The sequence below is a fragment of the Lolium rigidum genome, chromosome 3 (assembly GCF_022539505.1).
Source record: "Lolium rigidum isolate FL_2022 chromosome 3, APGP_CSIRO_Lrig_0.1, whole genome shotgun sequence".
NCBI lineage: Eukaryota > Viridiplantae > Streptophyta > Magnoliopsida > Poales > Poaceae > Lolium > Lolium rigidum.
The window spans coordinates 119,555,080-119,627,168 of record NC_061510.1 but is presented as its reverse complement, the minus strand read 5'-3'; the positions used below and the strand labels follow the sequence as shown (position 1 = coordinate 119,627,168).

General features: G+C 44.8%; 1 protein-coding gene across 1 annotated transcript; it reads right to left on the bottom strand.

The window, feature by feature from the left end:
- Nucleotides 1-48,899: 48,899 nt before the first annotated feature.
- LOC124698096 (myb-related protein P-like) lies at nucleotides 48,900-54,082 on the bottom strand. The gene is made up of 3 exons (XM_047230618.1): nucleotides 53,825-54,082; nucleotides 53,561-53,690; nucleotides 48,900-49,921 (listed from the first exon to the last, which is right to left on the bottom strand). The coding sequence occupies exons 1-3, from the start codon at nucleotides 53,955-53,957 to the stop codon at nucleotides 49,147-49,149; spliced, it is 1,038 nt and encodes a 345-aa protein (XP_047086574.1). The 5' UTR covers nucleotides 53,958-54,082; the 3' UTR covers nucleotides 48,900-49,146.
- Between the last annotated feature and the right edge of the window lie 18,007 nt (nucleotides 54,083-72,089).

Genomic DNA, 72,089 nt, shown 5'->3' with positions numbered 1-72,089 from the left:
GCAAGTCTAAAATATATTTGTATACATGATTATTTATTTACTGCAGTATTTATAAGTAAAATATACTACTCTATATCTTAAAAAACCAGATAATGAACCGGTGAACCAGTGGTCCGACCGGTAAAAACCTGAACCGATAGCCTTACCGGTTCGGTCACCGATAACTTGTTTCACCACCACAAACTTCACGTGTTGGTATTTCTGCTGAATCTGAAAATTCCTCTGATAATTTTGATGATGCTTCTACTGTGCTTGATAATACTGGTTCATTAGGTCCTTTTCTAGATGCTACAATTGCTAGGTCTAGACAAATTGAAAATACTGAAACTCCTAATGAAAAAACTGTTACACCTGTTAATTCACCTGAGATTGATGATCTTGATGAAGATTATGTGGAACTTGATGATAATTTTATTGATAAATGCAATGCTACTACTAGTACAAGTAACCTTAAAAAGCTTATTGCACAACATGCTGTTAGATATAAACTGTCTCCTGATCCTAAATTTGCCACATCTCCTATAAACATTAAGGATAAAGATTATGACTTTTCTCTTGATTTATCTCATATATCTATTGTTGAGAAAATACCTTTTTGTGGTACTGAAAAAGAAAGTGCTGTAGAGCACAGGAATGAGCTTTCTACTTTAAGTAGCTTGTTTTCTGATGATGTTAAAATGCGTACTTATTTTGTTGCTAAGATTTGATGATGCTAAGATTTGGTATAATAATTTGCCTCCTGATTCTATTGATAGTCCAAGTTGTTTGCTTGATGTTTTCTTTCGGAAATACTTTCCCGCTAGTGCTCAACATATGGCTCTGCAGAGAATTTATAGTTTTGATCAAGAAGATGGAGAAAAATTGCCTGAAGCTTAGGCAAGATTTTGCTCTCTTATTAGAGCTCGGCCTGGACATGATTTGGAAAAGCATGATTTACTTGATATATTTTATAGTGGACTAACCATTGAGTCTAGGGCATACCTGGATAGTTGTGCTGATTGTGTTTTCAGGAAGAGAACTCCGAACGAAACTGAAGAATTATTGGCAAAGATAAGCAAAAATCATGATGATTGGTCTACACCATGAACCAACTCCGATACCAATACTGAAGAAGAGGGGTATGATTGAATTAAATGATGAAGATATGAGGGAAGCCAAGAAATCTCTTATGGAGAAATGTATTAAATCTGAAGATGTGAAGAATTTGCCTCCAATAGAAGACCTATGTGAGATAATTCCCCCTTCATCCACAATCGAGGTACATTCTCTTCAGCGCTTTGATAGAGGAGATATTCCATATTCAAAACCTCCTGATCAATGTTTAGATGAATTTGATAATTATATTGTTAAGAAAAGTAATTTTAATATGAGAGTAGAGAATCATCTAATGGAAAATTCTCAAGCTATTAGTAAATTGCATGATATTGTGGAGAGAACCTCCAATGATGTTAAGATGCTTGTTAAACATTTTAATATGATTCAAACTCAAATTGATCAACTTACTAAAGTGCAAAATGACTTGTTAAAAAATAATCATGAAGAAAAACATGCTTATGAAGTAACAACTAGAGGCGGTGTTTCTACCCGGGATCCTCTCGTATCCCGAAGGGCACCCCAAAAGAATTGAACAAGATTCTCAACGAACTAAAGAAATTAGTAGTCCTTCTAAGAAAAAGAAGAAGAAACATAAAACTGTTGTAGAATCCTCTGAATCTGTTAATGATCCTAATAGTATTTCTATTTCTGATGCTGAAACTGAAAGTGGTAATGAACATGATGAAGATAATGATAAGAATGATACTCCTGATAAAGAAGAAATTGAAAAAGAACCCGAAAAGCATGATAAAAATAAAAAGTACACTAAAGAAGATTTTATTACAAAGAAACATGGTAATGAAAGAGAACCTTGGGTTCAAAAGCCAATGCCTTTTCCTGCTAAGAAACTAAAATCAAAGGAGGAGGAACATTATAATAAATTTTGTGATTGGATGAAACCTTTATTTTTACAAATCCCTTTGACTGATGCTATTAAATTGCCTCCTTATTCAAAGTATATGAAAGATATTGTCTCTAAAAAAAGGAAAATTCCCAATGAGGAGATTTCCACCATGCTCGCTAATTACTCCTTCAATGGTAAGGTTCCAAAGAAGCTGGGAGACCCAGGTATACCGACTATTCCCTGTTCCATCAAGAATAATTATGTTAGAACTCGCTCTATGTGATTTGGGAGCGAGGAGTTAGTGTAATGCCTTTTTCTCTTTACAAGAGACTTGATTTAGATAAGTTGATACCAACTCGATATATCTTTGCAAATGGCTGATAAATCTACTGCTATTCCTGTTGGTGTATGTGAAAATGTTCCTATTCAAGTTACTCAACATTGCTTGATATTAACTGATTTTGTTGTGTTGGAAATGCCTGAAGATGATAATATGTCCATTATTCTTGGAAGACCCTTTCTTAATACTGCAGGGGCTATTATTGATTGCAATAAAGGCAAGGTTACTTCCAATGTTGATGACAAGGAACATACTGTCTATTTTACCAAGAGGATTGATAAAGTATATGGAGTTAATACAATTTTTAATGTGAAAACTATCAAGGTGGGATCCATTGATTGTCCTATATATGAGCCTAAAGAAGAATATCAAACTCTTGTGATTGGATCTATATCAATTCAATATAAGGTAACATGATTGATTTGAGGTTTATTTCTTCTTATGTCATATAAAATTTATTTGGTAGCAAGACTTGATCAACCTTGTTAACAAGTATATTTTAATGCATAAGAGAGCTAAACAACATTTCTTTCTTTCTTTTTTCCTCCACTTGTTTTACTTGCTGTAGCACTTTTTGTTTTGCAATATGCTTTAGTTGTTTAAGATTTTGAAAATCATTTTCCTGCGCAGTAATAATTACTTTAACACCCATAAATGTGCATTTTTCGAAGTTCTCAAAAATTTACAAAAATTATACTGGTAGTCTTATTTTTCGAAGGGGCACTCGGGAGCACCCGGGGATGACCAATGGGGCACCCCAGGGTGGCACCCCACAGGCCGGCGCGGCCAGCAAGGGGGGCGCGCCACCCTGGTGTGTGGGCCCCTCCTTGCCCCACTTCATCATCCCTTTCACTCATTCTTTTCTCTCTCCCGAAAAAACTCGTACTCACTTTCTCTCACTCGCGTTTCTGCTCAAGAACTCGAGATTTCTCGATCTCTTTGCTCAGCCCAGATTTCTGTCTGAAATTCGGCACATTTGCTCTCCGGTATGTGACTCCTTTGATTATCCAATTAGAATTTTGTTTGGTTGAGTATATCTTGAATATTTTGCTGCTGTAGGTAACATGTTTAGTGAGCTTGCATGCTTGTTCTAAGTGGTGAAAACTAGTTTTGATGCATGTTTAGTACTCTAGCAAGTTCCTATAGTAGTTCCCCTCAAGTTTATACCTTGAAATCAAATTTTATAATGATTGTTGAAAAATTTCAGAAAAGGAAAATGAACAACTACAACTTTGGAGAGGTGTTCGAAGGAGAGACGACGAGCACGGGAAGGCCCTCGAGGGCATCCACTCGGATTAGACGATCCTATAATGAGGACGTGATTGCACCAAGCTTCGATGAGGACAATGGAGACCCTAATGCTTCATCTTTTCCATGTTATGACTTTTTGAGCAATGCAGGGTTGCTGGATGATTTCTTGACTCTCGTCAGAAAGGCGGGTTTAACCGCCTATATGGAGGATGAGAGGAAGCAATACTACATGCTTACTAAAATCTTTGTGGAGAGCTTCAAGTTCAACAACAATCACTTCCACCCATCGGTTGCATTCAAGATCTATGATAATCCTGTCACTATGAAGTTGAAGGATTTTTGTGCTGCATTGGATATTGCCCCTGCAGGTACAGCAAGGAAGATCGAGGACAACCCCAGGGTTTTGCTGGAGCTCTATCGAGAAATTACAAATGACGATTGCCGCACCATTCAGCGTGGCAAGATAAGAAACATTCAACTCCCCGCCATTAAGTATTTTGCTTATTACCTTGCTACTAGCATTCTTGGTAGGGAGAACACTAGTAATATTTCTAGTCATCATCTTGCTTTCTTAATTGCCGCACTCACTGGGGAGACACCTTATCATCTTGGTTCTGTTATTGCTCGCCGTTTGTCTAACAAGGGGCCTATTTATGAGAGAATAATTGCATCGCGTATTTTGGCATGTCTAGATCTCCCTCTTGACCCTACTGATGTAGAAATACCACCTGTTAGGTTAGATATTGCTGCTATGAAGAGTCACCAATTTGTTACAGCTGACTCCAGTATGGTTAATATTGTCTATAGAATGTTATTTGCTGACGGGGACGAGAGGGAAGTCCTCTTGCCCCAAACAGATTTATTCAGTGTTGGCAGGAAACCATGGTCGCGCTCTAAGGAGGAGGTGGATGAGCAACTGAAGATACAAGGCTTCCACCAGCAACATGACTCCGAGGACGCTGAGCCCTCCTACGACTACACCGTCACGTACCATGTTGCTTCTTCAAGCACATACCTAGAACCGGGTCGTTCTTCGTCGTACTACGGAGACACCACTTCATGGGGACCGTGGGAATGAACTCCACTTAGACCAAAAGCCTAAGCTTGGGGGGAGGTATACCGGCATCACTCATTCTTTGCATATTATGGTTGCTGGATACTTGTACATACTTGTTGAGTTCTTAGAGTGGTTTTTTAATGAGAGGGAGATGATATTTGGGGAAGTGCTGTCCAAAAACAGATTCTGGGCTGTTACCAAAAAAGTTCGTACGCACAGCCAGAACGTTATTTTGAGTTGCAAATTTTTGAGCATGTGCCCCAGGTTGTTATCTAACTTTCATTAGTTGAACACTTTTTGAGCTGAGCAACGGAAGATTTTTGTTAAATTCGATTTCTGTACTACTGTCAGGTTTTGGCAGATTTCTGCCATCCTGTTTTTCTCGTGTTTCGTTAGTTTGCATTCTCTTGTTTTTGCTTTGTTTCTTTCCTAAAACACAAAAAGACCAAAAATATTTCTGTTGTTTCTCTTCACCATTTGTTTATTTGGTTCTTTGCACTTATTTTACTTTATTTGCTATCGTTGGTTTGCTATAAGAAAACCCAAAAAGATTTTGCTTTGTTTTCTTGTTTCCTTTTGTTCTTGTTTCTAACCCGAAAACACCAAAAATATTTGTTGTTCTTCTTTGGTTTTGTAAAGTTCATTAGGGAGTTCAGAGGTCTCCGGTGGTTGGAGCTTGGTTTCATTTCATATTATTATTCAAGCTGCACAAGTGAAAGGCAATAATGACGATCTACGACAACTTGACTGTGGTGAGAGGCTGGTATGAACTCTATTTGTTTTCATTTTTGTACATATACTCATCCATGTGATCATGCTTAGTTGGTTCATGTGAGGTATATGTCATTTAATGAAAGTCTAGTAGTTCATGATCTCTCATGATTAGTTCCAATTTATTAATAATGAGTAGCATGTCATGGATATTTGCTTGCATTGTTTAATTCATAGATCAGTATGACATTGTGGTATCCTCCTCTGAATAATTCACCTGAATAGACTTGGCACATGCTCACGCATGCACATGACTAAACAAAAGTCAATTAAGCCTCGATGATCTACTTTGCTTCAGAGTTCTTGTATCACTTTTATGCCTTCGTTAATTTTATTTCGTCGCAAGCATGATTATGACAGTTATTGCTCTCTTGATTGTCGCTTCCCAGTCTATTACTAGCCTCCACTTGTACTGAGCGGGAACGCTGCTCGTGCTTCTAAACACCTGAACACCAAGTTATTCCAAAGTGTCCACCATAAATACCTATGCATGGCATTTCGAACCATTCCAAGTAAATTCTCATGTGCTACCTTTAAACCTTCAAACTACTTCTCAATTTGTGTTAATGTTTTATAGCTCATGAGGAAATATGTGGTGTTTTATCTTTCAACCTTGTCATTTACTCCGGACAGACTTTCACCAATGGACTAGTGGCACATCCGCTTATCCAATAATTTTGCAAAAAGAGCCGGCAACGGGGTTCCCAGCCCCAATTAATCAACCTTCATTAATAATTCTCTTCACGTGTTTTGCTCGATTCATCGATAAGCAACTTAACCTCGCAAATAGACACTTCCCCATGGTATGTGAATGTTGGAAGGCACCCGAGGATTCGGTTAGCCATGGCTTGTGTAAGCAAAGGTTGGGGGAGTGTCATCCATAATGAAACTAAAATACATGTGTAAGCAAAAGAGAAGAGGGATGATCTACCTTGCTCGGTAGAGATAACGTCCTTCATGGGAGCCGCTCTTGAGAGTCTGGTTGGCGAGGTGGTTAGAGTACCCACTATCATTCGTTGACAACAACAAACACCTCTCAAAATAATTTTATTTCTATCTTTGAAAAATGAAAAGCTCTAGCACATGTTAATCCCTGCTTCCCTCTGCGAAGGGTCAATCTTTTACTTTTATGTTGAGTCACCATCCTTTCTTTGAGCACTTTCTTGAGAGCATGACTGTCATTCTTAGTATAATATTCTTGTCCCAAAATATGATCAGCTGTGGTATAACTTTGATGCTTTTATCTTTGACAATTTTACTTCTAGTCTTTCTATGAACTTCAGAGGTGCCTGGACATTTATGTTTTGCTACAAATACAGGCAAGCGAGATACCACTTTATCATATCCTTCTATGAACATTGCAATCCTGCTTATTGAAGTGTTTCATGATGCTTGTTATTAGTTTGTTGGTATCTCTTTTATGATTGGCACAGCTTACTAGATGACTTTATTTGCATGTACCTTATTATGAATTGCTTAAGCACTTGCCATATCATGAGAATATTTACATCATATGAACAAATGTGTTCGTGAAAGTTCTTTTATCGCACTCAGTTGTTAACTGAATTGCTTGAGGACAAGCAATAAGCTAAGCTTGTGGGGAGTTGATACGTCCAAAACGTATCTACTTTCCCGAACACTTTTGCTATTGTTTTGCCTCTAATTTGTGTATTTTGGATACAACTAACACGGACTAACGTTGTTTTCAGCAGAATTGCTCTGGTGTCTCGTTTTTGTGCAGAAATCCAACTTTCAGGAAAATCCTCGGAATTTATGCGAAAGGTCCTATTTTCTCAGAATATTGACGGAGCCAGAAGGGCAAGCCAGGTGGGGGCCCGAGGCCCCCACACACTAGGCCGGCGCGACCCAGGAGGGGGGGGGGGGGCGCCGCCTTGTTGTGTGGGCGCCTCGGCGGCCCCCCGACGCTCTCCTTTGGACTACATATGTCTTTCGACCTAAAAACGCCAGGGGGTTCGACCATATTTCCAGAGACCATCCGATACGCCGCCGCCATCGCGAAACTCCGCCTCGGGACCAAAAACTCCGTTTCCGGCACTCCGCCGGACGGGGAATTGGAGGGGATCTTCACCGCCATCACCACCGACGCCTCTCCATCGACCAGCCATGTTTCCCCCATCCATGTGTGAGTAATTCCCCCGCTGTAGGCTGAAGGGGATGGTAGGGATTGGATGAGATTGATCATGTAATAGTCACAAGATTGTTAGGGCATGGTGCCTAGTATCCGTAGATGTTACTTTTATGATATTGTTGCAACTTGTTATGCTTCATGCTTGTCACTAGGGCCCGAGTGCCATGATCTCAGATCTGAACATGTTATTATTTCATCATGATATGCATTGTTTTATGATCTTACCTGCAAGTTGTATACACACGTTGTCGTCCGGAACCCGAGGCCCCAAAGTGACAAGAATTGGGACAACCGGAGGGGAAGGCGGTGATGTGAGGATCACATGTGTTCACGGAGTGTTAATGCTTTGCTCCGGTACTCTATTAAAAGGAGTACCTTAATTTCCAGTAGTTTCCCTAGAGGCCCGGCCGCCACCGGCTGGTAGGACAAAAGATGTTGTGCAAGTTTCTCATTGCGAGCACGTACGACTATATATGGAACACATGCCTATTGATTGATTAGTACTTGGATACCGCTTTATTATTACCCGCAAATGCCCTACCATGATTGTTACATGAATTCTCTCATCCATGCAACGCCCATTCATCCGTCCCCGTGCCTACGTATTTTAATCCTGCTCGTTTACTATAATCACTACTCGCTGTCTTTATTTCACTCGTTGTCGTTATTTCGCCATTCCTATCGCTATAAAACCGTTGCTACCGATAAACTCTTGTGAGCAAGTCCGTTTCCAGGTGCGACTGAATGGACAACTCCGCTGTTAAGGCTTACAAGTATTCTTTGTCTCCCCTTGTGTCGAATCAATAAATTGGGTAATACTTCCCTCGAAGACTGTTGCGATCCCCTATACTTGTGGGTCATCAGGAGCTAGCAGAACACATGCATATATATCTCGACGAGTTAAATACATGGGCATCCAAGAACTTGTTCTGGATATGCAAATAGCCCCACAAAATGGGGCCTGTTTCATTGCTCGCGAACCCGTTTCCAGGCTCTGCGGAGAATTAAATTGCTAGTTTTGTTGCTCAGGTGTTCCGTGTTCTATCGTAAAGCAGCCTCGGGTAGGCTCCTGAGCGAGGAGGTCCGAATTGAGGGTTGCCACTCAGCTATACGCTGGTAGGCGCAAAGAAAGAAACATCAAGCCAGGGGGAGCAAGCTTGATGGTGGCGGGAGCCAAAAGATTAGATTGGAGGTTTGGCGCGAAATGTAGCCTTATTGTTCCCTTACTCGGTCACCACCGGTGGAGAATAAATCCATCCTCACTTTTCCTCTAGGGCGGCGATGGCAATGATGGTGATTGAGCTGCAACAGCTGCTGCTCCAACTTTACAGATCGCTGGCACCGGCTCCATCACCCTCTTGTCTCTAGCGCTGAGCTGCCAGATCTGTGGCACCGGCTTGCCTTTCTCGTCTCCGTCGCCCTATTTTCCCGTTGTCTCTGGATCCAATAGGCCGTCGATGTCTTCAGGCATGGTTGTAAGCATCTATACCCCCCTCCACCGTTAGCTCCTGAGCTCATTGCGCAGTTACTTACACAACATGGATTTACCTTGCTGAGAAGGTCATGTGCTCACTTCACCCAAGGGATATGATAGTGAAATAAAAGTAGTTTTTAACTCTTCTACAAAGGAAGCTATCATAACCCTTTGGCTGGACAACCCCACTTAGTAGGGGGGGGGGCTATCGGGGTACGAATCCTCTGGTGGTTGGATGTTGATCCCACCTCCAAAAACGGTGGGTCCATCAGCCAGCGCACAAACTCACCTTTTCATATATGCTGCTTGTTTTTACCTTCTCATCCTTAACCTCCGTGATCACTTGCTCTTCTGATTGCCTAACTGATACATCACAACTATAGTATAAGAATTCACCTTCTCTGATTTACCATTTAGGATGCAAAGATGAACCTTTTCATTCAAACAGCTGCCGTCGTAGCGGCGATTCAGGTATGTATGCTTTTGATCCACCAGAGAGTGTTTCGTCACAAATACATGGCATCCATCACATATGCTCACATGTTTGAACGCGACATAGAGAGTATGAAAAATATGAATTGCATCTACGACAACAGTATAGAGGCTATCAACATGCTTTAGCATGAAAAGATCTCTTTTAACCACCTTGTGAACACATTAAGGGTTAGGAGGTTGCTTAAGGATAGCATACACACCTGTATCGAAGAGCAAGTGAAAATGTTCCTTCACGTTCTTGGATATAACGAGAGATTTCGAGTGATTCGTGGCGCATAGAGGAGATCAACTAAGACAATATCCAGATACATGAAGCAAGTCTTGTATGCTACATTGAAGATCTCGGAGCAGAGATGATCAAACCGTCATCTGCTGTTACTCCTCCAAGATAAAAGAAAGCCACCGATGGTTTTCGTATTTCATGGTAAGCAACTCTACCTTGTAGCTCATGATATGATTGTATTGCATTGAAGCCTAGCAATTTATTCATATTCATGTTAAGATTGTGTAGTGGGAATTGATTGTACTCATGTGATACTAGGGTACCAAGAAACTGACTCTCTTGCGTTAGGCACATACTTGTCTCTGTCTCCGTATCGAAACACACACATTTTTATTCAACATACATGCTAGTACTTAGCATTCTCATAAATAGTTATGCTTTGCCACGACACAGTTCATACAATGCACCCACATGGGCATGGCAACAACACCGAACTAAGCCAAAACACTAGTCGTCAAAGTCCCGTGGATGGTGGCCGGTATCTTCGGCCACGAGGGTGGCGGTGCTGCTGGTCTTGGCCTAGAGACCCTCTTGCACGATGGATCTGGAGCTCATGGCTTTGATGTATATGTCTGGTTGGGCTAGAGGTGCAGCGATGGTAGCGTCGCTGGTTGGAAAGGTGGTGGCTTGGATGGTTGTGATGTTAGCCCAGATTCGACCCGCCTTGGACCTGCTGGGGCTTGGTAGCGATGGGGAGGTGCTGCTGGTGCGGTCTTGGTTGTAGAAGATTGGTTGCACGTCGGCAGTCATCTCAGGTGGTTCAAGGTGGAGGCTCATAGGAGAAATCCTTGTCCTAACTTTGGTCAGGACAGGACTGGCGAATGGAACACCCACGAGTGCCATTGACTTTCTTGGAATCATCGTTAAGGGCACCTCTCACCCATCCAGCGGGCTTGCCTCCGGAGGGAAACCTTGGATCCTCAGGATCGGACTATGAAGGCGCTTCTACTTATTTCTCCTTGTTGGGGGGGGGGGGCATCGTTTCGTAGTTGGCTTCGACTTGGGTACTAGACGATGGATTGTTGCTGAGACGGCTTGTTTGGGGGGCGCTGCAGATAGTTTGGCAACGATGATGCGTCCAGCAGAGCTTGGGTCGTGGCTTGGGCTTCGATAGTCGGTTACCGACGTGTCCGATGGGTCTATGTGTGCCTTCACTGTGTCGCCGTGGAGTCGGAGTTGAGGTAGACTGTGCCCCTGCAACAACAATGACTGGCAACAAATGGTGTGGCGGAGGATTCGGTCGGCACAAGCCTAGCATAGTTCTCTTGTGATGGTTGTTGGTTAAGTCGGAGCTGTCTCTCGTAGATGTGTGTGGCCAATTGTTGGCATTTGGCCAGGTCGATCGGTGGTTGTGTCCAATGTGGTCATGTTCCATGACGATATTGATGCACTTGTATCGATTTTTTGCCAACTTTCCCGCTAATAAATTGGTCTTCTTCATCTTTATCAATGCAAATGTCAAGTCTATCTTGTTTCCAAAAAAAAAAAGCTCGCTGATGAGCTCAGTCGATCGCTATATAATTGCACATCGAGATCGATCAACACACAAGGATACACACAAGGATGAACGGAGAGGAAAAAAAGCTGACAACATGCATGCGGCATGCCAATCTCAGCTTGTGCAGATGGCCCGATGTTCCTTTGTTGCTACTTCAGCGAGGTAAACGGATGGACAGAGGCTAACAAGTAAATGTAGTTCGTTGAGTAGGGCCAGCAAAGATGGGTCGATCAATGATCAATCAACAATGTACTGGCCAGACCACTAGCAACAGTGACGGGCAGACAGATCTCCGCTCGCCACCAAGCAAAAGTCTGAGGAATTAATCTGACGCGAAGCCTGATTCAGACAGGTGCTCTATTATGGGGTATTCAATTAGGGCATCTCCAGCGGCGCGACGCAAATGGTCGTTTTCGTCCGCCGTGACCGGAAATGCGTCTGCCACCCTCTTCAGCGGGGCGACGCAAAGCGACCGAGCCGTTCGCGGAGACGCATACCTGGCCCAAATATGCGCCTCGGATGCGTCTCCGCGGACACTGCGCGGACGCCGAAAGTGTCCGCTCGTGTCCGGCAGACGTTTCGTCGGGCCCGCCTGGGCGGCCGACCCCTGCGTCGATGCGTCTTCTCAAACGCGCCGGCCGACCAGGCGCCGGCTGCGTCGCTTCGGCAGTCTGCGCCACGTTAATGGCGATGCCTCGGCTGCCGAGCGGCCGCAGCCCACCTCCGCCAACCACGTTAATGGCGTCGCCACGCGTCCCGCGGCCACCGCATGCCTCCGGCCTATATAAAGGAGCCGCGCCTTCTTCTTCCTCGTCCACTCCTCCATAGAAACCCTAGCCGCCACAAAGCTCCAGCGTTCCGCCGCCTAGGTGTTCCTGCAACGCAGCCATGCCCTCGAGGAAGACCATGGCGGGTCCTGGTGGCCGGCGAGGCGGTCGAGGCCGCGGCCCTGGACGGCCCCGGGGATGGGGCAGGGGCCGCCGTGGTGGAGCAGCTACGGCCCCACGCTCGCCGTCGCCTGCGCCCTCTTCGTCTTCCTCCGACGTGGAGGGACGCTGCTTCAAGTTCCTCCTCCGCATCGACGACGACCCGCTCGGCATCAAGCGTCTCCCGGACAAGTTCGCCGAGTTCGTCGACGGCATCGAGCCGGCGCATTTGCAGCTACGGGAGGCCAGCTGCAACTTCTGCCGCTGGACCGTGGAGGTCCTGTTCGACGGGCAGGGCAAGATGTACTTGCACACCGGGTGGGGCAAGTTCGCCCGTGACCTGGCGCTCGAGCCCGGCTGCCGAGCTCACCTTCCTCTACGAGGGAGACGGTGAGATGGTCGTCAAGGTCTTCGACGACACGGCCTGCCGCAGGCACTACCACACCGGCGAATCCGCGTCGGACTCCGATAGTTAGAACGTGGAGTGTTCTTTCTTTGCAGCGAATCTGGCTACGGCCAGACGAAGCCAGTAGTGGAAGGTTTCTGTCTGTTCGCCTCATCGGTAGAACCAACAAGGGCACCGTTAATCCTCCCGCTGGATTTTCCAGTTTGGGTGATCTGGGTGTGCCCTCGAATGTTCTTTCTTGGCAGCGAACATACGGAAATCAACACAACTGGTTTCTATTTTTAAAATATTTATATTTGTGTCCACCATGGTACAAACTATGTATTAGTTTGTGTAAACCATGTTCCAAACTATGTATTAGTTTGTGTAAAATAATCTTTCAATTTGTAATATTTGGAAGTATGTTGAAATGAAAAAGAGAAAAAAAATGCGTCGGGCCGCTGGAGCCAACCCCAGACGCAAACGGACACGCGGACGAAAACGGTCATTTCAGCGTCCGCTGCGCGACGCAAACGGACGCGCACGGACACAAAAATGCGTTGCGCCGCTGGAGATGCCCTAGCGGCGCGACACAAATGGTCGTTTTCGTCCGCCGTGACCGGAATGCGTCTGGCACCCTCTCCAGCGGGGCGACGCAAAGCGACCGGGCCGTCCGCGGATACGCATACCTGGCCCAAATATGCGCCTCGGATGCGTCTCCGCGAACACTGCGCGGACGCCGAAAGTGTCCGCTCGTATCCGGCGGACGTTTCGTCGGGCCCGCCTGGCAGCGACCCTGCGTCGATGCGTCTTCTCAAACGCGCCGGCCGGCCGGCGCCGCTGCGTCGCTTCGGCGGTCCGCGCCACGTTAATGGCGATGCCTCGGCTGCCGAGCGGCCGCAGCCCACCTCCGCCAACCACGTTAATGGCGTCGCCACGCGTCCCGCGGCCACCGCATGCCTCCGGCCTATATAAAGGGGCCGCGCCTTCTTCTTCCTCATCCACTCCTCCATAGAAACCCTAGCCGCCACAAAGCTCCAGCGTTCCGCCGCCTAGGTGTTCTCGCGACGCAGCCGGGCCCTCGAGGAAGACCATGGCGGGTCCTGGTGGCCGGCGAGGCGGTCGAGGCCGCGGCCCTGGACGCCCCCGGGGACGGGGCAGGGGCCGCCGTGGTGGAGCAGCTACGGCCCCACGCTCGCCGTCGCTTGCGCCCTCTTCGTCTTCCTCCGACGTGGAGGGACGGCCGCTCGAGTTCCTCCTCCGCATCGACGACGACCCGCTCGGCATCAAGCGTCTCCCGGACAAGTTCGCCGAGTTCGTCGACGGCGTCGAGCCGGCGCATTTGCAGCTACGGGAGGCCAGCGCAGCCTCCGCGCGCCGGACCGTGGAGGTCCTGTTCGACGGGTAGGGCAAGATGTACTTGCACACCGGGTGGGGCAAGTTCGCCCGTGACCCGGCGCTCGAGCCCGGCTGCCGGCTCACCTTCTCTACGAGGGAGACGGTGAGATGGTCGTTAAGGTCTTCGACGACACGGCTCGCCGCAGGCACTACCACACCGGCGAATCCGCGTCGGACTCCGATAGTTAGAACGTGGAGTGTTTTTCTTTGCAGCGAATCTGCTACGGCCGGACGAAGCCGATAGTGGAAGGTTTACGTCACGTTCGCCTCATCGGTAGAACCAACAAGGGCACCGTCAATCCTCCCGCTGGATTTTCCAGCTTGGGTGACTGGGTGTGCCCTCGAATGTTCTTTCTTGGCAGCGTAACATACGGAAATCAACACAACTGGTTTCTATTTTTAAAATATTTATATTTGTGTCCACCATGGTACAAACTATGTATTAGTTTGTATAAACCATGTTCCAAACTATGTATTAGTTTGTGTAAAATAATCTTTCAATTTGTAATATTTGGAAGTATGTTGAAATGAAAAAAAGAAAAAAAAATGCGTCGGGCCGCTGGAGCCAACCACAGACACAAACGGACACGCGGACGAAAACGGTCATTTCAGCGTCCGCTGCGCGACTGAAACGAACGCGCGCGACACTAAAATGCGTCGGGCCGCTGGAGATGCCCTTAGCGAAGGGGCGCGACGCTAGCAGGCCACATGTATATATATCTCGACACGGATCATTCCGTGTAAACTACCGATCGTACATGCGCAACAGTGGCGAGCGCCGACCGGGCAAGGGACGCCACGAACGAGATCTTGTCCCGGCACGTACCTACAGTGCGCGCGATGGAAGTGGACGACCCAACAGCGCCGACCTCCGGCGTGCACTGTCTCCAGAGCGAGACCCGACGGAGTGGACGAACGCGTCCGGCCACTGCTGGAGCCGTCGCGGCGTTCGGATGGGGGATGTCCATCCCGATTTTGTGGCTCCGGCGCTTCGCCCCGCTGCTGCTACGAAGTACGAACTCGCTGTTGCAGAGCTCGAGCAGCTGTTTGTCCATGCTATTATGTTCCTCACGGTAGTTCCACCAGCCGACGTGGACGCATGTCGCTTCTTCAAACACTGGTCGTTCAAGGAGGAAAAACTACAGCATTCATCCAAACCATAAAATTTTCACCTACAGGTTCTAGGTGAGACTTTATGGGGATGCTCATAGCAACCTTCGTGAGAAAGATGATGAGGAGATATTTTTCTAGTGAGAGGTGTCATTCTGTCGACAACGAAGCGTTCGTGCCGACTTCATCAATCTCAAGAACCACCGGATTGGTTTCTCGATTCAGTCTTTAGATGCGTTTAAAAGGATAAGGTATGCGTGCGTTCATATAGATGAGTGTATATTTATGAGTGTTTGCAAAAAAAAAAGGAAAATGGCAAGCAAATCCTACTGGTGTGGAAGATTAAAGGGTATATCGATATGATTGCCACACGTCACTTTTTATAAGGGAATGTATTAATATTGTGAAGATACAAAACACCTCAAGAATGCACAACTCAGAAAAAAGATAAAATGAGAGAAAAGGAAAAAAACAAAGACCAACAACATCATCAATCTAACCACCATCGAAGACAACACTGAGACAATAAAAGAGGTTTTTCAAAAGCAACACCTCTAGAAAGGAAACAACACACATGTGTTGTTGTGCCCGATTGATGATCTTGGGTATTCAACCTAGAAAAAGTCTAAATTTCCAAGACAATACCTTCAACAAAGTTATTGACAGGTACAATCAATGAAGGTTAAATCTTGGGGTTTTCACTATATAAGTCGTGACTCAGTACTCAAAGAGCACTACGAAAAATGATGTCCACATGTGCTATATCACCCCCTTTTGCCAAGGCTGCTGCTACAAGTCACCAACACTCCAAACACATGTATGCAAACCTAGATATATAAACATAAAAGTGATACCACCATAGGGATTTCACATGTGCTGCCACCCTCTCTTGCCAAGGCAGTTGTTGCAAGTCGCCAACACCCGACACACATCTCTGTAAACCTAAATATATAAACATAAAAGTGAGACCACCCTATAGTTTCTTGGTATCTTTTGCTGAAAGGTCTGGTTCTTATTAATCACGACATGGTTATCTTCGCTTCTCCTTGTCATATGGATGTCGTGATCCAAGACCATAGGGGAGCAGGGAGCGGAGTTACGTTGAAGACGACATGGGTTGTGACCCGTTTAGCCCAGCCCAAAACCATGAATCATAAGAGTGTTGAATTCGATCGTGGAAACAAATAAAGTTGATCTTCTTGAGGCTGTCACAACTTTTAATTTAGGATGTGACTAATTCACAGATGACTGAGAACTAAGTCGGATGCCGTCAACAAATCTCTATTGCAACCTATGTTGCAACTCACCATTAGTATAAATTATAAAGTAAATATAACGGTCCGGAGACATTTTTCCTAGTTGCGAACTCACTTGCGCTGGGAAAACTTCAGTTGCAACCCAACTTGTAGTAGAAAAAATCTCAGTTGTAACGTAATTTGCAACTCAAGTGCACGAATCACTATGCAACCTGTTTAATTTACGAGTAGCTCCGCTAGTGGGGTATAGTTTCTGGGTGCTGGAAGTGACCATCTTGAGGAGGTCATGATCCTCGAGCTTGCTAAAGCCCTGACAATTCGTCTGGCACATATCACCTTTGCCAATGAGGAAGATGTATGTAGACATGATGTTTCATTCCACTGATTCTTTATCGGTGGTCCATTGCGTCAATTCCACGAGGAGGGCTCGATCTCAGAACCAACCAGTGTTTGGAGGTTAGTCTCTTCGGTGTATCGTAAAAGGCGGAATACTCTTCGGCGGAAGGTGAGTTCTCATCGATAGCAAGTCGGCTGTGCTGAGTTCGTCAATCTCAAGACTCGTCGGATTAATTTTTTCGATTCAGTCTCTCGGAAGTGGATAGAAAGGTAGGGTATGCATACGTTTTTTCATAGGAGAGAGTGTATGCACGTATTTATGAGTTTGCAAAAAAAAAATGATAGTGTTGTGTGATTCTTTTACATCATGCTTAATTCGTCATGCTAGTTGCATGCATGATGACCTTCTACATATGTTTTTTCTGGGTTCTCTAGCCGGTCCGTGTGAAGCGATGTGCCTTGGATCGTATCAGGAAAAGCTTTGTATTGGCATTCTTTCTTAGTGATTAATTTTTAATAAAGCGCATGCCAAATATAGAAAGCAAAGCCCCATTTCAAAAGTAAAAGAAAAAAGAAAGCAAAGTTATGGACTGGTTGATTAGCTTCTAGTGGTCGTGAACAATGTGATAAGTTTTTCCACAGAAATGCAGGCACGAGGGCATGAGGCGGCGATATTTATTGTTAAACGCCAGTGTACGCCACCCCTCCTTTGTTGAATGGGCTGGCGTTATCGTGGCGCCAAAATATTCTCGTCTATGCATGGGCTGCGTGATTCTGAACCCACTTCTATATTACATGGGCAAAACCTTTCATTGGTGTGCTGAACTTTAACGTCCGATCAAGCGCGGATGGTAGCCGTCGTGTTCGCCAAAAGAAAAAACGTTAGCGTGTTAACATGGCAGCCACTCTGTTCCGATCATCCTAAGCTATCCGATGGAGTAAAGAATGTAACGATCTGATCCCGATCAGAAGGAAAAGGCTCTGCCTGGGAACGACTAGCACATCATATACACGCTGGCAACCTGCTACAAACTTTTACCTGTGACACGAAACATTTCTTATCTTCGGACCACATGTTACACGAAGCCGCTACTGCTCTAGGACAAGTAGCAATAAGCCAATAACCACTCTCCCTGTCTGGTCACTGCACCCGCGTACCCGCAGTTAACTCCCCTGCCGCAACCATGCTCTGGCATGCTCTGACATCGCTTGTTGTCGGCTCGCAATATATTCCTCATGTTTTCTTCGGTAAGTTAGTTGAGAGCTTTATTACCACCTCCGTCTTTTAAAAAATATAGCTAGATTTGTCTAAATTTAAACATATCTAGATAATATTTAGTATACATGTATACATCTAAATTTTAAATAAACCAGTGACATTCCTTTTGAGGCGAAGAATATAGTTCCATTGTTTTATATTATGTAACATCCCAAGTTTTCAAAATAATACAAGTGCATGCATTGCATTCATTCATCATGGAATTCTTGCATTCCAAACCCTAGAGACAAAATAAACAAGAACCCCAAATGCAAAATTTGAATTTTATAAAGTCCATCTAGGCCTATGAGCAAATTGTTGTTTTCAAAGAAAGAATTTTTTTATTTTATTATGAGTGTGGTGCAAAAGTGTTCATGTTTTTTTGAACTAGCTACCCACTGATATTTTCTAAAAAATTACCGAGAAAATTAGGTTCGGATTTGAATTCAAATGCTACTCAAAGTTCAATGGAAATAAATAAAAGAAGGAAAAAAAGAAAACAGGTCGGGGAGCATGAATCGCCTGAGCCAGTTTCGGCCCGCGGCCCGCCACCGACGCATCCCGGGAGAATCTCCCCTTTCCTTTACTTTTTTCTCACTGATAGGTGGACCCCACCACCGCGTCGCGTCATCGTCTTCAACCCCCGGCCAAAATCATCGTGCGAGACCACTGTGCCCGTGATTTCCTCTCGAGTTCAATTCGGTCGATTTGCTACCAAATCCCGCACCCCACCTTGCCTATATATGCCGCCTTGACCTCCTCGTTCACCTCCCCCACTTTTCGCCACCTCTCGGCCGCTAGGCTGCCTAGAACCATCGCCTCCATCTCGCTTCTGCCGCCGTAGAACTCCGACGATTACGGTGAGCTCCGGCAACCCCTCACCTTCTATGTGGTTCCTTTTGATTCCTTGAGTCTGTGTGCATATCCCTTACATGGTCTTGCTTTTTCTCTCGCGCCAGAACGAGCTGCGACGGCCGTCCATGGGAGGAACTCCGGCGAGCGATTCCGGGAGCAGCAGATCCAGCCATCTTCGTCTACTTCGCCACCGAGCTCTCCTCGTCCCTGCACGTCGATAGATATACACCACGATCTCCTCCTCCCTCTATAACGCGTAGAACGCGCGATGCCGAGCACATCGCCGCCAGGCGCCCTATTGCCGTCAGATCTGAGCCGTCAGTGTTTGCAGCCAATCACAGCGCGCCATGTCGCTGTCACGTTGGCGTTTCTTTTCTGTTATTTAGAAAATAGGCAGAAAATTTGTAAAAACTTGTAAAATTCATATCTTGAGTTCTACAAATTTGAAACCTTACAAATAATATGTCCCTGAACTCAGAAAAATGTAAAGAATCCAATGGTTGCATCATATTTAATTTTTTGCATCATTTTTATTCACTATTTTTGCAGTATTGTTTGCATTAGTATTTGGCTATTAAATTATATGCAAATTATTTTAAAAGTGTTTCCTGCTGCTAGAGGTTTAAAATGAATCCCTCTGTACAATAAACACCTGTACCAATTTATTTGTTTCATTTTATATTATTTTGTAGATTTAATTTGTGTTAATCATTTCTATTTTGTAGAAAATTGTTTTAATAATTATTTCAACACTAACATTTTGACCATGGCATCATGCATATAGAATACAACCAGATTATTGTCTTTGTATTTTTTTTGTCTTGTTTAACTCTCATATGCATATGCATATTTCTCTCGTTATGCTTGTCCTTGTTGCCATGGAATTTATGGAGTATTTTATTTGTAGATTGTGTTGATTGGCAAGAGTGCTTTTTGTGACGAGTGCACCAACCCCTCTCCTCACCACCAAGGCAAGCGTCATCGTCATGATGTCCTATTGTTTTCTCAATGAATGTAGAATTTTTATTTTATTCTTGCTTAGTAGTTTGCATGTGTAGGATGCTCTAAAAGAGTTATGCTTTGCTATGTCCCATTTAACTTCCCTGATACTTTATACTTAGTGGAAAACACCGTAGTTGTAGCTTGCTTAGATGTGCAAAAGATTCGAGGGTGGGAAAATCCACATGATTTAACCAGGTATGAAAAGATTATGTTTTGCAAACTCCGAAAACAACTAAGTTAGTGAATCACCTGGGTGGAATTGGCATTGCTCGGTTTATGTTGAGTGGATACACCGGAGTCATGTCTATGACGGTCGTGTGTATCTCACTTGTGGACGGATACCCAGGAGCAAAGAGATTCGAGACGTTCAAGTCTAGAAGCTTCCAGTGCATCCACATGACAATGGGCTCTGCCAAGACCGACTAAGTTGCAAGAACTCAACCAGATGGACAGAGGGTGATAGATGTTGTAGGACGGAGCACGTCTAGGTTGGTCTGAGGGAATGCTTCTGAAAAGTCTTGTCTCACCTTTTTCTCTTTCATGCCACATCTAAGTTGTCTGGACAAAAGAACAGGTGAGTCTTGTGGGAAAAGTGCACTATCTCTCGAGAGAATAGCTAGAACTAAGTACTTAGCCATGTCCCTGATTACGGACATTTCTGAGCATCATGACGTTGAAGCAGAATCGAGAATCTCCTCATCCCATTTTTTCTTTAAGTTAAAATTTTGGAGGGTAAATAAGGGTAGGAAGGTTCATTGGTTTCTATCAATGGTACCGCTTAAATAGTATGAAAAGTCTTGTGTAAAAAGAGTTAGGAGAAATCTTGCTTTACGCAAATTAGCCAAACCCCACTTAGCCATATATTCATATAAGTGTTAGGATCCTTTTGAGTCCACCAAAATGACATCTTGCCATACATTCAAAGTATTGACCCTTAGGGATGCAACGTCTTATGTTGTAGATTTCTATGAAGAATGAAGTTTGCGGAACGAGGTCACGAGTCTTAGCCCAATTTGTCTACCTGAGGAATCATAAAGACAGAAGGCTCCATGCTTTTATTTTAATTTCTGTTGTGAACTCTGAATAAACCCTAGAATGAGCTATGCAAGTTGTAATGAACTATTTTATTTTTCGCTGGATCATACGTTGTAATAATTGACCTTTGTTTCTTGATATTCATCATGTAACTGTGTGTGCTAGCAATTGATCTGGGACTAGCACCGTAAACACATAGATCGACACGTAATAAAAGCGACGTTAGTACATATTAGTTATATTTTTTTGGCCCTGTATATTAGTTATATTAAATCAGAGGTAACTAAAAGAGGCGCCTAGAGCTCGATTGACCGATAATCATATTAATGTTAATTCTCGGTTGACAAGTAAGGTGGATTTGAACCCCTTCTGTTTGCCTTCTAGGATTTAACTGTTTCTCAAGCACAATTAAAAGCTCACTAACAAGCACACAAAAAAAACCACTACAAGCCCAATTACAAGCTAAATATGAAAAAAATCAAATAAAATGATTATATGGAAAATTTAAAATTGCGTGTTACACATGCGTATGCAACTGCACACATAATTACACACATAATTACAGCTACACATATACATGCAATTGCACAATTACATGTCTATGTTCAATTTCACACATAGGTGAAGTTACACACATACCCGCAGTTACAAACATACGTGCTGTTAGCGCAATATGCTTGTTGTATTACCAGGGGCCAAAGGCCACAATATACAGTACATGTACAGGTGCACACATGCAGAAAGCCCCCTAACATAGGGAGAAACTACAATATACAGATATATACATCTAACACCCCCCTCAAACTCATGGTGGATCCACAACACTGAGTTTGGAGAGTAAGAAATCATGTTGCGCTCGAGTCCGTGCCTTCGTAAAGAAATCCGCCAACCGCAAATCTGAAGGCACATAATGAACCGCAACAACATCATCATGTACCTGAGCACGTGTGTAAAAAGCATCAACACCAATATGCTTGGTCAGCTCATGCTTGACCGGATCACGTGCAATACTGATAGCACCTGTGCTGTCAGACAAAACTGTAGTGGGTGTCGTAACAGAGACCCCAAAATCTGCAAGAAACCACCGTAACCAAGTCACCTCAGCAATCAACAAAGCCATAGCCCGCAACTCAGCCTCAACACTCGAACGGGAAACTGCGACCTGTTTCTTCGTCTTCCAAGCAACAAGCGAACCACCAAGAAACACACAATAAGCAGAAAGTGAACGACGATCCGTAGGATCACTCGCCCACGTAGCATCCGAATAGCACTGGAGCTGGAGAGGGCTGTAATGGGGAAAGAAAAGGCGACGAGTGATCGTGCCACGAAGGTAACGAAGAACACGGAGGAGACGACTATAGTGAACAGTGGTAGGAGCTGAGACAAACTAACTCAGAATATGAACAGGATAAGAAATATCAGGACGAGTGACAGCAAGATAAACAAGACTCCCAACAGTAGGACGAAGTTTAACATTAAGCTCCATAGGAGTATCAACCGTGCGCTCATCCCCAAGAGCAGCACGAGCAAGAAGATCCTGAATGTACTTTTCCTGAGAGATAGAAAAGCCATCAGAAGTGGAGGAAACCTCAATGCCAAGAAAATAGCGAAGAGGACCAAGATCGGTCATAAGAAACTGATCACGAAGACGAGCCTTGACGAAGGCAATATACTCGAGATCATCACCGTAATGATCATGTCATCAACATAGAGAAGAAGAAGAGTACGTCCACAAGGAAAAGTGTGAACAAAAAGTGCTGGATCATGAAAACTAGGAGAGAAACCAGCAGCAGTCACCACAGAGGCGAAACGCTCAAACCAGGCACGAGGGGCCTGTTTGAGGCCATAGAGAGAATGTCGAAGACGACAAACCATCCCATCGGGAACAGAATACCCAGGAGGAGGCTGCATGTAAACCTCCTCACTCAACTCGCCATTAAGAAAAGCATTCTGAACATCAAGCTGGGAGACAGACCAGCGGCGAACAGAAGCAACATCAAGAAGGGTACGCACAGTAGTCATATGAGCCATAGGGGCAAAAGTCTCATCATAGTCACGGCCGTGCTCCTGCTGAAAACCACGAGGCACAAGACGCGCTTTATAGCGCTCAAGAGATCCATCAGAGCGAGTCTTAATTTTATAGACCCACTTACACGTGATGGGACGAACACCAGAAGGGGGAGAAACAAGATCCAAGTGCCAGTGCGCTCAAGCGCAGCGATCTCCTCAGCCATGGCAAGCTGCCATTCAGGATGATGCTCGGCATCCCGATAAGAAGTCGGCTCGGAAACGACTGATACGTCTCAAACGTATCTATAATTTCTTATGTTCCATGCTACTTTTATTACAATACTTGAATGTTTTATACATACTTTACAGTGTTATTTTACATTTTCCGGCACTAACCTATTAACAAGATGCCGAAGTGCCAGTTGCTGTTTTTCTGCTGTTTTTGGTTTCAGAAATCCTAGTAAGGAAATATTCTCGGAATTGGACGAAATCAACGCCTAGGGTCCTATTTTTGCACGAAGCTTCCAGAAGACCGAAAGGATAACGAAGTGGGGCGACGAGGCGCCGCCACACCAGGGCCGCGCGGCCAGGGTGGGGCCCGCGCCGCCCTGTGGTGTGGGGCCCTCGTGCCGCCCTTTGACCTACCCTTCCGCCTACTTAAAGCCTCCGCCGCGAAACCCCCTATACCGAGAGCCACGATACGGAAAACATTACTGAGAGGCCGCCGCCGCGAATCCCATCTCGGGGGATTCAGGAGATCGCCTCCGGCACCCTGCCGGAAGAGGGGAATCATCACCGGAGGGGCTCTACATTATCATGCCCGCCTCCGGATTGATGCGTGAGTAGTTCATCCTTGGACTATGGGTCCATAGCAAGTAGCTAGATGGTTGTCTTCTCCGCTTGTGCTTTCATTGTATTAGATCTTGTGAGCTGCCTAACATGATCAAGATCATCTATTTGTAATGCTACATGTTGTGTTTGGTGAGATCCGATGAATATAGAATATTATGTTAAGTTGATTATCAATCTATCATATATGTGTTGTTTATGTTCTTGCATGCTCTCCGTTGCTAGTAGAGGCTCGGCCAAGTTGATACTTGTAACTCCAAGAGGGAGTAATTATGCTCGATAGTGGGTTCATGCCTCCATTAAATGCGGGATCGTGACGATGAGGTTCTAAGGTTGTGGATGTGTTGTTGCTACTAGGGATAAAACATTGATGCTTTGTCTAAGGATATTTGTGTTGATTACATTACGCACCATACTTAATGCAATTATCCGTTGTTCGCAACTTAATACCGGAAGGGGTTCGGATGATAACCTCGAAGGTGGATTATTTAGGCATAGATGCATGTCTGGATAGCGGTCTATGTACTTTGTCGTAATGCCCTGATTAAATCACATAGTAATCATCGTTGATATGTATTGAATCTTTATTTGTCAATTGCTCACCTGTAATTTGTTCACCCAGACATGTTAGTTATCTTATTGGAGAGACACCACTAGTGAACTGTGGACCCCGGTCCATTCTTTTACATCTGAATACATTCTCATCGCTTTTACTGTTCTTTGCAAACAACCACCATCTTCCACTCGATACGCTTAATCCTTTGTTTTCAGCAAGCCGGTGAGATTGACAACCTCACTGTTACTTTGGGGCAAAGTACTTTGATTGTGTTGTGCAGGTTCCACGTTGGCGCCGGTTTCACTAGTGTTGCGCCGCACTACATTCCTCCACCAACAACCTTCACGTGCTTCTTGGCTCCTACTGGTTCGATAACCTTGGTTTCTTTCTGAGGGAAAACTTGCTGCTGTGTGATGACCCACAAGTATAGGGGATCGCAACAGTCTTCGAGGGAAGTATTACCCAATTTATTGATTCGACACAAGGGGAGACAAAGAATAGTTGTAAGCCTTAACAGCGGAGTTGTCAGTTCAGCTGCACCTGGAAACGTACTTGCTCGCAAGAGTTTATCAGTAGTAACAGCTTTATGGCAGTGGAAATAGCGAAATAACAAGCAGCGGTGAAATAAAGACAAGCAGTAGTGATTATAGTAAACAGCAGGATTAAAATATCGTAGGCACAGGGACGGATTTAACGGGCGTTGCATGGATGAGAGAAACTCATGTAACAATCAAAGCATGGGCATTTGCAGATAATAATAAAACGGTATCCAAGTACTAATCAATCAATAGGCATGTGTTCCATATTTAGTCGTACGTGCTCGCAATGAGAAACTTGCACAACATCTTCTGTCCTACCAGTACGGTGGCAGCCGGGCCTCTAGGGAAACTATCGGATATTAAGGTACTCCTTTTAATAGAGTACCGGAGCAAAGCATTAACACTCCGTGAACACATGTGATCCTCACATCACTACCATCCCCTCCGGTTGTCCCGATTTCTGTCACTTCGGGGCCATTGGTTCCGGACAGCGACATGTGTATACAACTTGGAGGTAAGATCATAAACAACGAATATCTTCATGAATCAATAACATGTTCAGATCTGAGATCATGGCACTCGGGCCCTAGTGACAAGCATTAAGCATAACAAGTTGCAACAATATCATAAAAGTGACATCTACGGATACTAGGCACTATGCCCTAACAATCTTATGACTATTACATGACCAATCTCATCCAATCCCTACCATCCCCTTCAGCCTACAGCGGGGGAATTACTCACACATGGATGGGGGAAACATTGCTGGTTGATGGAGAGGCGTTGGCGGTGATGGCGGTGAAGATCTCCTCCAATTCCCCGTCCCGGCGGAGTGCCAGAACGGAGACTTCTGGCTCCCGCGACGGAGTTTCGCGATGTGGCGGCGTTCTGGAGGGTTTCTGGCGACTTCCCCTTCTCTCCGTGCGTTTTTAGGTCGAACCCGATAAGTAGTCCAAAGGGGGGCGTCGGAGGCCGGCCGAGGGGGCCACACCATAGGGCCGCGCGGCCCCCCGGGCCGCGCCGCCATATGGTGTGGGGCCCTCGGGCCTCCACCTCCTTTGCCCTTCTCGGCTCCGTCAATATTTTGGTAAAATAGGGCCATCTCGAAGAAATTCCGAGGATTTTCCCGAAAGTTGGATTTCCGCACAAAAACGAGACACTGGAGCAGCTTCCGCTGAAAACAAGCGTTAGTCCGTGTTAGTTGTATCCAAAATACACAAATTAGAGGCAAAACAATAGCAAAAGTGTTCGGGAAAGTAGATACGTTTTGGACGTATCAACTCCCCCAAGCTTAGCTTATTGCTTGTCCTCAAGCAATTCAGATTAACAACCGAGCGATAAAAGAACTTTCACGAACACATTTGCTCATATGATGTATATATTCTCATGCTATGGCTAATACTTAAGCAGTTCATAATAAGATACATGCAAATAAGATCATCCAACAGCTACGTCAATCATGGAGAGGTACCAACAATTAATAATAAGCACCATGAAGCATGTATATAAGCAGGATTGCAATGTTCATAAGAGAATATGATAAAGTGGTATCTCGCTTGCCCGTATTTGATCGGCAAAACATAAATGCCGAGGCACCTCTTGAGTTCATAGAAGGACTAGAAGTAGTGATTGTCAAAGATAAAAGCATCAAAGTTATACCACAATCAATCATATTTTGAGACAAGCATATTATACTAAGAATGACAGTTGTGCTCTCAAGACAGTACTCAAAGAAAGAATGGAGACACAACATAAAAGTAAAAGATTGACCCTTCGCAGAGGGAAGCAGGGATTAACATGCGCTAGAGCTTTTCATTTGTAAAGCAGGAGTAAAATTATTTTGAGAGGTGTTTGTTGTTGTCAACGAATGGTAATGGGTACACTAACTACCTCATCAACCGGACTCACAAGAGCGGCTTCCATTTATTTATTTTTGGTTGGCACTCCTTCCAACCTTTCTTTCACAAACCATGGCTAACCGAATCCTCGGGTGCCTGCCAACAATCACATACCATGAAGGAGTGCCTTTTTATTTAAGTTTTATTATTGTGATGACACTCCCCCAACCTTTGCTTACACAAGCCATGGCTAACCGAATCCTTCGGGTGCCGTCCAACAATCACAAACCATGGAGGAGTGTCTATTTAAGTTAATTAATTTGGGACTCGGGAATCCCATTGCCGACTCTTTTTGCAAAATTATTGGATAAGCGGATGTGCCACTAGTCCATATGAGAGTCCGTCAAAAGTAAATGACAAGGTTGAAAGCTAAACACCACATACTTCCTCATGAGCTATGAAACATTAACACAAATTAAGAAGCATTTTGAAAGTTTTAAAGGTAGCGCATGAGAATTTACTTGGAATGGTTTGAAATGCCATGCATAGGTATTTATGGTGGACACTTATGGAACAACTTGGTTTTCAGGTGTTTGGAAGCACGAGCGGCAATCCCGCTCAGTACAAGTGAAGGCTAGCAAAAGACTAGGGAGCGACAAATCAAGAGAGCAGTAACTGTCATAATCATGCTTGCGGCAAAATAAATTAACGGAGGCATAAAAATGATACAAGAACTCTGAAGCAATATAAATCATCGAGGCTTAATTGACTTTTTGTTCAGTCATATGCATGCGTGAGCATGTGCCAAGTCGATATAAATGAATTATTCAGAGGAGGATACCACAATGCCATACTTACTTATGAATAAAACAATGCAAGCAAACATCCACGACATGCTACTCATATTAATAAATTGGGACTAAACATGAGAGACTATGAACTACTAGACTTTCTCAAATAACATATACCTCACATGAACCAACTAAGCATGCTCATATGGATGAGTATATGTACAAAAATGAAAGCAAATAGAGTTCATACCAGACCTCTCACCACAATCGGATTGTCGTAGATCGTCATTATTGCCTTTTCACTTGTGTAGCTTGGATAATATGAAATGAAAACCACGCTCCAGCCACCGAAGACCATTGAACTCATGATGAACTTTACAAACCAAAGAAGAACAGCAAATATTTTTGGTGTTTTCGAATTAGAAACAAACACGAAAGAAAACAAGCAAACAAAGCAAAATCTTTTTGGGTTTTCTTATAGCAAACTAATGATAGCAAATAAAGTAAACTAAGAGCAAGGTACCAAATAAACAAATGGTGAAGAGGAACTACAGAAATATTTTTGGTCTTTTTGTGTTTTAGGAAAGAAACAAAGCGAAAACAAAAGAATGCAAACTAACAGAAACACAGAAAAGCAGGATGACAGAAATCTGCCAAATCCTAACAGCAGTACAGAAATCGAAATTAACAAAAATCTTCCGTTGCTCAGACCAAAAAGTGTTCAACTAATGAAAGTTAGATAACAACCTGGGGAACATGCTCAAAAATTGGCAACTCAAAATAACGTTCTGGCTGTGCGTACGAATTTTTTGGTAACAGCACAGAATCTGTTTTTGGACAGCACTTTCCCAAATATCATCTCCCTCTCATTAGAAAACCACTCTAGAGACTAAACAAGTATGTACAAGTATCCAGCAATCATAATATGCAAAGAATGAGTGATGCCGGTATACCTCCCCCCAAGCTTAGGCTTTTGGCCTAAGTGGAGTTCATTCCCAACGAGGGTCGGAGTTCCACGCCGGTGGATCATACATGGAGTGGTAATAGGGCCCCGTGCGAGAAGAATATCGTGGAGGCTCCACATGACCATGATGTTGATATGAGGAGCTTGCTGCATCGGATGAAGAGTCGGGATGCTCCTCGGTCTCCTCCACATCTTCCCTCGCACGACGGCTTTCTCTTTCTATGTATGCGTTTAGCTCATTTTCTGTGATCGACCACCCGTCCCCGGCATCAAGGTTAAACAAAGCAGGTGCGAGCAAGCGTACTAATTTTTCAATTTTCTTAGTTATACTCCAACTTTTCTTATACAAAGTTATCCTATAATGCAGGTTGTTCAAATTAGATGCATCTGAAATAAACTCATGTCTGATCATGGAGACAACATCAAGTTTCTCTATAGAAAGCGGAATATCTAAATGGTGAGGTCCTACACCATGCATAGCTAATAAGCGAGAGGCGATAAGACCTCCACAAATTTCTCCTTTCTCACGGTTAGTAGCAAGTCTACAAGCTATTAAAGCACCCAAATTATAAGTCCTATCCTGTTGCAAAGCGGCAGCTAAGAAAGCCAAGTCTGGGACGAGATAATTTACCTCCAGATCCTTCTTGCAAGAACGCACTTTGTAATGAAATAGGCAAAGTAGCGGATGGCTGGATGTTGAATGCTACTAATCTTACCACCATCATTGGAGAGGCTCCTCCCATTACAAATCCTTGTATAAAGATCCGAGAGCTCCCGCGGTGTTCCCCGATCTTCTCGCAGGATCCCCACCTGCGGCACTCTAATCGCTGTGCAAAAATCACTGAAAGGCAAGTCAATGGTTTTGTTATAAATTTTATACCGGACCATGGGGTCAGTTCGAGACCGGTGAAATTCGAAATCCTGCACAACCGACACCGTTAGTTTAGCATATTGGTGAGGTTCACCAACAGCAAAATTTCCCAATCCTGCATTGGAAATTAGTGTTTGCACATCTTGCAGGATTCCTGCATTCCGCATAAAGTCCGTGCATGGGTAATAAGAGGGGTATACTCCCTCTTCACGATGGACTCTCATAACGTGCTGTACCTCCAACTCTTCTTGGTTCAATTGGGGCACACCTCCTTCCATTTTCTGAAATTTTCAACAATCATTATAAAATTTGATTTCAAGGTGTGTAATTGAAGGGAACTACTATAGGAACTTGCTAGAGTACTAAACATGCATCAAAACTAATTTCTACCACTTAGAACAAGCATGCAAGCTCACTAAACATGTTATCTACAGCAGCAAAATATTCAAGATATACTCAACCAAATGAAATTCTAATTGGACAATCAAAGGAGTCACATACCAAGGAGTAAATGTGCCAAATTTCAGACAGAAATCTGGGCTGAGCAAGGAGATCGAAAAATCGCGAGTTCTTGAGCAGAAACACGAGTGAGAGAAACTTGGTACGAGCTTTTTCGGGAGAGAGAATGTGCTGGGAGAAAGAGATGATGAAGTGGGGCAAGGGGTGGCCCACACCACATGGTGGCGCGGCCCCCTTGCTGGCCGCGCCGGCCTATGGTGTGGCACCCCCTGGTGCCCCACAGGTCATCCTCTGGTGCTCCCAGGTGCCTCGTCGAAAAATAGGACCAACGGTGTAATTTTTGTAATTTTTAGAGAACTTTGAAAAATGCACATTTCTGGGTATTAAATTAATGATTACTCGCAGAGAAAATGATTTCTAAAATCCTAAATGACTAAAGCATATTGCAAAACAAAAGTGCTACGACAAATAAAATAGGTGTAAGGAGAAAGAAAGAAAGAAGTGTTGTTTAGCTCTTTTATACAATAAAATATACTTGTTAACAAGGTTGATCAAGTCTTGCTACCAAATAAATTTTATATGACATAAGAAGAAATAAACCTCAAATCAATCATGTTACCTTATATTGAATTGATATGGATCCAATCACAAGAGTTTGATATTCTTCTTTAGGCTCATATATAGGACAATCAATGGATCCCACTTGGATAGTTTTCACATTAAAAATTGTATTGACTCCACATACTTTATCAATCCTCTTGGGAAAATAGACAAGTGTGTTCCTTATTATCAACATTGAAAGTAACCATGCCTTTATTGCAATCAATAACAGCCCCTGCAAGTATTAAGAAAGGGTCTTCCAAGAATAATGGACATATTATCATCTTCGAGCATTTCCAACACAACAAAATCGGTTAATATCAAGCAATGCTGAGTAACTTGAACAGGAACATTTTCACATAAACCAACAGGAATAGCGATAGATTTATCAGCCATTTGCAAAGATATATCAGTTGGTATCAATTTATCTAAATCAAGTCTCTTATAAAGAGAAAAAGGCATTACACTAACACCTGCTCCCAAATCACATAGAGCAGTTCTAACATAATTATTCTTGATGGAACAAGGAATAGTTGGTATACTCGGGTCGCCCAACTTCTTTGGAATCTTACCATTGAAGGAGTAATTAGCGAGCATGGTGGAAATCTCCTCATTGGGGACTTTCCTTTTGTTAGTAACAATATCTTTCATATACTTTGAATAAGGAGGCAATTTAATAGCATCAGTCAAAGGAATTTGCAAAAATAAAGGTTTCATCCAATCACAAAATTTATTATAATGTTCCTCCTCCTTTGATTTTAGTTTCTTAGCAGGAAAAGGCATTTGCTTTTGAACCCAAGGTTCTCTTTCATTACCATGTTTCTCGGTAATAAAATCTTCTTTAGTGTACTTTTTATTTTTAGCATGCTTTTCAGGTTCTTTTTCAATTTCTTCTTTATCGAGAGTATCATTCTTATCATTATCTTCCTCATGTTCATTACCACTTTCAGTTTCAAGCATCGAAATAGAAATACTATTAGGATCATTAACAGGTTCAGAGGATTCTACAACATTCTTATGTTTCTTTTTCTTTTTCTTAGATGGAGCACTAGTTTTAATTAGTTGAGAATCTTGTTCAACTCTTTTGGGGTGCCCTTCAGGATATAGAGGATCCTGGGTAGAAACACCACCTCTAGTTGTTACTTCACAAGCATGTTTTTCTTTAGAATTATTTCCCAACAAGTCATTTTGCACTTTAGTAAGTTGATCAATTTGAGTTTGAACCATTTGAAAATGTTTAACAAGTATCTTAACATCATTGGAGGTTATCTCCACAATACCATGCAATTCACTAATAGCTCGAGAATTTTCCATTAAATGATTCTCTACTCTCATATTAAAGTTTTCTTGCTTAACAATATAATTATCAAATTCATCTAAGCATTGAGCAGGAGATTTTGAATACGAAATATCTTCCCTAGTAAAGTGTTGAAGCGAGTGTACCTCAATCATGGATGAAGGGGGAATTGTCTCACATATATCTTCTATAGGAGGTAAATTCTTCACATCTTCAGGTTTAATACCCTTCTCTTTAAGAGACTTCTTGGCTTCCCTCATATCTTCATCATTCAATTTAATCATACCCCTCTTCTTCACTATCGGTGTCGGGGTTGGTTCAGGTGTAGACCAATCATCATGATTCCGGCCTATTTTAGCCAATAATTCTTCAGCGTCGTCCTGGAGTTCTTTTCCGAAAACACAACCAAGCACAACTATCCAGGTATGCCCTAGACTCAATAGTTAGTCCACTATAAAATATATCAAGTAAATCATGCTTTTCTAAATCATGGTCAGGCTGAGCTCTAATAAGAGAACAAAATCTAGCCCAAGCCTCAGGCAATTTCTCTCCATCTTCCTGGTCAAAATTATAAATTCTCCGCAAAGCGACATGTTGAGCACTAGCGGGAAAGTATTTTCGAAAGAAAACATCACGCAAGTCGGTTGGACTTTTAATAGAACCAGGAGGCAAATTATTATACCAAGTTTTAGCATCATCCTTTAATGAGAACGGAAAAATTTTAGCGACAAAATAAGTACGCATCTTGACATCATCAGAAAACACGCCACGAAGAGTAGATAACTCGGTCGGGTGTTCAACGAGCACTTTCTTTTTCAGTACCACAAAAGGGTGTTTTCTCAACAATAGCTATATGAGATAGATCAAGAGAAAAATCATAATCTTTATCCCTAATGTTTATAGGAGATGTGGCAAATTTAGGATCGGGAGATGGTGTATATCTAACAACGATGTTCTCGCAAGCAACTTTTTAATTTTTCTTGCATCAGTAGTAGCCTTGCATTTTTCAATAAAATCATTATCAAGCTCTACATAATCTTCATCAAGATCATCACTAGAATATTCAACGAGACTCGGGTGAATTAACAGGTGTAGCAGCATTAGGAGTTTCGGTATTTTCAATTTGTCTAGACTTAGCAATTGTAGCATCTAGAAAAGATCCCAATGAACCACTATCATCAAGCACGGCGAAACATTATCAATATTATGAGAATTTTCGGATTCAGCGAAGTACCAGCACGCGAAGCATGTGGCGGTGAAACAAGTTTATCAATCACAGAGGGTGAATCAAGAGCAGCAGAGGTACTCAGAGTTGTACCTTTTCTTGTAGTGGATGGTAATATGGCGATCTTAGTATCGCGAGGTTTACCCATAATGGAGAATTTGCAGTGAGCAATATCAATCCAAGTGAACTTCCAAATAAAGCTATGCTCCCCGGCAACGGCGTCAGAAAAGTGCTTGGCGCGTAGTTGACGAGGGAGGAAAAGTGCTTAGTTGCCGGGCTTGCCAATGTGTGAGTGCCGTTTACCTTCCCTCCCCGGCAACGGCGCCAGAAAATAGTCTTGATGACCCACAAGTATAGGGGATCGCAACAGTCTTCGAGGGAAGTATTACCCAATTTATTGATTCGACACAAGGGGAGACAAAGAATACTTGTAAGCCTTAACGGCGGAGTTGTCGGTTCAGTTCGCACTGGAAACGAACTTGCTCGCAAGAGTTTATCGATAGTAACGGTTTTATGGCGGTGGAAATAGCGAAATAACGAGCAGCGGTGAAATAAAGACAGCGGTAGTGATTATAGTAAACAGCAGGATTAAAATACGTAGGCACAGGGACGGATTTAACGGGCGTTGCATGGATGAGAGAAACTCATGTAACAATCAAAGCATGGGCATTTGCGGATAATAATAAAACGGTATCCAAGTACTAATCAATCAATAGGCATGTGTTCCATATTTAGTCGTACGTGCTCGCAATGAGAAACTTGCACAACATCTTCCGTCCTACCAGCCCGGTGGCGGCCGGGCCTCTAGGGAAACTATCTGGATATTAAGGTACTCCTTTTAATAGAGTACCGGAGCAAAGCATTAACACTCCGTGAACACATGTGATCCTCACATCACTACCATCCCCTCCGGTTGTCCCGATTTCGTCACTTCGGGGCCATTGGTTCCGGACGGCGACATGTGTATACAACTTGCGGGTAAGATCATAAACAACGAATATCTTCATGAATCAATAACATGTTCAGATCTGAGATCATGGCACTCGGGCCCTAGTGACAAGCATTAAGCATAACAAGTTGCAACAATATCATAAAAGTGACATCTACGGATACTAGGCACTATGCCCTAACAATCTTATGACTATTACATGACCAATCTCATCCAATCCCTACCATCCCCTTCAGCCTACAGCGGGGAATTTCTCACACATGGATGGGGGAAACATTGCTGGTTGATGGAGAGGCGTTGGCGGTGATGGCGGTGAAGATCTCCTCCAATTCCCCGTCCGGCGGAGTGCCGAAACGGAGACTTCTGGCTCCCGCGACGGAGTTTCGCGATGTGGCGGCGTTCTGGAGGGTTTCTGGCGACTTCCCCTTCTCTCCGTGCGTTTTTAGGTCGAACCCGATAAGTAGTCCAAAGGGGGGCGTCGGAGGCCGGCCGAGGGGGCCACACCATAGGGCCGCGCGGGCCCCCCTGGGCCGCGCCGCCATATGGTGTGGGGCCCTCGGGCCTCCACCTCCTTTGCCCTTCTGGCTCCGTCAATATTTTGGTAAAATAGGGCCATCCGAAGAAATTCCGAGGATTTTCCCGAAAGTTGGATTTCTGCACAAAAACGAGACACCGGAGCGGTTCTGCTGAAAACAGCGTTAGTCCGTGTTAGTTGTATCCAAAATACACAAATTAGAGGCAAAACAATAGCAAAAGTGTTCGGGAAAGTAGATACGTTTTGGACGTATCCACGCATCACACCTTCCTCTTGGGGTTCCCAACGGACGTGTACATCTACGCGCATCAAGCTCTTTTTCTGGCGCCGTTGCCGGGGAGATCAAGACACGCTGCAAGGGGAGTCTCCACTTCCAATCTCTTTACTTTGTTTTTGTCTTGCTTTATTTTATTTACTACTTTGTTTGCTGCACTTAAACAAAACACACAAAAATTAGTTGCTAGCTTTACTTTATTTACTATCTTATTCTCTATATCAAAAACACAAAAAAATAGTTACTTGTCTTTACTTTATTTGCCTAGTTTACTTTTTGCTTATTTCATCATGCTTAATCCTAAGTTTACTTTGGAAAAGATACCGGTAGGACGTGGGTGTATCATTGGAAGAGATAATATAGAAGAATTTTTCACCCATGTTAGTATGGATTAAGATTTTAAAGATATACCATTATAAAAAACTGCTCCTACTTATGAAAGTGCTGTTGCCTGTTTAATACACATGTTGGAAACTAGATTTGTTAATATCAATCCCATAATACAACATATGTTTCTTACACTTTCGGATATAGAGATGGGAGAAAAGAGAAATTTTGTTTTAAAAGTCCTTGTTAGAGAATTTGAAGATATAGCTAAAGAAGCTAGAAAAGTTTTTATCAAGCATAAGAGGCTTGGTTTCTTTCCTGATTTTAAACAAATACTTGAAAAGATGGATATGGATAGAATTAAGTATAATAATAATGTTAATGATGGTAGGGAAATTAAAGCGCCAATACCTAGTAAACTACTAGGGATGCATGAAGCTTTGGAAAATAACTATGCTTGGCTTGTTCCTGAAAATTTGTTTGATGAGAATAGTAAGCCTAGGAGCAATGAGAAAGAAGTTACTTATATAGACCAGATACAATGCATTGTTGAGAAAACTCCCAGCTCCCAAGGTAATAATGTTGATGCTTCGTCTCTTGATGTTACTTGATTTGCACTTTCTGCGCCTAGCTGAAAGGCGTTAAAGAAAAGCACTTCTTGGGAGATAACCCATGTGTTTATTTTACTACAGCAATTTTTGTTTTGTTGAGTCTTGGAAGTTTTTTACTACTGTAGCAACCTCTCCTGATCATGTTTTTGTGCCAAGTAAAGTTTCTATGCTAAAGTTGATGTTATATTTGGGATCGCTGCGTAGAAACAGCATTGCTGTCTGTCACGAATTCTGGCATAAGTCTCTGTAAAAAAATCTAAAAAATCTGCAAAATTACGAGCGTGATCCTCAGATATGTACGCAACTTTCATTAGTTTTGAGTTTTTCCATTTGAGCAAGTTAAGTGCCCAGTCCGAAGCATCTTTACGGACTGTTCTGTTTTTGACAGATTCTGTCTTTTATTTCGCATTGCCGCTTTTGCTATGTTGAATGAGTTTCTTTGTTCCATTGACTTTCAGAAGCTTTGTGCAATGTCCAGAAGTGTTAAGAATGATTGTGTCACCTCTGAATATATGAATTTTGGTTATGCACTAACCCTCTCATGAGTTTGCTTGAAGTTTGTGTGAAGGAAGTTTTCAAGGGTCAAGAGAAGAGGATGATATACTATGATCAAGAAGAGTGAAAGGTCTAAGCTTGGGGATGCCCCGGTGGTTCATCCCTGCATATTTTAAGAAGACTCAAGCATCTAAGCTTGGGGATGCCCAAGGCATCCCCTTCTTCATCGACAACATTATCAGGTCACTTCTAGTGAAACTATATTTTTATTCCGTCACATCCTTATGTTCTTTACTTGGAGCGTCGGTTTGTTTTTATTTTTGTTTTGTTTTGAATAAAGTTGGATCTCGCCATCCTTATATTGGAGATATTACGCTCCGCTTTTTCTTATGGAACACTTGTGTTCTTAATTGTGCTTTAATGTTCATGGCGAAAGCTTATTGCTTCGTTAAATTGCTATATGGTTGGAATTGGAAAATGATGCATATGGTTTGACAATTTGGCAATTGTTTGAGCTCTCATAGATCATGTTTAAGCTCTTGCATCATGTAGTTTAATCTATTAATGAAGAACTACTGTAGAGCTTGTTTAATTTGGTTTGCATGATTGATATCTCTAAGTCTAGATATTTTCGGGTAAAGTGTTTGAACAACAAGGAAGACGAGTGTAGAGCCTTATAATGCTTGCAATATGTTCTTGTGTGAGTTTTGCTCGTACCTGTTCATACTTGTGTTTGCTTCAAACAACCTTGCTAGCCCAAACTTTGTACTGAGAGGAAATGCTTCTCGTGCATCCAAACACCTTGAGCCAAACTCCATGCCATTTGTGTCCACCATATCTACCTATTATGTGGTATTTTTCTTCCATTCCAAAGTAAATTACTTGAGTGCTACCTTTAAATTTCATTCCTCTACCTTTACAATATATAGCTCATGGGACAAATAGCTTAAAAACTATTGTGGTGATGAATATGTAGTTATGTGTCTTAATTTTTATAAGTTGCTTGTTGAGCGGTAACCATGTTTTCACGGGGACGCCATCAACTTTATCTTTGTTGGATATCATGTGAGATGCTATGCATGTTCGTCTTGTCTGAAGTTGTGGATTTCATGATCAAATGGTTTGAGTATGCATATGTTAGAGAAGAACATTGGACCGCTAACTAAAGCCATGTATCATGGTGGAAGTTTCAGTTTGGACATACAACCTCAATCTCTTATGAGAATATTAACTATTGTTGAATGCTTAAGCATTAAAAAGAGGAGTCCATTATCTGTTGTCTATGTTGTCCCGGTATGGATGTCTAAGTTGAGAATAATCAAAAGCGAGAAATCCAATGCGTGCTTTCTCCTTAGACACTTGTACGAGCGGCATAGAGGTACCCCTTTGTGACACTTGGTTGAAACATATGTTATGCGATGAGAATCCGTGTTTTCCGAGATAGTAGGACAAGGTGCGAGCACTATTGGTACTCTATGCATGAGGCATGCAACTTGTAGGAAGTATTATGCATAGCACATATGAATTATTACTACCGTTGACAAAATTGTTTCTATGTTTTCAAAACAAAAGCTCTAGCACAAAAATAGTAATCAATGCTTCCCTCTGCGAAGGGCCAATCTTTTACTTTATTGTTGAGTCAGTTTACCCATTCCCTTCTATCTTAGAAGCAAACACTTGTGTTAACTGTGTGCATTGATTCTTACATGTTTACTTATTGCACTGTTATATTACTCTATGTTGACAAATATCCATGAGATATACATGTTACAAGTTGAAAGCATCCGCTGAAACTTAATCATCCTTTGTGTTGCTTCAATGCATTCTACTATGAATTTATTGCTTATGAGTTAACTCTTATGCAAGTCTTATTGATACTTGTTTGAAAGTATTATTCATGAAAAGTTTTGCTATATGATTCATTTGTTTAGTCATTATCTTTGTTAGCAATCTTTTGTTCAGATCACTCCATTCATCTCATATGCTTTACAATAATGTTGATCAAGATTATGTTGGTAGCATGTCACTTCAGAAATTATTTGTGTTATCGTTTACCTACTCGAGGACGAGTAGGAACTAAGCTTGGGGATGCTTGATACGTCTCAAACGTATCTATAATTTCTTATGTTCCATGCTACTTTTATTACTATACTTGAATGTTTTATACATACTTTACAGCGTTATTTTACATTTTCCGGCACTAACCTATTAACAAGATGCCGAAGTGCCAGTTGCTGTTTTTGGTTTCAGAAATCCTAGTAAGGAAATATTCTCGGAATTAGACGAAATCAACGCCCAGGGTCCTATTTTTGCACGAAGCTTCCAGAAGACCGAAAGGATAACGAAATGGGGTGACGAGGCGCCGCCACACCAGGGCCGCGCGGCCAGGGTGGGGCCCGTGCCGCCCTGTGGTGTGGGGCCCTCGTGCCGCCCTTTGACCTACCCTTCCGCCTACTTAAAGCCTCCGTCGCGAAACCCCCTGTACCGAGAGCCACGATACGGAAAACATTACTGAGAGGCCGCCGCCGCGAATCCCATCTCGGGGGATTCAGGAGATCGCCTCCGGCACCCTGCCGGAGAGGGGAATCATCACCGGAGGGGCTCTACATCATCATGCCCGCCTCCGGATTGATGCGTGAGTAGTTCATCCTTGGACTATGGGTCCATAGCAGTAGCTAGATGGTTGTCTTCTCCGCTTGTGCTTTCATTGTATTAGATCTTGTGAGCTGCCTAACATGATCAAGATCATCTATTTGTAATGCTACATGTTGTGTTTGGTGAGATCCGATGAATATAGAATATTATGTTAAGTTGATTATCAATCTATCATATATGTGTTGTTTATGTTCTTGCATGCTCTCGTTGCTAGTAGAGGCTCTGGCCAAGTTGATACTTGTAACTCCAAGAGGGAGTAATTATGCTCGATAGTGGGTTCATGCCTCCATTGAATCTGGGATCGTGACGAGTAGGTTCTAAGGTTGTGGATGTGCTCGTTGCTACTAGGGATAAAATATTGATGCTTTGTCTAAGGATATTTGTGTTGATTACATTACGCACCATACTTAATGCAATTATCTCGTTGTTCGCAACTTAATACCGGAAGGGGTTCGGATGATAACCTCGAAGGTGGATTATTTAGGCATAGATGCATGCTGGATAGCGGTCTATGTACTTTGTCGTAATGCCCCGATTAAATCACATAGTAATCATCGTTGATATGTATTGAATCTTTATTTGTCAATTGCTCACCTGTAATTTGTTCACCCAAGCATGTTAGTTATCTTATTGGAGAGACACCACTAGTGAACTGTGGACCCCGGTCCATTCTTTTACATATGAATACATTCTACTCGCTTTTACTTGTTCTTTGCAAACAACCACCATCTTCCACTCGATACGCTTAATCCTTTGTTTTCAAGCAAGCCGGTGAGATTGACAACCTCACCGTTACGTTGGGGCAAAGTACTTTGATTGTGTTGTGCAGGTTCCACGTTGGCGCCGGTTTCACTAGTGTTGCGCCGCACTACATTCCTCCACCAACAACCTTCACGTGCTTCTTGGCTCCTACTCGGTTCGATAACCTTGGTTTCTTTCTGAGGGAAAACTTGCTGCTGTGCGCATCACACCTTCCTCTTGGGGTTCCCAACGGACGTGTACATCTACGCGCATCAACGACAGAGAGACCATACTGACTAGGAGAGTAACGAACTGGAGCACGACGCTGACGAACAGGCCGTGAAGGGGGAAGCTCATCTGCAGAAGACAAGTCATCAGAAGAAGAGGAAGAAGGGACAGCATCGGAAGGAGCCGAAGCCGGAGAACGAGGAGTACTAGGTGGACTAGACGAACGAGAGGATGGCGCCGAAGGGGGCGCATCGAAGTAGGAGGGAGGGGAGGAGGGACAGCGAGGGGTGCATCCGGAAAAAGAAGAAAAGAGATATCATCCACCGGGTAAGTACCCGAGGTGGGGCGAGGATAGAAGGGACGCGTCTCATCAAACGTGACGTCACGAGAGATGCGCATCCGACGACCAACGGGGTCCCAACCGCGATAGCCCTTATGCTCATCACTGTATCCGAGAAAAACACACTCAACAGACTGAGCGGTCAGTTTGGTGCGTTCGCGAGGAGGCAGAAGGACATAGCAGATGCAACCAAATGAACGGAGAGTCGAGTAGTCTGGAGAAACACCAGAGAGACGCTCGAGAGGAATGACACCCTGTAGAGCAGCGGAAGGCTGAATGTTAATGAGGTGGGCCGACGTAGCGACAGTCTCAGCCCAGAAATGTGGCGGACAAGAAGAAGCAATCATCATAGCACGGGTGGTCTCAAGAAGATGACGATGCTTACGCTCGGCGACGCCATTTTGAGCATGCGCGCCGGGACAAGAAAACTGAGCGAGGGTGCCCTCCTCAGCAAGGACACCACGAAGGTGCTGGGAGATATACTCACCAGCAGAATCAGCACGGAACACGCAAATGGGTGAGGAATACTGAGTGCGGACCATGGCCGCAAAACGCTGATAAATAGAGAGCACCTCACTGCGAGAGCGCATGAAAAACACCCAGGTGTACTGTGAAAAATCATCAATGAATAAGATATAGTATCAATGGCCCCCTTTCGAAGCGAAGGGAGCCGGACCCCAAACATCTGAATGGACTAAATCGAACGGTCGCTGAGAGACAGACACACTAGTAGGATGGGGAAGCTGAATCTATTTGCCTAACCTACAACCCTGACAGTGTAACGACCCATCTCCAGAGACAGACCCCAGAAGGCCACGATGAACCAAAGACGACAGGCGAGAGTCACAAATGTGACCAAGACGATGATGCAACTGCTGACAGAGGCAACAACCGGAGGAGAACTGGCAGATGAAGTGGGAGCGGAAGGAACACGAAGCCAGTCTAACTCCCAAAGCCCCGGAGACTTACGGCTACGAGGGCCAGCTCCAACCAGGGCTTGTGTGCGACGATCCTGAACCGCACAATACTCAGCGTCAAGAATGACGCGACAACCAGAATCGATGAGCTGGATAGCAGAGAAAAGGTTCATCTGAAGGCGAGGAACATGAGAAACATCAGGGACAGAAAAAGAGGGAGTAGAAAGGGTGCCTCTACTTGAAACAGGAATAGAGGTACCATCAGCCGTGACAACACGGACAGGAGAAATAAGAGACCGAAGAGCAGACAGAATAGAGGACTCAGAGGTCATATGAAAGGAAGCTCCAGATACCACAGAGACGTACCTGACTGTGTAGAAAGTGGTGGTCGCGCAGTGCCGAAGAGCCGGTCCACAGAACCAGCGGCGCCCGGCGAGGAAGAGTCCGTAGTAGCGAGCGGACCACGAAGACCCCCGAGAATGTCCCGATCGGAGAGTGCAAGCTGCAGAAGATCCTAAAGAGACGGCCTGGCCGACGATCCCGGAAGCTGCGGACGTAAGCCGGGATCCCGCGTCCGAGCGAGGTGGAGGAAGTGTGGCCAACCTTGCCACGGTAGGTGCAATGAGGACGAGGGCGGAGACTCGGACCGCGAGTCTGCCGACGTAAGCCGGAATCCCAAGCATCAAGCGAAGCGGTGAAGCCGCGCTATCTCATGCGCGAGAGGGGCGCGACCGGAGAGGTCGACATACAATCAGGTGCCGACGAGGAGCTATCACCCACACGCACAGAGGCCACCAAAGGGGGCGACAGAGAGCAACACGCCGATGAAGACAGAGTCGGCAAAGCGCGGTCATAACCACGTGAAGAGGCCGCGAAAGTCGATGTAGAGCGGCATGCCAACGTAGACGGAGTCGACGAAGCGCGGCCATAACCGCGGGAAGAGGCCGCAAAAGTCGATGTAGAGCGGCAGGCCGAGGGAGACAAAATCGGCGAAGCGCGGCCAGAGCCGCGGGAAGAGGCCGCGAAAGTCGGTATAGAGCGGCGAGCCGACGTAGACGGAGTCGGTGAAGCGCGGGCAGAGCCGCGTGAAGAGGCCGCAAACGGCGACGAAGAATGGCTAGCCGTCATACACGGAGGCAGCGGACAAAGACCAAGTACCGAATGGAGGCCCAAAGATAAGGCGGGATCAGCGGAAGAAGACATCGGATAACAACAGCCGACGACAGTTTTTTTTTTTTTGATATATATATATTTTTTTTAATCTCAGATCGAAGTCAACGGATCCTGGCGCTGGAGGAGAGCACGGGCGCTGGAGGAGAGCACGGGCGTTGAGCACGGGGGCGGATCCTGGCGATCTCCGGCGGCCGGAGGAGCAGTTCCTGGTGGCGGCGCGGAGCAGGATCTCCGGCGGCTGTCGATTGCGGCGGCGGAGGGCGTCGGACGGAGAGCAACAGACGGTGTCGGGAGCGACGGGGTCGGGCGGGCGTCGGGCAGGGAGCAGCACGGATCGGGCGGGCGTCAGGCAGGGAGATCAGCTACGCGCGGATCACGCGCGGGACAGCTGGGAGATCGACGCAAGCAGATGAGCACGGGAGAGATCGGGAGCCAGGGGCGTCGGACAGATGAAGTCAACCGGCGCGGAGAGAGAAACTGGATCGGCCGGAACAAGCTTGAACGTTGGCCGTACGGACTAGAGGAGGAGGACCAATTTTTGCTCTGATACCATGTTAGCGCAATATGCTTGTTGTATTACCAGGGGCCAAAGGCCACAATATATAGTACATGTACAGGTGCACATATGCAGAAAGCCCCCTAACATAGGAAGAAACTACAATATACAGATATATACATCTAACACGGGGCAATTGCAGAGTTACACATCCATGTGCAATTAGACACATGTGTGCACATAGCTGCAATTGCATGTGGATGTGCCCAAATGAGGTCACAAAACACTTAAGGATGTGCAATTTCAAATAGACATACAATTAGAAAATAAAAAAAAGCAAAACAATTTTCATTGGCTTTTTCCCCAAATTAGGATAGGTGTTTGCTCCTGTACAACCCCCTCCCCTAAACTCAAAACAAACTTAGATACAAGGACGAAGAACGGCTGAGATCGCCTGATACCCCTTCTTTTAATATTAAACGGGTATATGTAGCCCTGTACAAAACCTGTATGATCCAACTATGTATATAATTATGTATGTACGTGGATTATTGGTGGTGGTTTATCCGCGCGGTGGCGGTCGTGGCCACCGGGCGGGAGGGGCGACAAGGTGGTGATGGGCATCCACGAGGCACTGTGAGGCGAAGCTGGACGACACGAGCCTCGTCAATGTCTCGTAGATCCATACCGGTATGGTTGGGGCGGCGTGACGGCGTGACGAACGGCCGGATAGTCCGCCCCGAACAGTCCGGTGCAATTCGGCCAGACTATCCATCGCGTTGGAAACAAGACTAGCTAGACTGTCTTGTGGTGCTTGAGTCAGACTGTCTTGCGGCGCCGGACTATCTTGTGGTGTTCGCGCCGGACTGTCTTGCGATACCCGCCGGACTGTCTTGCGTACTGGAGCAAGCCTCGTTAGGATAAAATAGTATAGACCTAAGGACATACGCGTGACAACCGCATAAAATCCTGTAGCTGGATCGCTAGATGGTATACGCCACACTAGCCTATAACTTAAACGTAAATGCAGATGATTCCCTATTTTTTTGGTGTGGTATTAGGAATGACCCTCGCAGGGTATATCTAGAGGTACACATATGCGAGAGAGACTTGGAATATAATATTACACATAATCCTTGAAAACTTCAAATACATGCCGAACTACACGCAGTCTTTTATTTTCAAACACTCAGAATTCGTATTTAATCTTAAAAGAAATCTGATTTAAAACTCTAGAGATAGCTAATGATGTGTACTACAATGGTGTAAAATCTCAATACAAACCACTTCATATTCTAGGCTACACGAAAATTTATATTCTAGGCTACACAAAAATGATAAATTCTTTGTATTGACATATTGCAACATTATAGCATACATCATTAGCTACCTATAGGATTTTGTTTTAAATTTTTTAAAACTTTGAAATACGAATTTTGAGTTTTTAAAAATAAAGAGTTACATGTAGCTCGGCCTCCAAAACACCACACTCACATAATTCTAGCCTATCTAACCCTTCTCGTGTATGTAATTCTAAAATAAAAAACGCAAAATGGACAAGCCCAACTGAAAGAAAGTGAAACAACCATAACCTCAGCCCACTAGGAATCTATAAAAAACAAACCATCCATCTGTTAACAGCACGCTACTCACACATATCGATTACTCAGGAGTTGGGGAATACATCCATGGATCCAAGAGTTCTAGCTATTACAGAAAGAGGAACGAAGAGGAACAGGGGAGAGAGGAGGGAGAAGGAGACAGAAGCGAGGAGGCCGAAGCCGTCCTAGTCCAAGCCGCATTTGCTCATAGCAGTTTCCCTTGTATTTGTAGTTGGCGACACCGTGTTTTCCAAGCAGCCCAAGCCCATTACTGGAAGCCCATGGTACATCCAAGGCAAGAGGAGGGAAGGTCGCTAACATTCCCCCCTTCTTAATTTTCGGCTTGACCTCAAGCCGACGCCATGTGAAACCACCGGGATCCCATGGCACTTGAATTTCCTCAACATTAGTGTGGTATTCATGGTAGTTACTGCCGATGACATGGTTGTGGTCGAACTTGACCTGAATGAGGGCGATGTAGTAGTTGTAGCAACCAGGGTCTTGGTCGAGGTAGGCATCATGGAATAAGTCATGGTCAGCATGGACTTGGTCGAAGGAATAAGAGCTGTTGAAGCAGTGGCTACAACGGTACATTGGAGCTGCATCCTTGATCCTTGATGTAGCTTTAGCTTGTGCAAACGACTCGAAGGATGCCCAGCAACCTAGATCCCAGGGCAAGTGCAACAGAGGTTTGGGCCAAACAGCTGGACTGCACTTACTCAAAACAGCATAGTGGTGGTAGTAGGATGAAGACGACGACCTCAGTGTTGATGCATGAATTAGGTGTGCGGAATTGTTGTCCATATTACAGCACTTCAGAACCATTAACCATGCAATCTCCCAAAGAAAAAAATTTGTAGCCATCTGAAGAAGCTTCTGCTTTAGGGCAAGACTGAGACCATTCTACCAGTAGGAAGGCCTTCAATGTTATTGTCGAGAGTGGTGACGCAAACTGGTTGTCACTAGCACAACGCTCAAGCGACCATGCAATTTCCCAGGAAGGGAAATCAAAAGTAGCAGAACAAGGTTTATCGTAAAAACGATAATAGCCTGCTGCCCTGATGTCATACTCGGACCAAACAACCTTCCGTGGCATAAGTATAGTACCTCCTGGAATGAGATATCCAAAGAAACAGAGCATAGGGATTGCAGGTCTTGGTTCCGGACAGTAGTAACACATGTTGTGCCGGCGTAAAGCCGGAGATATCAGGTGATAGGAAACATTGCACTCCTCAGTGGAAAAATGAAAGCTTCTTGCAATGCCTGCGTCCCATTGCTCCATTGGTCTCTTCCATGTTTGAATTTCCATAGAAAAGAAGAGTAACACTGCAGCCTGTGACCATAAGGTGCATAAATAAAGCTCAAGTCTGCTCTGAATTTTCCTCCAAAAATCAAACAAGCTGGACCTTGTAAACTCCCATGGGTGACAAACAGAACAGTAAGGAAAAACTATTAGTGCACACTTACAACGAACTGAATCCGCTGCAGGTGACAAGTACTCAGATTCATCCAGATGTTGTGGTTGAAACTTTCTGTGAGACTGACTGAAAATTTCAGGTGACCATTGCTGCACACCCTTACTGAAAATTTCCAGTAACCATTGATGCACACCCTTGCAGCTAACCAGTACCACCCTCCATGGGAAAATCCAAGCACAAGAATAAATACCTCCAGGATCCCATAGCTTCTCATGAAGAAACCCATTGATCAACTCACGGCTGTACACATAACTTGTATCATCTCCATTAATTAGCTCTCCAAACTCGCTCACCCAAGTTTCACTAATGTAGCACTTGCGTATTGCACTTGGACTTGGGCAAAACAGGTGAATAGGCCAATGATAATATATCCAAGTATTTGAATAACCAAGCATCTTTGTTTTCTCTCCAGGGTCCCATGGCAACAGAGAACTTGAATGAGGCGTGGCACAACCAAGATCAGAACATATACCACTGTTTTTGCACGAAGGAGCAACAAACTGGAACCATAAAATCGTGCCATAGGATTGTGCTCCATCAGGGGGCGCCAAGAATAGAATAACTCAGGATTAGCAGAGAGTGGATTGTGCAATATCCAAAAACTGCAACTAGAATACTCGTGATGTACCAAGCTGCCCTCCAATGTAGTAGTAGTTTCACAGGAAGGAATAAACAAAGCATGCATCTCAGGTTCCATTGGATTGCACGGACTCCTTTGGTCAGAACATGGATCAACTGGGTCACAAGGAAGATGAAGTGTTGTGTTACCTGGAACAAGCTGTATGAAAGGACTCATGCCTATTAATATTGCCCGGTCAGGTAGATGCCACTGCTCGCAAGGTTCCAGACAAACAAACTCTGGATGGAGATCGTCGTCGTCCTCGAGTGTGGCCTGACTAAGTAGCATCGGAGACGTTTTGGTGATGTTGCTGTGATCATCTACCTCAGCCCTCGCGCAAAGCTGCTGCTGCTCATCCTCATTTGTAACAGCAATATCAGTGCCCTCAGGTCTGTCTTGCAGCGCCGACATGGACGCCAACGCATCAGAGCCACTGGAGTCCACGATATCGAGTGTGTCATGCGTGAGTACGTACACTGGCACATCTCGGACTGGTTCGAGGCGCAGCACTGAACTGGTCGATGGTGGTGCCCTGTAGAGATTGGGTTCGACCACCGCAGATGTATCCAGAACTGTAGAGGTCGGTGTCGTATGGCTGTCATCAGCCTTGTGCACCGCAGCGGACGGAGACGCCCCAGGAGCACCAGTGAACGCCACTGCTTGGACATCATCCTTACAGACTAGATGGATGTCCGTGTGTGGAGTAGGCCGGGTAACAGACGAGTACACCACTGCCATAGGGATGGGAGGCGGTGAAGCAACTGAGTCTGGAACCTCTGCATCCAATGGCGAGCTCGGGCTACCTCCTGGGAATATCGTCGAACATGTGATGGGTGCAGCGAGAGCAAACTTGAAATTGTTGGCCATGGACGTTGCTCCAATTGCAGTGGAGATGGAGTCAACCTCTGTCGTCCTGATGTTCATGGTCCTCTGGGAGGTGACCCTCGCATCCTGAACAGGGGTGTGCAGATCGGATGGCGAGGAGGCCGGAGTCATCGCCGTTGAAGCATGTGGACGAGCCAAGGCGTTGGCGAGCGCTTCCCGGATGGCCTCCTGGCGCCTCTCGAACGCAGCGTCTAGCTCTGCTGTTACGGCTGCCGTAACCTCCGCTGTTACCGCCGCCTTCACCTCCGCCGCCACCTCTGCCGCCATGTCCGAAATGCGGGCGGCAAAGTCAGCGCGACGTTTTGCCCTCTTTTCCTCCCAATCAACAAGGCGCTGCTGGGATTCCTGCCACGAAACCGACTCGCGATCCCTGCGGGCAGCCCAAGATGATCCTCTCAGCATGGTTGACGAGGCTATATCGAATTGGGAAATTGTGGAGAAAATTTTTGGTTGGAATTTTGGGGATTTTTGCGTGGAGGAATCGATTGGTTCTGAATACCAAATGTTAACAGCACACTACTCACACATATCGATTACTCAGAAATTGGGGAATACATCCATGGATCCAAGAGTTCTAGCTATTACAGGAAGAGGAACGAAGAGGAACAGGGGAGAGAGGAGGGAGAAGGAGACAGAAGCGAGGAGGCCGAAGCCGTCCTAATCCAAGCCGCCTTTGCTCGTAGCAGTTTCCCTTGTATTTGTAGTTGGCGACATCGTGTTTTCCAAGCAGCCCAAGCCTATTACTGGAAGCCCATGGTACATCCAAGGCAAGAGGAGGCAAGGTCGCTAACACCATCGAGCTCTATCTAAGTTCTCGGCTAACTGTCAGTTAGCAAGAGGGATAAGGGATAACTAAAAGCAAAGAGAAGGAAAACAAGTTCAACTTACAATACATCTAAACAGACTGTGTGTATCAGAACTATCCTGAAATGCGCGCTTAGTAAGCGTCTTGTTATCAGCGCGAGGTACCTATTGGTACCTTCAGTATCTGATCAGAGAGTGAGTTCTCCCGTGATTGCAAATATCATCAAGGTATGGCTTGATCGACCAAAGACCTGTCCTATAAAACAGACCATCCTCTGTTGCTGTATCAACAAGATCTTTGTTATCCGAGAGAAGTGAAACATTGGACCAGCCCAACGGCTGCACTACCCTGAGAGCCAACCAAGAGCAAAGCTTGTGCTTCATCCTGCAACACTCAAGATATCAACGAGACAACATCGATAAAGAGCTGTATTCTTCTGATTAGGATCACGCAAGAACACCCCCAGCCCAGCAGCATTTGCATCGGTCGCAGGGTTGAACGCTGCATCGCGAAAGGCAGTCGAACCTGGTGCCGGCAGAGAGAAGAGAGCTTCCGCAGGGTTTAGGCTTGGAACTGCATGCAGTAGGAGGTCCTGAGTCGCTTACAGCCAGAGCTTGCTGCTCCTCTGAACATACAGTAAGAAATGCATGGACAGCACAAATAACCTGCGAAACTGACCAAACATTTTTTTCTATTGAAGAGCAAATCATTGCGAGCTTTCGAAAGCATCCAAAGGGTTGCCTGATGTACTGAAGCTGCAGGATGTGAACTAGAAGCAAGCATTGGATAATATTCGAAGTGTTAGTGTGTGACAAGAGTGGGGACAGGAGTTGACTTTATTATCCATTTATCCTCCTGTTACTCTGTCCAGAAGAGAGATTGATCAGGGACAGGCTCGGTTCGAACATTGCAATTCACTTTCACTTCATTTCTCTGTTGATGCAGATGCGATGGTGCGAGCTTCCACAGTAACCGGGATGCACTGCACACAAACCTACCGGGTCCCAACTACGCCCACATGCAACTCTATACCATCAGTCCACCCTATGAAACAGGAAAAGTAAGTACCACTATAATTTGCATGCACAAGGCCACACATACTCACAAGAAAACTAGCAAAGCTACCAAAACTTGCACAAACGAAACACCTGCACTGAGCTATGGGGCGCCTGTGGCTGCTCGCCGCTGCCGTTCTGAATCTTAGCTCGCGTCCGACAGGAGCCAGCTGACGAACCACTCGAGCTCCTCCGAGTCGGCCGCCTGCGGCTCTGCGGGCTGGGCCACATCATTCTGGGCTGGGGCGTCCCATAGATCGGATGCGAGGCCCTCCCAGTCCATGTCCAGCAGGTCGTCCACCTGAGCCGGGCCTTCGGGCACGACGCCGCCGGACAGCAGGGCTTCCATCTCGGTCTCCCCATCCCAGTTCATGGAGCTGTTCGCCTCCCAGAGCCCAGTCTGGTCAACCGCGCTGTTCGCCTCCAGCAGCCCAGTCTGGTCCACTGGCTCCATTACCAGGGGCCACGTCTCGTCCTCGCTGCACGGCCCGTCCGAGCTGAGGCTATGGCTGACGCTGCCACTGACGCCGTTGCTGGGCTGGTTCTGCTCCGGGTCGACCACCACGCTCCGCGCCCCGTCGCTCTGGGGCGGGCTCGCTGATGCCGACGACGTGGAGACGACGACGTCCTTCGCCTTCGCCGGCACGGCCGGGCTGGAGCCGACGACGTCCTTTGTCTTCGTCTTCGCGGGCTCTGTTTGCTGGTTCTTCGTGCCGCTCCTTGGCGACTGACCGGGGGTCCGGCCGCCGCGCCGCTTGCCGGCGGCGGTGAGCTTGGTGATGTCGATGGTCACGGTGGTGTCGTTGCCGGCGGCGTACGTCCTCCGGAACGTGTGGATCTGCCGGCTCAGGTGCGAGTTCCAGTAGTTCTTGATCTCGTTGTCTGTCCGACCCGGCAGGTGGCTGGCGATCAGCGACCACCTGAAAAAATCGCATACAGCAAGTCAGAATCAGATGCCAACCACCTGAAAAATTAGCACACAGCAAGCCAGAATCAGATTCTTCCTAGTACGTACTGGATATATTTTTTACTACGTACATGATGAGGCGGGAAATTAAAGAGCAAATGGCCGGGGATATTTACGCGCGAAGTTGACATTTTACCCTGCGTGCCGTAATCACGTATGGGCAAGAGTGTGTGTCGTGAAGTGCTGATAGCTCAGCGCACACTTAAGAGCGGCAGCTGCTAGTACCAAGTGGACTAGAGCCCTGGACCTCAGGCCAGGGTCCCCTTTCACTTGCTCTCACCATCAGTAGCACTGTATTTGTCAACGTAAAAGCCGAAGGCGATCAAGACATGTAGGCCCAGCATTTAATCCGCAGGGGCCACTGACAGGGACTCGTGAGCCAGATGTATTCAACGACCAATGACAAAGGGATTATATTCTCCTCATTTCTAGGAAAATAAGTATAGGACAAAAAGATGATAGAGAACACCCCACCAGAAAGCACTGAAACAACATGACAACTTAACTGAGACAAGAGAAACCTAGTATACTACTATAGCTAATTCTTGCTTCCACCCCGTAGCATACGGAGAAGATTGGTGGTGGTGTACGCGTCGCATAGCTACTTGGTAAGGTTATCTACTAGAGGTATTCATGCGCGCGCCCACGCACATGTATGCATGTGCATATATATATTTTGCCGTGTCTTGTCGAGCTGGGAGTTTCTTCGCCCTCACAACTCACAAGAGATAACCATGCACGTTGTTGCTAGTTTCTAGTTGAGCTACGTTAGTTGTAACTGAATGCAATCAACGTTCAAGTTTCGATATCTAATGGATGAAACATTAGTTAGGTGAAAGTTAAAATCTCACCGTATCTACACGACATTTTTTCCAGCAAATAAAAGAAGGAGCTTTACCTATTCATCAAGTAAAAGGGAATCGAGCTAAAGTTACAATATAAACTACTAAAAACTTATCAAAAAATTCTTTAGGGATGTACAGACAAAAGCCTCGAATATGTAGGTTTGAAATTTCTTATTTATGTGTATTTTGCACTCCCTCTGATTCATAATAAGTGCCAGGCGGGCTTTATTTCAAATTTGAAGTAAACTGAGACTTATTATGGATCGCAGAGAGTATATAATTTGGAAGCTACAGAACTATGTGGGTCCCTTTTCAAGGAAAATTTAAAGATAGTGTTTTCATTCGATTAATCTGAGTAAGCTTTCTACATATTGACAAACAAAGTATATGTTCCACAAGAAAAAAGTACATGTATGTTCTTATGACGTTATATGTTTTAGGTGGTAATTATACGATAATTCTATAGGAGTATAAAATCGCATGAAGATATTTCCAATCTAGAGTAATGCGAACCGTGCTAAGATATTTCTTAAAAAGCTTTTGCTTCAATGTGCCCTCCCTCCCCCGCAACTCAGACACGTCAAAAGCTAGGATTGCAGAAGCCGGGGTTCACCCCCATTTCGAAAAAAAAGCTAGGATTGCTCCATCTTATTAAAATCCTCGCAAAAAATCATCTGAAATAGTTTCTTAAAAAGTATGAACAATATAAAAAAATAATGATTGTTAGTTAAATAATGAGATTATTCAATTGTAGCCAGCAGTAGCTATCTTGTGTGTCATATATACATATGTTTCAACACGAGAAAGCACACAAGATGGGGCACACTGTCATGCACGTGTTGGTTTTCTTTAGCTAGGTAAGTGACTAGTGAGTTTGTGTTGGAGTTTAAAGGGCTACGTGTGTGGACTGGCATCACAAATATACTTAGCATTGGCAGACAATGCTTGGTTGGGCGCCGTACGTGTACCTCCGTGCTCTACAAATTACCGAGAGCTCGGCTACCTTTCTTCTTAGAGCGAAAGGGAGGGCGATGGGGCCGGGCTGGCCATGCAGGACGCGCGTGTGTTGCCTAGAAGGTGAGTTTCATGCATTGATTGAGAAAAGAACTACTGCCAGAGACTTGCCGACGCGCCATGCCCTCCGGCCACAGGTTCAGGATGCAAGCAGCGCGACAACCGACAAGGACGGCATCGGTAAATTGACCGTCCCGGAAACACAGCATAAATGTAGTAAGCACAGTAGTAGAACAAAACATATGAAACGACGGATGCGATCGAGAGTGAGGTGATTGCATGCGTTGTTTTCAGCTGTATGGTCTTGCTTTTCTCCAAAACGACCCACGGCCCGTCTGGAAAAGAGCAACACCACGATGATGTATGTGTTAGTAGCGTACTGGATGATCATTAGATGTGATATCTCAACTTTTAACATAGTCTCCACAAAAGTCATGTCATCCTGAACAGACTTAACATATACTCCCTCTGATCTGTTTTAATCGATGTAATCGGAGCAGAGGGAGGATATACTATCTCCACTCCAAGAAAAAAAGGGCTTATACTATTTTGCATGTCAAACCATATAAAATTCGACTAACATTTTATTAAAATGTATTAACACACAAAAATAAGATCAGTATCATTAGGTACATCATGAAACATATTTCTATATGACATCTGTAGAATAACATATTTATTAAGGAATTATCTAAAATTTTGATTAAACTTTACTTGGCTTAAATTTTGAAGAAAAAAAGCTTGTTCATTGGAAGGAGGAGTACTAACACAGTTTGAGAGTGCACGTGACAAAGCCATTGCATGTACCATAGTACCGGTGTGGTAGGTGATGTATGTATTATTTCTCTGTACCAATTTACAAGACATTCTAGCACACTATTCTAGTTCTAAAACTTCTATAATTTGATGCGGAGGGGGTAGCATGCAGCGTGCTGGATCTTTAGATGTGATATCTCAACTCTTATTACTTTATTAGCACAGTCCTCTTAGAGAACGAGCTGATAGCTCGTTGGCTAGTGGTAGCAGTGGCTACCCAGCCCGCCCGGGATCGATCCCCGCTGGGGACGATTTTTACGGGTGTCTCACAGGGGCGTTGATCCCTTTTAATAATCCTCTCACACGTATGTACGCCGCAATTACTAGCTCCTTTGGGACACTGGGTACCCTTGCGTGCTGTGTGTATAGTTCTAGGCTCTAACTTGTGCACTAGGGGTGTGCGTGAGTGTGGTGTGAGTGTGGTGTCGAGTTAGTGCATAAGTTCAGATACTACAACTGTAACACAGATCGAGAGGTCTCAAAAAAAAAAAAAAAGCACAGTCCTCTTATTAGCATAGTCTCTAGAAAAGTCTATCTTATCCAGAACAGACTTACCATGTACTCCACTTAGAAAGTGCACGAGAGAAAGCCATTGCATGTACCATAGGACCGGTGTACTAGGTGCCAGGGGACTGAGTAGACTTTTTTATGAGCTGTTTGGACAGACCTATGTGGCTGGTGACTCCTATGGAACTTTATTTTACTCACTGATTACGTCTTTGTATAGGAGAGAATAGAAGCTTGTGGCAAATTAATGCTAGACACTGCACATATATAAAACTATTCTTGAACAAAAAAAAAAGTAGTAGTATGAAATAATCTTGTGCGAGGGTGTGTAACAGCATATCAAATATTTACGTGCAGATTAGGGCAAATAAGCAGAAGCATGAGTATAGTGGAGACACGTATGTGTGTACCTGTTGCCAAGCGTGGCGTGGAGCTTGACGATGAGGTCGTCCTCCTCCTTGGAGATGTTCCCCCGCTTCACCCCGTCTCGCAGGTAGTTGATCCACCGTAGCCGGCAGCTCTTGCCGCACCTCAGCAGCCCTGGATATATATACCGCGCGCGGAAGCAAGCAGAGAACCATATGGACATGTTAGCGCCGTAGATGCCTATAATTAACGAGTTAATCTGCACAAGTCTGATCAGTTTGAGCTCTCCAAAGAAAGAAAACACCTACCTGCATTCTTGGGCAGTGACCTCCATGAGCCCTCGCCGTGTTCGGCAATGTAGTTTGCGAGCGCGTCGTCCTCCTCCGCCGTCCAGCGCCCCCGCTTGAGCCCCACCTTGTCGCAGCACGGCGCCCTCCCCATCCTCTGGAACGATCTATGGGTATGAATATGATGAACCAGATGAGCGATATATCCCGGCGGCCGCACGCGCGCCTCGAGTTAGCTCCCAACGACACGATGGAGCAACCAAACCGCGCGTGCCTGCGCTGCGCTCACCCGCCGGCAGAGCGGCGCGATGCAGAGGCTAGCAAGGCACCACGTTCAGCGCGATGGGATGTGCAGTCGCGTCCAAAAGGAGTTGGTGTGTGTGTGGGAGGGCCGGGCGTCGGCCGGGTTTACCTACTATGAGTTTATCGATGACCTCTCCTCTTTCTGATCGGTTTGTTGGGAGCTAGCTCTAGCTCGATACGCACGGCGGCAAGACACGACGCCTTAATATAGCACCGCGCGGGCGGGCGGGCGACGCCGACCCTCGGCCGGGGAGGGTGGAAGTGGAACGTAGGAGCAGTACTACGTACGATCTGCCATTAAACTTTGGTCCCGAGTAGGGACACGACGAGGCGCCGTGTGGCTGGAGGCGGGGCCGCGTGGGCGCCCGCGGGCCACGGGGGCGCCGTGGCACCAGGCCTCGCCACCGTCCCGCTCCGCGGCCTTGCCAGCGACCACGTTGTCTGCACATACATCCATCGCTACAAGCCCGTAATACTTACGTACGCGCGCGCCGGCCGGCCGCTCTAGGATACTCCAGGTCGCGCGCCAACGCAAGCGTTACCATTACTGCTCCTGCCACTAGCTCGCCCAAGCTACCTATGACGATGATCGACGACCGTGATTTGTTGCCTACGCAACGTCGTGAGTTGCTCCGTGCGTGTCTGTCCCTCGATCGGTACTCGCCGGGGAGAAAATCCGGGCCTGCGCTGCGAGTAAGCGTGAAGATTTTTTGGGTGCGTCTCGACGTCGCTGTGTTCCTATCGAGCTCAACCTTCTCTTTTCGGCTGCCAAGGCTGTTGATCCAGCTCTTGTAGCGCGATTAGGGTGGGCAAGTCCATCCATCGCGCGCTCGCGTACGTCCTCATAGATACAGCGTTTCGATCGGTCCCGCCCTCCGTATCGTACGTACCCAGCAGTGCCGTCTGCATTACTGCGCGTAATGGCTAGAAAGTGAGACAGGTATTGTGCCCTCCAGAGACCATGGGCGGGCACAGGATATTTGCAATGGGTATTCAAATTAAATCAAACAAAAATTCAATGCAACAAGGTTCCAAGTTTGTTCATTGCAGAAGTACAGACTACAACACAACAATTGCCACATTGTTCAGTATAAGTCAGGATCTAAATAGAAAGATTCAAGGACGACACCATCTCGACATAGTAAAGAAAATTACATGATAATTTTTCCAATGCTAAATAGAAAGGTTAAAAGAATCTCCATTACAACATCATCTTAAAATAGTAGAGAAACTACAGTGAGGGTAACTAATCTAAATTGGAAGATCAATCAGTGAATAACTAATCTAGATTGAAAGATTTACTAGTTTGCAAACTAAAAATAAACAATGAGAATTCAGAACCTAACCTAGGGTTTGACGACTCGACTCTGCAGTTTCACGGAACTCACACCAAAATCCCCTACTGCTCCGCCCTCCCGTCTCCAGGTTCTCCCGCTCGATCGCGTCGCAGCGCCGGCGCCCGGCAGCCGCCACAAATTCTCTCGCTCGCCGCCTCGCCTCGCTACTGACTACTGAGTCATGAACTCAGCATCGTCTGTCGCTGGATTGGTGGAGCCACTACTAGGAAAAGGCCTAGCCGTAAGATGGGTGTTAGTGGCGCACCAGGAGGGCAGTGCGCCACTACTACTTAGCAGTGGCGCACCGGAAAGTGGTGGGCCACTATTAAAAATGTAGTAGTGGCGCACCTCTTATGTGGTGCGCCACCACTAAGTTTGACCATGGGTTTGACCCAGCCTTATACATAGCAATGGCGCACCATGTAGAGGTGCGCCACGACTATTTTATGTAGCGATGGCGCACCTCTACATGGTGCGCCATTGCTATGTAAAGGGATGATGGACATGTTTGGGCATTACTTAGTAGTGGCGCACCATGCTTGGTGCGCCACCGCTAAGTGGTGCCTAAACATTTCACCCCCCCCCGGATCGCAATCGCCTTTTCGGGTTTGGAAAAAATAAAAGAAATAGATAGAAATTTCAAAAAATAAAATCCTTGGAGATGCCCATGTAATATGTCATCTAGGTTTAGTGAAATTTAAAAAAAATGAATTTTGATATATTATGCAAAATGGCGTCATCTTTCGGTAAAACGGGTTTTCTGGTTGCATATGACCTCCGATGAAAAACTTTTTTATATCAAAATCTATCTACGCGAAATTTCCTATTCGAATTCAACGGCCTACGGCCGTTTGGAGAAAAAATGGATTCCTCAATTGGAAAACAGAAACAGGACTTTTTTCAGGTTTTAGATTTTGGGCAAAAAATAGAAAAAAAATAGCGGTGGCGCACCCATGCCTTGGTGCGCCACTGCTAAGCTTCCCGCCCACGAATTTCAAAATGGGAGGAGCCGGCCACTTAACCCCCTCCTCCCTCCTCCCTCATCCCTCCTCCCTCCTCCTCCACATATTCTCCTGCTTTCATTCTCCTCTCCTCCTCCTGCTCTCCTCCTCTCCTCTCCTCCTTTCACTCCGGCGACCTCCTCCTCTCCTCTCCTCCTTTCACTCCGGCGACTTCCTCCACTATGTCGAGCTCCGGTGACCTTACTTTCCGGCGAGCTCCTCCACTATGGTGACCTCCGGTGACCTTACTCTCCGACGACCCTCCGGCGACCCTCTAGCCTCCATTACCTCTGGCCTTCGTCCTCTTGTTCATCCTCTCCTACATCTCCTCACCTCTCTTCACCTCTCCTACGTCCCTCATCCATCATCACCGGCGGCTAGGCTAAGAAAAATGAGAATGAACATTGCACAAATAATTCTAGCAACAAGAACGAGAAAAAATAACGAGCCAAAAAAATCGAAACAAAATGTGCCAGATCCGGATCCGTATCCGGATCCCGATCCGGATCCAGATCTAGAAATTTCAAATTTTAGTAATGGCGCACCTTTTTCTATCCAAGTGGCGCACCTCGGACGTTTAGGAGTGGCGCACCATGAAGCTAGTAGTGGCGCACTACCTGGTGCGCCACTGCTAAGCCAAATAGCAATGGCGCACCACTAGTGCGCCACTACTAAAAGTTAGCAGTGGCGTGATAGCAGTGGCGCACCACTAGTGCGCCACTGATGGGTAAAAGTGGTGCGCCACTAATTGCCCTTTTCCTAGTAGTGAGCCTCGAATGCCAAAGGACTGAACCTCTGAACAAAACTGCAGCTGCATTTGGGCCTTGGCCTAGATGGTTTGGTGGTTTTTGTTTTAAGACCGTTCGGGTGAGATGCTATGGGATAGACACTGTTTGTGGAATTGGTTTGGTTCATTGCTTGGATGCATAATTGCATATGCGCTAGACACGTTCCTGGACAAGAAACCGGAGCCCCTGCCACAGCTTGCATCTCTCAGTACGTACCTACATATCATATATACACTAGTGGAAAATAGTGCTTTTGCACCGGTTGATAAGGCCCATATGCACCGGATGCACAACCGGTGCAAAGCATCCGGTGCAAAAGGCCTCCCCCTTTTGCACCGGTTCAGTTGCGAACAGGTGCTAAAGGGGGCACCACGTGGCGGCTGTCGGGCGCCCGAGCGAGAGGACCTTTAGCACCGGTTCGTAATACGAACCGGTGCTAAAGGGTCTGCAGAAAAATGTCCCAAATTCAAAAAAAAAAATTCGAATTATTTTTCACTCCCTCTTTTTTTTTTCAGAATCTCTAATATTTTAGTTATTTCACAAGTTTAGTCTCTAACTATCATTATCTCTAGTCTGATTACTTACTCGTGCTCAGACTTCCCGCTCAGTCACCCATCCTCCCACTACTCTAGCACTAGCACGCTTAACTTCCAAGTTCCTTTCCATCCCGCATCCAAGTGCTTCGCGCGCATTATGTGATAGTTGTATCATATCAATCCTATTAACATATCGGTCGATGTCATATTTATTTATTGTTCGAATTTCAAATAATTCTTTTAATAAACAAAAGTAATGATATAATAATAATCTTGAATAAATAAATAAACATTAACTTTATAATTTGTATTATTTTTAATTATTTTCAATTTTTCTATTTTTTTTTGCCAAACATAAAACCTGAAAATTTGAACAACTTATAACTTTATAATAGTAATCTTTATGCAGGATGCAATTATTAATTTTAATTTTAAAAAAATAAAAAAAATCCGGAATTTGTAGCAAAAACTAAAATCTTCCTGCTTTCGTATTTTCATTTGGAATTTTGAGAATCTAAAAATTGGCTGACCGGGTATACCCGGGTGAATTCGGATGTAACTTTTTCCCACGATTATTTTGATATATTATACGCTTTTTTCCGACGTCGTATGCAAAAGTTAATGCGGTTTTACCATTTTTCAAAAAAAAAAAATTGCAAAAAAAGTGAAAATTCAAATTTATTAATTTTCCCTAATAGTAGGTTGCATAACATACAAGAATCTGAAAACATTTTATTTTTTGAATTTTCTATCATTTTCTTTTCTATTTTCAGTGTTAAAAAAGGCGATCCACAGGGGGGGGGTTGGAGGTGCGTGGGGAGCAGAAAAACCTTTTGCACCGGTTCGTGTTACGAACCGGTGCAAAAGGGTTCGCGGCTGACGCCAACCCTTTAGCACCGGTTTGTGTTACAAACTGGTGCTAAAGGTCCCGCACGAACCGGTGCTAATGCTGCGGGGACGTCTAGATCTCACGAACTGGTGCTAATGACCCCTTAAACACCGGTTCGTGCCAAATCCGGTGCTAATGCTCCTTGCAGCTCCGGATAAAAGACCTGTTTTCTACTAGTGATATATATATGATTTTTTTCCAAAAATAATGGGTATTCAGCTGAATACCCATGCATCAATGTGTGCCCGCCCATGCCAGAGAGACCCTGTCCATCTAGGATCGAGTTCTTTTCGGCTGAGGCTTGTGCAGTAGCTTCCCCGAAAAATCTGCAGTATCGGCCACGGTCCACTAAAAGGAGAGGAGCAATACATTTTTTTTTAGCCGGAGGAAAGAAAAAGTAGTTCCATACATAAGAAAGGATCCGTTTTATCGTTCGAGAGTCTCCCCGTCCCAAATGGACGAACAAGAAGAAGCAAGCTCAAGAAAGGCGCGAGAGAGAGTTGATACTCCCCTCTTCCACAATTAGGTGAAGACCAGGACATAAAAGATGATATCTCATTAAATAAAAGAAGGTTATTTTCTTTATTGTACAATATGCCATTCTTAGTGACGAGGGAATGTTCAACCGACTAGCCCACGAAAGCGAGTCATTGATCAAGATCGGGGCGGTCCAATCCAGACGCCATATCGAGGAGTCTACTGATCAAGGCCCAGTATGACGAAGAAGCCCGGTCGATCCATCAAGAACATCTTGGAAACAAAGAAATCAACGGTGGTAGTAGGGTTTTAGATGACTCGACCACATGTTGTAAAACCCTAGGTTAAGTTCTATATAAGGATTGACCAGGATCACGTGAAGGGACAATCCATTCATCCTCATAGCCACCATAGCTTCCATCTGCACTGTGATCATATAGACATCATTATAATTAAGAAGGAGTAGGTCTTTACCTCCACCGAGAGGGGTCGAACATAGGTACATTGTGTTGTGTGTCAATATCATACATGTGCTCCAATGTCGTCATCGTCAACCACCATCCGTAAGCTATCCCTGTAGCATCTGCATTGTTAATACCACGACAGTTGGCACCCACCGTGGGGCTGACGATGACATCTAGGGTCACATGACTGGTAGGACCCCTTGCGTCGGTTAGCCGCTAGATCACATTTGGATGCTTGATCACCATAGTCAACTACGGCTGATGACTGCAGGTACACAAATCAATTGTAGCTAGTTTCTAAATAAGAGTATGTACCCACGGGAGCTACTAGTTAAGGTCTTAATGCCCCTTGCTACTATATGTTAAAGGCTACTTGTAAATTGTTCTCTAATCTCAAGATTAAGGTGTTTTAAAGGATGGTTGTAATAGGTTGCAAGAAAGTAAACAAAACAATAAGTAAAAAAGCGTTGTGCGAAATGGGTGGAAACTTAATAAGACAAAGTGTCCTCGAGGATTATTGGATCCACCTCTAGCATTAGGATTCATGTTAATCAAGATAAAATATGTTTTCAATCATATTGTGTGTGGAGAAAGCTCCATAACAAGATGCGCTTAGAAAGCCATCGGTCATCGCATCTCTAAATAACCACTGCGGCTAGCCTTCTGCAAACCACATATTTACTATCGCAATTAAGGGTTTCACCCCATGATTATCGATATGTGCTTGTTGATTCCCTCTTTATCCCCCTCATCCATGTGTTAAAGTGCCGATACGGTAATGTCACTTCTCGTCGTTCACTTTACCACACTTCAAAGGGTACTTCCCTCTCGAGACCATAAGGCAAATATTACATGGTGCACAAACATATAATATCAAGAGAGAGAATTAACACACATTAATACTTAAAATCATAGATCATCTTAGATTCATGTCATATTCATGCTAGGGTTTCTCCATCTCCCCAAGAACAAAAGGAAGTACTCACACATGGAAACAATCAAGAACATCATCATACTCTTATGGATGGGATGAAAGTACTGGAATGAATTCGAATACAAATCCACAATAGCAATCAAGATTACAACTATGGTTGAAGGAGAATGGGATCAATGATGGTGATGGAGATGCAGCGGTTGATGATGAAGGGGATGATGCCTTGTCCTCCGATGATCCGCGTAGCAGCCCGGATGATGTCTTCTCTAAAGTTCCTCCTCTAGATATGTTTTCCAAAGTTGTGTGTCTCAGATCTCCCTGTCGCCTGCGCGAGATGAAAGTATTTGATGAGGCGGTGCTCCCCTCGTACCGATGCCCGCTAAACTTACTGGAAGTTGTCCTCGCATCCCTCTTTCTTCCAGGTGCATAATTAAGTGCTTAAATGATTTTTATCACGTCAAAATATCATAAAATGATAGTTTTTATTGATATTTCATCATTGCCTAATTATTTTGAGATCATGCGTAGACAAGCATAAAATGGCACGGTAGCGCGGTGAAATACAAAAATCCTATTGCTACTCAAAGATATCTTAATGAAATAATGGTGTAAAAACATCCTAAAAATGCACTGATCAACAACCTTGCCTCCAAAGGCATCCATAAGCCAACGAGGGTGCCGATCGTGCACGCGCGCAATCGCTCCGGCCAACCACAACATAACATTCGTCTGCATCACCGGTGCAACTGAAAGCGTTGGGGCTAACAACACTAGCAAGTCGATCGCCGCTGCAGTCAACGGGGACGACGTTCTTCATCGCGGCTGCCTTCAACTCCCCCATTGACAATGATTTCATCGCCGAGCAGGATGCAAGAGGCAGCCATAACGACGGATCTATCTTCCCCGTCCCTGATTACAAGTTAGAAGACTAGTTCATTGACTCGATATCTCGCGGGACTGACCCGCCCGATGCGGTGTTCATGGCACTTCCTATATACGACACTAAGACCACACAAGTAACATCGGTGACAGCTGAGGCGAAGACAACTGCGGTAACTCGTGTGAACAATGCAGTCCCATGCGCATGTACATCTGATGCGGGGGCTGGTGTCAACCCACCGAGGCCAAGCACCGCCACGAAAAATCAGGGGTTGCACCGGCAAGACCCAACACACGCCATTAATCCAAGAGTGTCCTTTCCCAACGCGGAAGCAACACCTGAACCGCCCCCAGGTCCGCTCACCACCATCACACAAGAAAACATGGACCAAATCTGGCTAGGGATACTCGGCCGAAGTCATCCCCCTGTTGTTGATGTTCTTCCATTAAGCGATGGCAGGGTATACGGTATACATGGCCTAACTTCATCCTCGCGTACTGCTGGCGTGTAGTTGACGTGGGAGTTAGAAATCTTTGTGGTGTAGCTTTTCTTCAGTTCCCCGGCAACGGCGCCAGAAATTTAGCTTGATACGCGTAGATGCACACGTCCGTTGGGAACCCCAAGTGGAAGGTATGATGCGTATAGAAGCAAGTTTCCCTCGTATGAAACCAAGGTTTAATCGAACCAAGTAGGAGCCAAGAAGCACGTTGAAGGTTGATGGTCGCGAAATGTGATGCGGCGCAACACCGGGGATTCCGCGCCAACGCGGAACCTGCACAACACAACCCAAGTACTTTGTCCCAACGAAACAGTGAGGTTGTCAATCTCACCGGCTTGCTGTAACAAAGGATTAAGCGTATCGAGTGGAAGATGTTTGCAAAGAAAACAGTAAAACAAGTAGATTGTATGCTATGTAAAGAACAGGACCGGGGTCCACAGTTCACTAGAGGTGTCTCTCCCATAAGATAAAAGCATGTTGGGTGAACAAATTACGGTCGGGCAATTGACAAATAGAGAAAGGCATAACAATGCATATACATGATATGATAAATATAGTGAGATTTAATTGGGCATTACGACAAAGTACATAGACCGCCATCCAACCGCATCTATGCCTAAAAAGTCCACCTTCGAGTTATCATCCGAACCCCTCCAAGTATTAAGTTGCAAAGCAACAGACAATTGCATTAAGTATGGTGCGTAATGTAATCAACAACTACATCCTTAGACATAGCATCAATGTTTTATCCCTAGTGGCAACAAGACATCCACAACCTTAGAACTTTCCGTCACTCGTCCTGCATTCAATGGAGGCATGAACCCACTATCGAGCATAAATACTCCCTCTTGGAGTTAAGAGTAAAAACTTGGCCAGAGCCTCTACTAGTAACGGAGAGCATGCAAGATCATAAACAACACATAAACAATAGATTGATAATCACCATAATCATAGTACTCACTATCCATCGGATCCCGACAAACACAACATATAGTATTACAGATAGATGATCTTGATCATGTTAGGCAGCTCACAAGATCCAACAATGAAGCACAACAAGGAGAAGACGACCATCTAGCTACTGCTATGGACCCATGGTCCAGGGGTGAACTACTCACTCATCACTCCGGAGGCGACCATGGCGGTGTAGAGTCCTCCGGGAGATGAATCCCCTCTCCGGCAGGGTGCCGGAGGCGATCTCCGGAATCCCCCGAGATGGGATTCGCGGCGGCGGCGTCTCCGGAAGGTTTTCCGTATCGTGGCTCTCTGCATCGGGGTTTTCGCGACGAAAGCTTTAAGTAGGCGGAGGGTCAACGCGAGGGGCCACACGAGGGGCCCGGGGGATAGGTCGGCGCGGCCGGGCTTGGGCCGCGCCGGCCACCCCCTGGCTGCCTCGTGGCCCCACTTCGTTAGGTCTTCGGTCTTCCGGAAGCTTCGTGCAAAAATAGGACCCCGGGCGAAAGTTTCGTCCAATTCCGAGAATATTTCTTTACTAGGATTTCTGAAACCAAAAACAGCAGAAAACAAGAATCGGCTCTTCGGCATCTTGTTAATAGGTTAGTTCCGGAAAATGCATAAATATGACATATAATGTGCATAAAACATGTAGGTATCATCAATAAAGTAGCATGGAACATAAGAAATTATCGATACGTTGGAGACGTATCAAGCATCCCCAAGCTTAGTTCCGCTCGTCCCGAGCAGGTAAAACGATAACAAAGATAATTTCGAAGTGACATGCCATCATAATCTTGATCATACTATTTGTAAACATATGTAATGAATGCAGCGATCAAAGCAAAGGTAATGACATGAGTAAACAAGTGAATCATATGACAAAGACTTTTCATGAATAGTACTTCAAGACAAGCATCCATAAGTCTTGCATAAGAGTTAACTCATAAAGCAATAAATCAAAGTAAAGGTGTTGAAACAACACATAGGAAGATTAAGTTTCAGCGGTTGCTTTCAACTTGTAACATGTATATCTCATGGATATTGTCAACATAAAGTAATATAACAAGTGCAATATGCAAATATGTAGGAATCAATACACAGTTCACACAAGTGTTTGCTTCTTAGGTGGAAGGAGATAGGTAGACTGACTCAACAATAAAAGTAAAAGAATGGTCCTTCAAAGAGGAAAGCATCGATTGCTGTATTTGTGCTAGAGCTTTGGTTTTAAAAACATCGAGAGAGCATAAAAGTAAAGTTTTGAGAGGTGTTTGTTGTTGTCAACGAATGGTAATGGGTACTCTAACTACCTTATCAACCAGACTTTCAAGAGCGGCTCCCATGAAGGACGTTATTTCTACCACCGTGGTAGATCATCCCTCTTCTCTTTTGTTTACACATGTATTTTAGTGGGGTGGCACTCCTTCCAACCTTTCTTTCACAAACCATGGCTAACCGATTCCATCAGGTGCCTGCCAACAATCTCATACCATGAAGGAGTGCCTTTTTATTTTAATTTTATTATGATGACACTCCTCCCCACCTTTGCTTTCTCAAGCCATGGCTAACCGATTCCATCGGGTGCCGTCCAACCTTTCACATACCATGGAGGAGTGTCTATTTGCAAAATTAAGTTGCTTACCGATAAATCGGAGCAAAACATGTGAAGAGAATTATTAGTGAAGTTAATTAATTGGGGCTGGGAACCCCTTTGCCAGACTCTTTATGCAAAGTTATTGGATAAGCGGATGAAGCCACTAGTCCATTGTGAAAGTCTGTCCGAAGTAAATGACAAGATCGAAAGATAAAACACCACATACTTCCTCATGAGCTATAAAACATTGACACAAATAAGAGATGATAAATTTTGAATTGTTTAAAGGTAGCACTCAAGCAATTTACTTTGGAATGGCGGAAAAATACCATGTAGTAGGTAGGTATGGTGGACACAAATGGCATAGTAGTTGGCTCAAGGATTTTGGATGCATGAGAAGTATTCCCTCTCGATACAAGGTTTAGGCTAGCAAGGTTATTTTGAAGCAAACTCAAGGATGAACAAGTGCAGCAAGACTCACATAAAAGACATATTGTAAACATTATAAGACTCCACACTTGTCTTCCTTGTTGTTCAAAACTCAATACTAGATATTATCTAGACCTTAGAGAAACCAAATATGCAAATCAAATTTTAGCAAGCTCTATGTATTTCTTCATTAATGGGTGCAAAGCATATGATGCAAGAGCTTAAACATGAGCACAACAATTACCAAGTATCACATTATCCAAGACAGTTTAGAATTACTACATGTAGCATTTTCCAATTCCAACCATATAACAATTTAACGAAGAAGAAACTTCGCCTTGAACATTATGAGTAAAGCCTAAGGACACATGTGTCCATATGCAACAGCGGAGCGTGTCTCTCTCCCACAAAGTGAATGCTAGGATCCATCTTATTCAAACAAAAACAAAAACGAAAACAAACCGACGCTCCAAGTAAAGAACACAAGATGTGATTGAATAAAAATATAGTTTCAGGGGAGGAACTCGATGATGTTGTTGATGAAGAAGGGGATGCCTTGGGCATCCCCAAGCTTAGACGCTTGAGTCTTCTTAAAATATGCAGGGGTGAACCACGGGGGCATCCCCAAGCTTAGAGCTTTCACTCCTCTTGATCATAGTATATCATTCTCCTCTCTTGACCCTTGAAAACTTCCTTCACACCAAACTTCAAGCAAACTCATTAGAGGGTTAGTGCACAATTAATAATTCACACATTCAGAGGTGACACAATCATTATTTTCACTTCTGGACATTGCATAATGCTACTGGACATTAGTGGATCAAAGAAATTAATCCAACATAGCAAAAGAGGCAATGCGAAATAAAAGGCAGAATCTGTCAAAAACAGAACAGTCCGTAAAGACGAATTTAGTAATGGCACCAGACTTGCTCAAATGGAAAAACTCAAAACTAATGAAAGTTGCGTACATATCTGAGGATCACGCTCGTAAATTGGCAGATTTTTTCGAATTTTCTACAGGGAACTGTGCCCAGATTCGTGACAGACAGCAATGCTGTTTCTGCGCAGCGATCCCAAATATAACATCAACTTCGACATAGAAACTTTACTTGGCACAAAAACATGATAAGGAGAGGTTGCTACAGTAGTAAACAACTTCCAAGACTCAACAAAACAAAAAATTACTGTAGGTAAAAACATGGGTTGTCTCCCATAAGCGCTTTTCTTTAACGCCTTTCAGCTAGGCGCAGAAAGTGCAAATCAAGTAACATCGAGAGATGAGGCATCAACATCATAACCTTGGGTGTTGGGAGTTTTCTCAACAATGCATGTTATCTTGTCTATGTAAGTTTCAGAGGCTCCTTTTTCATTATTCTTAGGCTTGCTATTCTCATCAAACAAATTTTCAGGAACAAGCCAACCATAGTTATTTTCTAGAGCTTCATGCATTCCTAGGAGTTTACATGGTATTGTTGTCTTAACCTCCCCACCATCATTAATATTATTAGTGTATTTTACTCTCTCCATGTCCATCTTTTCAAGGAGACTAACAAAATTGGTGTAAGAACCAAGCATTTTATATTTAGCAAAGACCTTTCTAGCCTCTCTTGCTACACCACCAAATTCTTTAAGAAGGGTTTCTAAAACAAAATCTTTCTTTTCCCCTTCTTCCATATCACCAAGTGTAAGAAACATGTGTTGGATTATAGGATTGAGATTAACAAATTTAGTTTCCAACATGCGAACTAAAGCAGCAGCAGCAATTTCATAGGTAGGTGCAAGTTCTACCAAGTGTCTATCTTCAAAATCTTCAGTAATACTAACATGACTGAAAAATTCTTCTATATTATTTCTCCCAACTATGGACCCACGTCCTACCGGTATGTCTTTTGTGGTGAAATTAAAAGGTAACATGATGCAATAAGCAAAAAGTAAACTAGGCAAATAAAGTAAAGACAAGTAACTAATTTTTTTTGTGTTTTTGATATAGAGAGCAAGACAGTAAATAAAGTAAAACTAGCAACTAATTTTTTTGTGTTTTGATTTAGTGCAGCAAACAAAGTAGTAAATAAAATAAAGCAAGACAAAAACAAAGTAAAGAGATTGAGAAGTGGAGACTCCCCTTGCAGCGTGTCTTGATCTCCCCGGCAACGGCGCCAGAAATTTACTTGCTGGCGTGTAGTTGACGTGGGAGTTAGAAATCTTTGTGGTGTAGCTTTTCTTCAGTTCCCCGGCAACGGCGCCAGAAATTTAGCTTGATACGCGTAGATGCACACGTCCGTTGGGAACCCCAAGTGGAAGGTATGATGCGTATAGAAGCAAGTTTCCCTCAGTATGAAACCAAGGTTTAATCGAACCAGTAGGAGCCAAGAAGCACGTTGAAGGTTGATGGTCGCGAAATGTGATGCGGCGCAACACCAGGGATTCCGGCGCCAACGCGGAACCCGCACAACACAACCCAAGTACTTTGTCCCAACGAAACGGTGAGGTTGTCAATCTCACCGGCTTGCTGTAACAAAGGATTAAGCGTATCGAGTGGAAGATGTTTGCAAAGAAAACGAGTAAAACAAGTAGATTGTATGCTATGTAAAGAACAGGACCGGGGTCCACAGTTCACTAGAGGTGTCTCTCCCATAAGATAAAAGCATGTTGGGTGAACAAATTACGGTCGGGCAATTGACAAATAGAGAAAGGCATAACAATGCATATACATGATATGATAAATATAGTGAGATTTAATTGGGCATTGACAGTACAAAGTACATAGACCGCCATCCAACCGCATCTATGCCTAAAAAGTCCACCTTCAGAGTTATCATCCGAACCCCTCCAGTATTAAGTTGCAAAGCAACAGACAATTGCATTAAGTATGGTGCGTAATGTAATCAACAACTACATCCTTAGACATAGCATCAATGTTTTATCCCTAGTGGCAACAAGCACATCCACAACCTTAGAACTTTCTCGTCACCGTCCCGCATTCAATGGAGGCATGAACCCACTATCGAGCATAAATACTCCCTCTTGGAGTTAAGAGTAAAAACTTGGCCGGAGCCTCTACTAGTAACGGAGAGCATGCAAGATCATAAACAACACATAAACAATAGATTGATAATCACCATAATCATAGTACTCACTATCCATCGGATCCCGACAAACACAACATATAGTATTACGGATAGATGATCTTGATCATGTTAGGCAGCTCACAAGATCCAACAATGAAGCACAACAAGGAGAAGACGACCATCTAGCTACCGCTATGGACCCATGGTCCAGGGGTGAACTACTCACTCATCACTCCGGAGGCGACCATGGCGGTGTAGAGTCCTCCGGGAGATGAATCCCCTCTCCGGCGAGGTGCCGAGAGCGATCTCCGGAATCCCCCGAGATGGGATTCACGGCGGCGGCGTCTCCGGAAGGTTTTCCGTATCGTGGCTCTCGGTATCGGGGTTTTCGCGACGAAAGCTTTAAGTAGGCGGAGGGTCAACGCGAGGGGCCACACGAGGGGCCCGGGGGATAGGTCGGCGCGGCCAGGGCTTGGGCCGCGCCGGCCACCCCCGGCTGCCTCGTGGCCCCACTTCGTTAGGTCTTCGGTCTTCCGGAAGCTTCGTGCAAAAATAGGACCCGGGCGAAAGTTTCGTCCAATTCCGAGAATATTTCTTTACTAGGATTTCTGAAACCAAAAACAGCGTAGAAATAAAGAATCGGCTCTTCGGCATCTTGTTAATAGGTTAGTTCCAGAAAATGCATAAATATGACATATAATGTGCATAAAACATGTAGGTATCATCAATAAAGTAGCATGGAACATAAGAAATTATCGATACGTTGGAGACGTATCACGTACCTACCTCCTTGGCGGCATTCCAACACTTGTTTGAGAGCTTCGTCTGGTCATGCCGTCAGTTTCCCTCTTCCAACATTACTTTGTTCCACGCGTTGTCTGTGCGGTGGATCTAGCTAGGGGAGTGGAGTTCTCCCTCAGAGACGAGCTTGTCGACGAGTACCTACCTGAAGACCTTCAAGAGAGATTGGCTGAGTGATACTGGAATTAGTTCTTTATCTGCTTTCCGGAGCAGCTCGACCCATTTGAGGATCTTGTTTCCTCGGCAATGACAAGCGCCTCCTAGGAGTTTCCCAGGCCCCACGACGATAGACTAACTCCAATCCTCGAGAGGATTAAGAGTCTCCAGTGGTGCGAGCTGACGGTGCACTAGGTCATGTCGAACTTCCTGTGAGAATGCATGGCGCCGCTGCACCAGCGCCTGCACTCGATGTGGATGTACGAGGGCCCTTGCGATGCAACTCTACTAAGCTCAGGGCCGCTTGGCCCAAAACTTTTGGACGAGCAAGTGAAGTTCGCGTTCAAGGGAGGTGCATCAGACGATCTCCTTCCCGGAGTGTGCCCAATTTGGGCAGACAGTGATCATAACGCCATCATCGCCTCTCTCCCCAACTGCAAAGAGTGGGGACCGAGGACCACTGGATGCCCCCGAGTATGATATGTATAATGGAACTTCTTCTTTGCGGCTTCCCGTGGCTACCCTACCGAGACTCCATCACCGAATCCACTATAGGGAAAGAGCCCCCAACATCTTCCCTGGAGAGTTCAGAGTGTCCGTTCCTTCTACCTGAACAGGTGGTGTACTTCCCCGGGGATGACGCGGCGGTGGGCTGCTTCGTGGGGACTGATACGTCCCAAACGTATCTATAATTTCTTATGTTCCATGGTACTTTTATAACAATACTTGAATGTTTTATACATACTTTACATCATTATTATACATTTTCCGGCACTAACCTATTAACAAGATGCCGACGCGCCAGTTGTTGTTTTCTGCTGTTTTTGGTTTCAGAAATCCTACAAAGGAAATATTCTCGGAATTGGACGAAATCAACGCCCAGGGTCTTATTTTTCCACGAAGCTTCCAGAAGACCGAGGGAGAAACAAAGTGGGGCCACGGGGCGCCGCCACACTAGGGCGGCGCGGCCTATGGGGGCCCGTGCGGCCCTAGCGTGTGGGGCCCCCGTGACCCCTCCGACTCCGCCCTTCCGCCTACTTAAAGCCTTCGTCGCGAAACCCTCTGTACCGAGAGCCACGATACGGAAAACCTTCCAGAGACGCCGCCGCCGCCAATCCCATCTCGGGGGATTCAGGAGATCGCCTCCGGCACCCTGCCGGAGAGGGGAATCATCACCGGAGGGCTCTACATCATCATGCCCGCCTCCGGATTGATGTGTGAGTAGTTCATCCTTGGACTATGGGTCCATAGAATTAGCTAGATGGTTGTCTTCTCCGCTTGTGCTATCATTGTTTAGATCTTGTGAGCTGCCTAACATGATCAAGATCATCTATTTGTAATGCTACATGTTGTGTTTGGTGGGATCCGATGAATCTAGAATATTATGTCAAGTTGATTATCAATCTATCATGTATGTGTTGTTTATGTTCTTGCATGCTCTCCGTTGCTAGTAGAGGCTCTGGCCAAGTTGATACTTGTAACTCCAAGAGGGAGTATTTATGCTCGATAGTGGGTTCATGCCTCCATTTAATTTGGGACAGTGACAAAAAGTTCTAAGGTTGTGGATGTGCTATTGCTACTAGGGATAAAACATCAATGCTTTGTCTAAGGATATTTGTGTTGATTACATTACGCACCATACTTAATGCAATTATCTGTTGTTTACAACTTAATACCGGAGGGGTGCGGATGCTAACCTCGAAGGTGGATTATTTAGGCATAGATGCATCCCTGGATAGCGGTCTATGTACTTTGTCGTAATGCCCCGATTAAATCTCATAGTAATCATCATTGATATGTATTGAATCTTTATTTGTCAATTGCCCACCTGTAATTTGTTCACCCAGCATGTTAGTTATCTTATTGGAGAGACATCACTAGTGAACTGTGGACCCCGGTCCATTCTTTACATCTGAATACAATCTACTGCAATCATTGTTCTTTACTGTTCTTTGCAAACAAACACTATTTTCCACTCGATACGCTTAATCCTTTGGTTTCAGCAAGCCGGTGAGATTGACAACCTCACTGTTACGTTGGGGCAAAGTATCTTGATTGTGTTGTGCAGGTTCCACGCTGGCGCCGGTTTCACCGGGTGTTGCGCCGCACTACACTCCTCCACCAACAACCTTCACGTGCTTCTTGGCTCCTACTGGTTCGATAACCTTGGTTTCTTTCTGAGGGAAAACTTGCTGCTGTACGCATCACACCTTCCTCTTGGGGTTCCCAATGGACGTGTGCTTCACGCGTTATCAGGGACGACGGGGGTTTCTTCCCCCCAGGAGACAGTAAATGACGAGGAGCGTGAGGACGCTACTGCTTCCTCTCCAGATCCCCAGCAAACAAAGCCTTAGGAAATCATCGTCGGGCATGATGCTCAGATAACCTTCGTGGCTGGGGACGAGCTCCTCTTTCATGGAAGGGAGGTGGTCCTGGGCGGGTGATGACACTACAACAAGTGTGTCAATCCATTGGGACTCCAAGTGCAGAGTGATGCAACAATAGAAACTTTCCCCACATGGGTGACTCGGGTTTATGTCGAATCTCAGGGAACAAAGGCGAAGCTTCTTCCAACCTCGTCTAGCAATCTTCAAAGAAAAGTTTTTATCTTGTGCCCCCAACTCCACCGTTTGGTTGTCAAGCACAAGGCTTCGGTATTAGTAAAGTAAAATACAAGAAAGAAAAATAAACTAGAAATTAAATTAAAATAAGTAAATAAATATGTTTTGGGGTTTCTGGTTGTAGTTAAAGATATTTTTGTATTTTTAAATTAATTAATGATAAAAATGTAAAGGCAAGTAAAAGTTGTTTCTTATGATAATAGGTGGACCGGGGTTCATGGGTTCACTTGTCTACTCTCTCATAAAGGTGTGGTGGCATTAAGAACATGATATATAGATAACTAAATATTGATGAGATTTTATTATGTGTCTTGATAAGCATTCATATCATATAGGCATTACATCCTAACATAAAGAGGGTACTACACATCTTACTTATACTCCACTAGAAAGGGATACACTCCAAGCAATCTAGAATAGGTACTTTGACATGACGTTTGAACAACAAATATACTACCTTGAATTAATCATATCACAATTGATCAAGCATATGATCCATAGATTAAACATGACTTCTTAGTTGTCACTAAGAATTATATGTCACATGCATTCACT

Bases quoted from the DNA above. Each gene is read 5' to 3' on its own strand.
- LOC124698096 (XM_047230618.1), bottom strand. From the start codon at position 53,957: ATGGGGAGGGCGCCGTGCTGCGACAAGGTGGGGCTCAAGCGGGGGCGC. The intron at 53,691-53,824 runs GTAGGTGTTTTC...ATATATATCCAG, and splicing joins GTCACTGCCCAAGAATGCAG to GGCTGCTGAGGTGCGGCAAG. The intron at 49,922-53,560 runs GTACACACATAC...CGATTTTTTCAG, and splicing joins CACGCCACGCTTGGCAACAG to GTGGTCGCTGATCGCCAGCC.